At 56.0% G+C, this 70,040-nt stretch overlaps 1 protein-coding gene and 1 pseudogene across 8 annotated transcripts; one reads left to right on the top strand and one right to left on the bottom strand.

Annotated features, from left to right (window-relative positions):
• Positions 1–5,837: 5,837 nt before the first annotated feature.
• Positions 5,838–7,118, bottom strand: LOC308252625 (interleukin-1 receptor-associated kinase 1-like; annotated as a pseudogene). Its single transcript has one exon. The product of its transcript is annotated as an interleukin-1 receptor-associated kinase 1-like (transcript).
• Positions 7,119–14,626: 7,508 nt separating this feature from the next.
• KCNJ12 (potassium inwardly rectifying channel subfamily J member 12) lies at positions 14,627–57,227 on the top strand. 7 transcript variants are annotated; one of them, XM_080682774.1, is made up of 4 exons: positions 16,899–16,925; positions 20,879–21,033; positions 21,557–21,740; positions 51,009–57,227. In XM_080682774.1, the coding sequence occupies exon 4, from the start codon at positions 51,068–51,070 to the stop codon at positions 52,349–52,351; it is 1,284 nt and encodes a 427-aa protein (XP_080538900.1). In that variant the 5' UTR covers positions 16,899–16,925; positions 20,879–21,033; positions 21,557–21,740; positions 51,009–51,067; the 3' UTR covers positions 52,352–57,227. The 7 variants fall into 7 exon arrangements, with proteins under 7 accessions (XP_080538898.1, XP_080538901.1, XP_080538896.1 ...); XM_080682773.1 differs by lacking the exons at positions 16,899–16,925; positions 20,879–21,033; positions 21,557–21,740 and adding exons at positions 40,990–41,065; positions 43,983–44,051; positions 45,263–45,382; XM_080682772.1 differs by lacking the exons at positions 16,899–16,925; positions 20,879–21,033; positions 21,557–21,740 and adding exons at positions 14,627–14,883; positions 45,263–45,382.
• The last annotated feature ends 12,813 nt before the right edge of the window (positions 57,228–70,040 follow it).

Consider the following 70,040-nt stretch of genomic DNA (forward strand, 5'->3'; position numbering starts at 1 on the left):
TGCTGAATCCTCTGCTCACAGGGGTCTGGGCTGGCCCTGGGGATTTACTGTTAATACAATTGATTCTATATTTATCATGCCCTCTCCCAGGTAGGCAATGGATTTTAAATGGAGGGGATACTAATTGCCCCTTGTGCTGTGGGTGGGCCAGACTGGGGGAGAGTTTATTCCAATTCTACCACCAAATTCCTTAACACAGACCAGCACCGAAGCTGTGGTGAGGACACAAGCAGGAAGGGCGCTCGGCTGAGGGAACAGGGCATGGCGGGGGGACCCTGTGGCCCTCCTGAAAGAGCCACACACGCCCTCCTGCCAGCAAGTCTGCCTGGTCTTGGCTCAGAGCAAGGTGTCCCTCAGGAGCTTCTGGGAGATTTGTGTCACTGTAGAGCAAGTGTGTCAAACTCCAAGGCTAACATGGGCTAAATCAACAAGGTGTAAATGTATGTGGCCACAAACAAACAAAAGCTTCAATTTTCATAGAAACATACATTTATTTAGATAGAGACATGTTGAGTACAAAAGGGCTGAAATAAATGAGTAATCATTAACATAAAATAATAGAACATTTTAATAAAAATTAATATTTTTTCTTGAACATTAACTTACCAGACACTGAATAACTGCACAAATTAATAGGCATAACACAAATAAACCTATTTTTCTTGTTCTCCAAAAGTGAAATATTTGCTGTTGTGCGCACCAAACAAGCCAGTCCAAGGCTAATGAAGTGACAATTGGCTGCTAAAATATTCGCTGTTAGTATTAGTGGAGAGAAATGGTGTGCCTGTGTGTAAGGGAAATGAATGCAAAACGATTCTAGTAATCAGTCATTAGCGAATGTTGTAGTTAATCCTATCTAATAAAGAGTGAATATGCAAATTGACACCTTCACAAAGATGGCGGTGCCCACAGCAGAGGCAGAGTTTCCTTGACACAAGATGGCTGCACCCACAGCAGAGGCTGAGTTTCCATAATGAGCCTTAAGGAGCAATCATCAGGGACCTGAGTCTGCGCCCCCCTCCTGATGGGGCTTGACAGGGGACCTCAGGCCGTGCCTCCTGTCTGGCAGGGCTTGATGGGGGACCTCAGGCCACACCCCTCGCCCTGGTGCAGGGCGGGGGGACCTGAGGCCACTCCCCCCACCCAGCGGGGCTTGACGGGGGACCTCAAGGTGCACCCCACCCTGGTGCTAGGCTGGGGGACCTCAGGCTGCTCTCCCTGCCCCAGGCCAGGGGACCTCAGGCTGTGCCCACGCCTGGCAGGGCTTGATGGGGGACCTGAGGCCACACCCTCCACCTGGCGGTGCTTGATGGGGGACCTCAAGGTGCTCCCTCACCCTGGTGCTGGGCTGGGAGACCTCAGGCTGCTCCCCCTGCCCCAGGCTTGGGGACCTCAGGCTGTGCCCCCTGCCCTGGGCTGGGGGACCTCAGGCCACGTCCCCCACCCCGGTGCTGGGGAAAGTGAGGCTGCGACCCGCTGCCCAGCAGGGCTTGATGGGGGCCCTGAGGCTGCACCCCCCTCCTAGCAGGGCTTGATGGAGGTGGGGCCAGCCAGGTCTGGACCTCGCCCAGTGGGGGTGGGGCCAGCTGGGTTTGGGTCTCACATGATTTTGAGGCGCCGCAGGTGGGCAGGGACTTGACTCTGGGTCCTGCAGCATGCCCCAGACTCTGACAGGAGGAAGATTTTTATATACTTTTTACTAATTTTCTTTCATCTCTGACACTTCTATTACAGAGAAAGGGCAAATAGCAATATTAAAATATTTCCTCTAATTAATCCTCTTTTAATGTGCATGAATTTCATGCACCAGGCCACTAGTTATTAATAATTATGTATAACAGGATATTGTAAAAATTAAGTTATAAAATTTTTATTAAAACATTTCTTACATACTGTTATATTGACTGGGCCACAAAAATACTCATGGGCTATGAATTTGATATGCTTGCTGTAGAGTGTTTCTCAGTCACAGGTGGGCTGGGCAGCTCCGCAGGGACGGGGAGCAGGCAGGAAGCTAATGTGGAAAGGAGCAAAGGGTGGGAGTCAGGACGGGCATGACGGCCAGGCTCTCTGGACCAGCCTCCCAGACTCCCTCTTCCCTGATCTCTGAGTTATTTTAAACATTAATTAATGTTGGGGACACATGGGATAAAGATGCAGAAGACTCACAGAAACAGCTCTCCTACCTCCTGCTCCCCCAATCTCCCAGTCCTCCAGGCAGCCAGTTCCTGGTATATTTTTCCAGAACATTCTACCAAACATGCATGGGTGCATGTATGTGCATATCCTACTTCAGAATAAACCTGACGGCACCCAGCACCCTCTCTCTTGCCCTGTGTTGTTTTCACTGTCTCAGAAAATATTCCCTGTTAGGTTCACTCAACAAATATTTACTGAGCATTCCCCTGTAGTTGGACTGCCCTGCCCCCTGTTCTCACAAAATCTCTATCTTCACTTTCTTTCTTTTGTTTTTTTCTTGGTTGAAACATAAGATTTTTAAAAATTTAATAAATCTTTATTGTTCAGATTATTACAATTGTTCCTCTTTTTTCCCCATAGCTCCCCTCCACCAGGTTCCCACCCCACCCTCTGCCCTTACCCACCCTGCCCCCGCCACGTCTTCATCCATAGGTGTATGATTTTTGTCCAGTGTCTTCCCGCACCCCCCACATCCCTTCCCCCCCCCCCGAGAATTGCCAGTCCACTCCCTTTCTATGCCCCTGATTCTATTATATGCACCAGTTTATTCTGTTCATCAGATTTTTTTATTCACTTGACTTTTAGATTCACTTGTTGATAGATATGTACTTGTGGTTCATAATTGTTATTTTACCTTTTTTTTCTTCTTCCTCTTCTTAAAGAATACCTTTCAGCATTTCATATAATACTGGTCTGGTGGTGATGAACTCCTTTAGCTTTTTCTTATCTGTGAAGCTCTTTATCTGCCCTTCAATTCTGAATGATAGCTTTGCTGGGTAGAGTAATCTTGGTTGTAGGTTCTTGCTATTCATCACTTTGAATATTTCTTGCCACTCCCATCTGGCCTGCATAGTTTCTGTTGAGAAATCCTCTGACAGTCGTATGGGTGCTCCCTTGTAGGTAACTAACTGTTTTTCTCTTGCTGCTTTTAATATTCTCTCTTTGTCTTTTGCTCTTGGCATTTTAATTATGATGTGTCTTGGTGTGGTCCTCTTTGTATTCCTTTTGTTTTGGGTTCTCTGTGCTTCCTGGACTTGTAAGTCTATTTCTTTCACCAGGTGGGGGAAGTTTTCTGTCATTATTTCTTGAAATAGGTTTTCAGTATCTTGCTCTCTCTCTCTTCTTCTGGCACCCCCATAATTCTGTTGTTGGTACTCTTGAAGTTGTCCCAGAGTCTCCTTACACTATCTTCATATTTTTGGATTCTTTTTTCTTTTTGCTTTTCCCGTTGAGTGTTTTTTGCTTCTTTATATTTCAAATCTTTGACTTGATTCTTGCGATCCTCTAGTCTGCTGTTAGGTCTCTGCATAATATTTTTTATTTCAGTCAGTGTATGCTTAATTTCTAGTTGGTCCCTTTTCATATCCTGGAGGGTCTCCCTAAATTTATTGGCCTTTTCTAGAAAATTCTTGAAAAAACCTTATAAGCATGGTTTTGAACTCTATATCCAGTCATTTGCTTGCCTCCATTTCTTTCATTTGTGACCTGTTTCTTTGTCTCTGCATTTTGGTTGCTTCCCTGAGTTGATAGAGTGGCTTTGTGTGCTAGGTGTCCTATAGGGCCCAGTGGCTCAGCCTCCCCAGTTACCTGAGGTGGACACTCATGGTGCACTCCTTTGTGGGCTGTGTGCACAGTCTTGTTGTAGTTAAGTCTTGATTGTTGTTGGTATCACTGGCAGGAATTGACTTCCAGGTCAATTGGCTTTGAGGGTCAGCTGTGTCTACACTAGGAGAACTTCTGTGCTGGAGACACCCTTATGGGAGAAGACTTGCAAAAGCCTCTGTGCTCAGCTTGGATGGGGTGGAGTCTCAGGGCGGAGCAGACAGCAATGGCTTCCCATCAGCCCTGCCCTAATAGGCCCCTGTGTCTCAGTGTCCCGTGGTAATCGCTGCAAGCACCTCTGAGAGAAAGCCACCCTTGAGTTTGGCCCGCTGCTAGACAGTCCAGTTTCTCCCTGAATGAGTCTGGGTCCCCAGAATCTTGCCCAGAACTGGAGTTCAGAGCAGTTGGGATCTTTTGTCTCCCTCCCGCTTGAGAAAGCCAGCCGCGTACTCAGTTGCCTGCCCTCTCCGTGTGCGTCTCAGTACCTCTGCCTCCTGCAGCTCCTCTGAATCTCAGTGTGCTTTTCTCTTTCCTTCAGTTGTAGAATTTCCACTCAGCCAGCCTTCCTGTGGTTCTGGATGATGTCCGTTTTGTCTTTTAGTTGTAGTTTTGAAATTGTTGTGCGTGGCAGCAGTTCAGGTGTTTACCTATGCCGCCATCTTGGTTTCTCAAAACATAAGATTTTATTGCTCTAGTACAACTTGGACTTCACCAATACCTAGCTTTGTGAGGCATGTAGTGCGTTTTGACTGTGGACACAAAATCATTGTAAGCCTGTGCCTCAGCCCTGGGCTACTTTTGAGGATACTCCTTTTCATGAAACTTCACTTGCTTCTAAAACTGTGAGGCCCATTTTTTCCCTCCTTTCTCTGCCTTGATCTCAACTTCTCGCCTTGGGGCTTCTCACTGTCTGGGTAACACATGCCTCGTGCCTACGCCAACCTTGGGAAGTGACCCCTTTGTGACACCAGTGCCTGCAGCCTCTGGAGGTGACTTGGTTTGGAGCCTGTCTGCAGCATCCAGGGGTGGCCTGGCTGGCAGGCAGTCACGTTAGGCAAGCTCCCAGCTCCTCAGAGAAGCCTACAGACACTGGCCTGATGTGGGGCACTGCTGGACTCTCTGGGGTACCTCAGAACCCTCACTTCTAGCTAGTGGACTGAACCATAGGGCAACTTTTCCACATTGCAAGCAGTGGGAGGGCCCTGGGCCTCACCTGCACTATTGCACAGAGTGGCTGCTTTCCGCGGGGCTTCAGCCAAGGACAAAGGGAAGGGCTACTGGCTGCTGCTGTGGGCCAGGCTGCACATGCCTTGCCCAGCCCTTAGGGGCACCGGCTCCCTGCTGTATCCCACTGTGGGTCCCACCCCCTCTCCTCTGGCCGGGCAGCCAGCAGCCTTCAGACATGCATTCCTCCCCACACACCTTCCATGGCAGTGGCTGTCCTCTCCCCCAAGTGCTGGGCTGAAGGCAGGCCTTGGAGATATCCTGCCCCACAGCTGGCTTCTGGCAGCTGACCCAGGCAGCTCTGAGACTGGCCTGTGCCCACACCCCTACAGCACAGGGGCCACCACCTGCCCTGCCCTGTGAGGCTGGGGCCCACCCCTACTGACCACAGGCTCCTGAGGGTTTGTGTGCTCTGAGAACTTCCAACCATGAGGACTTTGACATCTGGGCTTGGGGGACCTGCCCGGGTGAAGAAATCAGCTCTGAAAGTCATCACTCTCTTCCGGGCCCCACCTGGGTCGGTGGTCCAGGCCCACGTCTGGGAGGCAGCTGTCTAGGACCCTCATAAGGCCAGCTTCTGCACTGTCTTCTGTCAGGCTGGGTTGATGACAATCTGTGGTGGACGTGATGACGCAGAACTGCCCAGGTGTGATCCTTCCACTGCTGTGGGCTGGGGCTCTGGTCCACTCCCCCATAACTCTCAGGTGGCACCCCCTTGAGTACAGCCAGCCTGTCTGAGGGGTGCAGGGGTCCACGTGGCAGCCCCCTGTGCAGGGCTGTCTGGCAGGGCTGGGCCTGGGGGCAGCCCGCAGTCAGGTTCCAGGAATGCAGGGCAGCAGACACGCCAGACACACTCTCATCACTCTCCACAGGCTGGGTGGGGCCTTTCTGGAGCCGCTCTGTTGCCAGGGCTGGGGCTTCTGAGGGCACTGCCAGGGGCTGCCAGGGACTGGCATTGCTGGTTGTGGACATGTAGGAGTTTTCCTGTGGGGAAGGGGGTTGCGGCCTCTGCCTCCAGTGGCCGCTGCAAAATGGCTGAGATGGGCCAGGCCAAAGTCTCCCAGTTTGGGCATCAGTCTATCATCCAGAAGGACACTGAAGCTCTTGACACCTCCATAAATGAGGCTGGGGCTGTCCTGATGTAAAACTGACTAGCCGGGCTGTGCCCAGAAGGATGCCCGGCACTGAGGCCGGGAGAGGGGGCAGGCCTGGGACTGGAAGTGGAGGTGGCCTTCCAGGGAGCCGTTAAGCAGGGAGCCGCAGACAAGGCAGTGGTAGCCGCTCTGAGCACAGCAGCCAGCAAAGTCCACGATGTTTGACGACAAAACTGACAGCTGCTCCACGTAGTCAGGAAGCTCTGCCCCACAGTGGCCGCCCCAGGCCTGCCTCCTCTTTCATCTTCTCCACAGCGCTCACTGTGTCCCTCTGGACGCCTGTGCACACGTCCGCGGCCACCCTCCCCGACCTTCAGCTCCTCTGAGAAGCCGTGGGTGCCCTGGAAATCCTCATGGAGGGGCCAGCAGAATGGAGAGGGGGTTCCCGTGCAGGAAGGACCCTGGGTTTTCTGGGCTCTGCTTGATGAAGAGGATTCTAGAGATGGTGGTGGTGGCCGGAGGGCAGCAGGGCTTCGGACAGGGCAGCACTCAGGCCCAGAATGGTTCTGGGAGCATGGAAAAGCTGAGGGGAGGAGGGTGGACGCTGACGATTGCAACTTCAGGGGCCTGGGACCTTGGCCTCAGAGGGTGCAGAGATAGAGCGGGTCCTGGGGCTGTGGTGCTGGAGGGTGGGAGCAGGGCGGTAGGGTGCCAGACCGGTTCGATGTCCCTCGCACAGAGCAGCTGCAAGTGTGCGAGGATGTGCATGAAGTCGGCCACGCGGGCATTTCATTTGATCCAGGGCCACAGGAGCGCGGTTTGGTCTCGCCCAATCAGGGCGGCAAATTGGCACCAGTCACTGGGCTCCAGGGCGTCCATCATTTTGTAGAAGCGGCACATGACCCAGGGTGGCACCTCGTACAAGAATTGTTGGGCACTAGGACCTGTGGGTCTCCCTGGGCCTGGGTCCCCCAGGCCCAGCCCCCAGCCCCCAGCCATGGCCACCGCTGCCTCGCTGCTGTCTCTGGGCCAGGGCTTCTTGGGGCCTAGGGCTGGCTGGGCCCGTGGACACTGACTCACACCATCCTCACCTTCTCATGGCTGCTCTGATGTGTGGAAGGCTTTGCAGGCTGTTGCTACTCTGAAGGGAGACACTCGGGATGTACATCCTATGAGCAGCTCGTGGGATATGCTCCTAGACACAGAGCTCCTGGGATGAGAGGTGTGCTCTTTTAGCTTGGCTGGCTGTCACTGGGCTGTGATTAACAGGCCAGGGTTGGGTTTGAGGCAGGGAGTGACTGGCTGGAGGTGGCACTGAGTCAGGTGGAGCCAGTGTTGGGATAGGCTTGAGGAAGGAGAGCAGAGATACCCCTTAGTCCTCAGAAGCCCTCTGCTTGAGCAAAGTTGGAGTTAGAGAGGAACAGTGACCTGGGCAAGCTGTGCTGAGGCAGCCCAGGAGGCAGTGGGTGCCCGGAAGAGGGTGGGACCCAGCCTGGGAGGGAGAGCATCGGTGAGGCTGCAGGAGGGGGCTCCTTCCCTGAGCCCCTGCCACAGGTTTGGGGCTGCCCTGGGCCCTCCCCATATCCCTCAGGAGACCTGCATCGCCCGCCCACCTACCAGGCAGTGACTACCCCAGACCCTACCTGGGCACTGGCATTGGGGTGGGTGAGAGCCCCCAGGTGCCAACACTGGGGTGGGTGAGAGCCCCCAGGTGCTGACATTGGGGTGAAAGAGAGCCCCAAGGTGCTGACACTGGGGTGGAGCAGAGCCCCCAGGTGCTGGCACTGGGGTGGAGAGCAGGTGCCTGATTCAGCTGCTGAGGCCAAGGCTTGGAGGTGGAGAGCAAGGACCGAGGCCCAGAAAGCCACTTGCCTTCTCCCCATGCTGGTCCTGAGTGGCCCTGCCCTGAGTGGCCAGGCTGGGGAGTCTCTGTGGAGAGGAGCTTTGGCCATGACTCCTGGAATGACTTGCGCAACCAGAGAGCCTGTCCACCCCCACAGCTGTCAAACTTCCTCATGCGGACACAATAACCGGACTTTAAAACATAAAGTGGCCCTGGCTGGTTTGGCTCAGGGGATAGAGCATTGGCCTGCGGACTGAAGGGTCCTGGGTTTGATTCTGGTCAGGGCACATGCCCAGGTTGTGGGCTGTGCAGGAGGCAGCCAATCAATGATTCTCTATCATCATTGATGTTTCTCTCTCTCTCTCTCTCCCTCTCCCTTCCTCTCTGAAATCAATCCTATATAATAAAGAGGTAATATGCAAATTGACCCTTATGCCCTCATACAAGATGGCTGCCCTATGTGGTCAAAGATGGCCACCACAAGATGGCTGGCAGGGGAAGGCAGTTGGAGGCAACCGGGCCTGCAGGGGAGGGCAGTTGGGGGTGACCAGGCCTGTAGGGGAGGGCAGTTGGGGGCAATCAGGCCTGCAGGAGAGCAGTTAGTTAGGTGTAGATCAGGCTGGCAGGGGAGTGGTTAGGGGCAATCAGGCAGGCAGGCAGGTGAGTGGTTAGGAGCCAGCAGTCCCAGATTGTGAGAGGGATGTCCGACTGTCCACAGGGATCAGGCCTAAACGGGCAGTCAGACATCCCTTGAGGGGTCCCAGATTGGAGAGGGTGCAGGCTGGGCTGAGGGACACCCGGCCTCTAGTAAAGATATATTAAAAAAAAATAAATAAATAAAACATAAAGTTCTTTCTGTATGGACTTCAGAGCCCGATGCAGTCGGATGTGCCCATGGGTCACACACGCCCAAACGCTTCTCACTCCTCACGGTCCACCAGCCAGGCTGGAGGCCTGAGAAGCTGCAAGGTCCCCCCGGTTGGTGAGGCCAGGCCAGCAGCGGGGCCCCAAGCACTCAGGGAGAAGGTGAGGTGTGGGCTGCACACAAAAGTGAAGCAAGGAAAGGTCCCCTCTCAGGAGGGCATACCACTAACAGTTTCACCTCCAAACTTCCGCAGGTTTTTCTTTGCTAATGCAAATAGATCGGCAGTTTTTCTTCACATAAATAGGGCCATGCATTAGGCCCTGTTCTGCCTCTGGAGTCTTTTTGGGCAGCAGGGGAGGGTCGACAGTGTGTCCTGGTCCATCACCTCCCCACTGTCAGGCCTCTGGCCTACCTCCTTGTGTCATGGCCAGGCCCACTGCAGAGATGAGCACACTGAGGCCCGGCTTCAGCCTGCCTCCTTGTGAGGAAGAAAGGGTGAGGGGCTGGTCATGGGGCAGGTGTTGGGGGCAGAGTCCCCATCCCTAGAGTGAGGCCCCTACTGGGACCCTCTGATGGGGATGGGAGGAGGCAGGCAGTGCCCACCAGGTGGAGGGTGGCGGGTCACTGGCTGGATTATTTCAGCAGGAGGCCTCCTGGAGGGAAGCTATTTTTAACTGTGAGAGGCTGGAGTGACTACCTCCCTCCCTTTATTGTCCTTTATTTTTGTCATCCTGGGACCAGCCAGCCTTGCCCACCTTCCTGGGAGCTCTGTCCCTTTAGAGGGAGGGAGACAGTGAGATGGAAGGAAGGGGAAGACCCCGTTTGTCCCCCAGGTCTGCCAGGCAGCCCTCATGCATTCGGCAGACAGAAGGGAGAGGGTTGAGAGGCTTGAGGACATTTTTGAGTCCTTGCTGGTCATATTACACCCACCACTGCCACCAGCAGCCTCTCAGGGACATGGAGAGAGTGCAGAACCCGTCTCAAAAACCTCCATTTAGAAAAGGGATGGTTTAGGTTGCAAAATTCACAAGTCCAGGGCTAGATTGAAAGGCCCCACAGGAGCCTGTCTGGACTCTTGATTCTCTCAGCATTTCCGCTCATTTGAGTGGGTCTTATTTTAGGGGGGCTCAGCCCATATAGCAGCCAAGGGGTCCCCAGCTGCCCCTGTAAGATAGAGCTCCTTCTTTTCCAGCTGATTCAACCAGTCTAGGGCCAGTCCTCATTGGTTGGCTTCAATCACATGCCCATATCTCAACTTATCACAGTAAAGCTCACAGGCATGCTGGGGCCACTTGCCTACCCATGGGCCCTGGGAATGGTCCCTGTGCCCAGGCACCAGGTGGTAGGATAGATTAGATCTAGGTGGTGAGTCCCCAGGGAGCATGGCTCCCCAAAGAAGGGCCTAAATCATGGAGAACATGGACCACTGATGCCTGTGAAGTTGCGCAGCCAGGACAGTGCCCTCCTCGCACCCAGGAGAGGCCAGGTTACCCGGAGCTGCCCTCCTGGCTCCTAGGCCCACCTCTGATGGCTGAAGCTCCCCAGGAGGCAGGGAGGACAGGGAGGCTGTGGGGGAGGGCAGAGCCTGCTCATGAGGGAAATTGTCGGGTGGCCGGCTCCAGCGGAGCTAATCAATGCTGCTTCCTGACCGAGCGGGAGGGGCTCAGTGTCTTGTTTCCCAGGCCACCAGCCATGCCTCATGTTCTGCTCTCCTCAAATCAATGCCCCAGGGTCAGCCTGAGCCTGTGGGTGCCCTGGGGCAGGCAGGGGAGTGTGGCCTTGTGGGAGCCAGGCAATCACTCTCTTGACCCCTCTGTAGCACCCGCAAGGGCCACCCTCCCAGGCACCCCTCTCACTGCGAGCTCAGACCCATCCAGGTCTCATTTCTTCACTTACCCCGGGGTGGCGTTTATATACCTGTCGACCAGGCGATTGCCCATCATCCTTCCTGATGCGTCCACGGAGCCTGGCACAGGCAAATGCACGTTGTCACTACCACTGCTGCTGTTCGTGGGAACATGGCGCTGAGGGAAGGGACTGGGCCTGGGCTCTGCTCCGCTCCACCACCTGCGTGCTGGGGCCCTCCTTTCCCCTGGTCCCGTGGGACACAATCCTGTGGCCCCTGATTCCTGGCCACGGGCTTTGTAACCCAGCAAAGGCAGGTCCTGGACCAGCCGGGTGTGGCTCTCACGAGTTGCCTGTGGGGTGGAGGTGAAAGGAGGGTGAGCCCAGGCCCTGGACACTTGCTGGAGGGAGAAGGCCAGGCTTCTGCCAGGAGCTGCCCTGTAGCCCCGGGGTCTCTCCATCCCGTGTTCCTTTGTGCCTGTGTGCTGGGCCTGGGTTATGAACACTCCGGACAGATCTGTCCCTGTCTGTACAGATGGACATGCCTTGTAGGAGACCCACAGTAAATGAGACGCCTCAGAGAGTGACTGGTATGGGAAGGAGTGAGATGGGACGGGGAGGCCCTGGTGGGCTGTCCTGGAAGGTAGAGCAGTTTAGGGATAAAGTCTAGTGACAGAATTGAGCTGGTGGCATCCGAGGGCTGAATGGCCAGTGTGTCTGGAACAGGAAGGCTGAGGGGGCTGGGCCAGATGAGGGGCGTAGGGCCTGGGCCTGGGGACTTTGGCTCTCACAGCTGCCCTGGGAGAGGGAGCTGGGCACGCATAGGCCATTGTATATTTTCAAGGGTCTCCTGACTCCGGGGCTGGAGCTGGGGCTGGGCTGAAATCCCAGGGGGTGGTGAGAAACCCGGTGGGCTCCTGGGAGGAGGTGCCCTCGAGCACTCTGCTGCTGGGAGGGCTCTGGGCTGCCGGTGGAGCTGCCTTGGTACCAGACAGGCACCAGTGAGGGACCGTCTGGTCTTCATGTCTCAGCCCATGATTAATTTATGACTGAAACAAATGCGCTGGCATCGTCATATTAAGACATAAATATTACAGAAGCCGGCAGGCAGCCTGCTGCTCCTCAGACCAGCAATCCCAGCAGCAGGCTGCTCCTCCGTGCCCAGATGGCTTGGTGGCCTTGGGAGCCACCTTCCCTGCCTGGGCCTCGATTTCCTCAGCAGAAGGAGCGGTCCCCAATGGGCCTTCCTGCCTGCGCTCTGAGGGCATCATGGCAGCAAGGGTTTCTTGAATGGCTACTACGTGCCAGGCCCAGGGGAAGAGAGAGAATTTCAGATTAAGGGGAAGCTGGGCACTGGGCAGAATCAGAGGGGTTTGCAAGGTATGTTTTGGTTTTAAAATATATTTTTATTGATTTCAGAGAGGAAGGAAGAGGGAGAGAGAGATAGAAGCATCCCACCAGGGATCTAGCCTCAACCCGGGCATGTGCCCTGACCGGGAATCGAACCGTGACTTCCTACTTCACAAGTTGACACTCAATCACTGAGCCACACCAGCAGGCTGGAAAGGTGTTTTTTTGCTAGAACTCCTACTGTGTGTGGGACACCAACTCCCTTTCGTGTCATTGGCTTCTCAGGACCTCAGCAGGGACTTGTCTGGGTCCCCCACACCTGGCCTTGCATGGGGGCATCCCCTCAACACCAGAGGGAGCAGTGGCTGTATGCCTTGCCCTAGGAGGGCTGTGAGCCCCTTTGTTCACAGACAAGAAGCCAGGGGGCAGGCGTGTGAGCTGGTCAGAGAGACGCCCGCACACATCCTGCCCTCTGCGCCTCAGTCTCTGCATCTGGAACATGGACGTGCTCCCTGGAGGGAGGCTGGCACGCATGGGGCCCAGCAAAGAGCCATGCACCCGGGCCCTTAGCAGCTGCTTATGTGATATGATGGTGGTTGAGAACTGAATTCTGGTGCCAGAGGTGGGCCAGGAGGGTGGGATGCGGAGCCTGAAGGGCTGGCCTCTGCAAGGACAGTCTGTGCTCAGGGACCTGGGCAGGACGCTTGGTGTGGTCTGTGACAGGACGGAGAGCGGCCCTGGGGCACTTTGGAGTCCTGGGGAGAACTGCTTGCCTCCCACTGGCTCCCTGAACGGCAGGATGGGAGCTCTGTCTGCAGGTGGGTTTCGAGTGGAGAATGCCCTGGGCTCACCCCCTTGTCCTAGGAGCTGTTAGAACCCTAGACACAGAGGTACCCCAGATGTTTCTATCCTTTTCCCAGCCAAGACCCACTTCCCAGCTGAGGGAATGCGCTGACTCCCATATGGGCACACCACGAGGCCTCCTGCGGGGTGGCTTGGAGCCATTCTTTCTGTGATGAAGCTGTGGCCTCCCTGTTCTGGGAAATGGGAGGGGACGGTGGGGAGCTGAGTCACTTCCCTCCTTGGTCATTTGGAGGGAAAAGGAGGAGAAGTTTCCTGAGAGCCTTTGGCCCCCTGGGAGGTTGGTCTCCGAAGGGAGGAGGAAGCCAGGACAGCTGTGCCAGTCAGGGCTGTGGGGTGGGGGTGGGGGGTGGGGGGAGTGGCTGGAACCTCCTGGGGTGTCCCTCTCCCCGTTTCAGGCTGGACAGCCATCCTGGTGGGGACAGAGCTCTCCTGCGGGGACAGCCCTGGCTCTGAGCCCCCACTTGCCCTCAGCAGCTCTGCAGGCACCTGCCCACCCTTCCTGTGTAAAAAGGGCAGTGACTGCAGAGGCTGCAGTGACAAGGTCACAGCCAGGCCTGCACCGAGCTCTGCGGGCCTGGAAGGCTCTTCAGCAGCTGGCGCTGCGCTGGGTGCCTGGGTGGAGGGACTTGTGGACCCTCACTGCAGGCCCAGGAGGTGGGAAAACTCACTCTCCCAACCTGATCCTGGGAAAGCGTGGCCTGGAGAGCCGACATGACCTGTTTCCTTAGCTGGTCAGTAGAGGTGGCGGAATTCAACCCAGGACAGCCTGAGGTTGGGGAACTCTCTGGATGGCCTAGGCCAGGTGGTGGCTACCAGCTTCCTGGGGCCCGGAGCCTGGGCAGGAGCCCAGGGAAGGTAGGCCTGCACTGCTCTGTCTGAGCGTCCAGCAACCTGGGCGTTGGCCGGGAAGCATCCTCCTCCTACCGCCCTGCAGCCAGCTTCCCCACTGCTCAGACACATAATTGCATTCCACATTAAAGAGGCAGCTGGAGGCCAGGGCCTGGGATTCATTTCAGGCTTGTGCTCTGGGCACAGACCCACCTCCTTGGCCCAGTTCTGTGGCTCCAAGGTGGAGCAAGGGGTCAGACTGGTGATAACATGGGGTCTCCCCAGGCCAAGGCCCAGCTTCAGGTCTGTCTGCCAGGATGAAAGTCCTGGGCCCTGCAGGAGGCTGAGATCAGAAGCCCAGACAATGGGCCCAGGAGGCTGGGAGGGCAGGGTCCCTGGGGACAGGCTGGGAAAAGCCCAGCCTCCAGAGGCAGAGGTGACAGGAGAAGGGGGTCACAGTGGAGGCAGGTCTGCAAAAAGGGAGAACCAAAGGGGAGCACAGAGGGGAAAGCAGGATCTGAGAGAAGCTGTTAAAGAGGGAAGATGGTGTGTGTGTGTGAGTGTACATGCCTGGTGTGCAAGGGAGAAGGATTCTGAGGGTGTACAAGCCGGGATCTGGGTGCACAAGTGCACATACTACCCTGAATGTACATGTATGAGTGTGTATGTCCCTGTGCACTTGCAACCATCATGCAGTCAGGGTATGCATTTTGCATGTGTGGGTGAACTTGTGTATCGGCTGCATGCAAGATTCCCTGGACTGTGTGTGTGCTCTCTATGCACCTGTTTATGCTTGTTCCTGGAGGACATGCGTGTGTGTGTGTGTGTGTGTGTGTGTGTGTGTGTGTGTGTGAGCAAGCGCGCTTCCCAGTGCGCATGTGGTTGATGGGGCGGGGGGGACCTCCCAGGGCTGGGGAGGCGTTGGCTGGACCAGGGGCCCCCGGGGGCTGCGGCGGGGCGCGCTGGGAGCGTGCTCCCGGGGGAGTTGGAAGAGTTGCCGAGCTGTGCTCTGGTGGTCGCAGGGCGCGGAGCTGGGTGCGCGCCGTGCCTCTGCCTCCCGCCGCTTCCTCGCCTTTCATCCTCTCACCGCCCTCCCCGGCCTCTCTGCTGCCGCCCTCTCCCTCATCTCGGTAGCCAGGGTTGAGGGTCTGGGGCCCCGGACCCCGCAGGTAGGCGCCGGGCGGGGCGGGGCGGGGCGGGTCGCGCGGCGTGGGGAGCGTGCCCAGCCGGCCTGGGATCAGATAACAGCGGGCGGGGGAGGTGGCGCGTCGCCCGCTTTCACTGGAGAACGGAGGGACGGACTGTACCGCGCCGGCCGGAGCTAGCGCCCTGCGCCGGGGGCGCCGTGCAGGCGCGCGCCCCCGACCCATGGCTGACCCCGAGCGGTCCGCGCTCGGAGCCAACGCGCCCCTCGGCCTGGAGTGCCCCTGGGCGCTGCCCTGAGCGGCGGCGGCGGCGGCGGCGGCGATGCGGCCAGCGCGGCGGCGGCCGGGGCTAGGGACGGCCGCGAGGAGCTCGGAGGACGCGGAGCGCGCCGCGCCCCGGACACTCGCCGAGGTAAGTGCGAGGCCACCCGCGCGCGGCCTCCGGGGGCCTGACGTCCGCTCCGCGCAGGCCCTCTAGGGCTCGGGGTGAGCGCGAGGTGGTGGGGCCACAGGGAAGGGGGTGGGAGAGTTTGGGGAACCATCGGAGGCAATGCTGACTGCAGGCTTGCCTGCTCCTGCCATGGCTCCCGCTGCTACGCCACCGGGAACTTTGCTCCCTGCTCACCTCCGTTCTGGGGAGCGCCGGGAAACTTTGAGGCGCTCTCGGTCCCTGGCAGACTTGCGCGAGGGGCTCGGGAGGCACTTGCGCGTGTTGCCTGACCTTCCCGGGGACCCCGGGATCAGGGTTGGGAGGTGGGATGGGGTCGCAGTCCATGAGCGGCCCTGAAAATGCTTCCCCCTCCCCCACAAGATCTGTGGTCCTCGGAGTCGATTCTCCTTCTCACTCCCCGTGCTAATGGAGTGAAAATATTCTGGAAATGGTGTTCTCTGCTGGCGAGCGAGCCGACGACTCCAGCCAAAGCTGCTTGTTTTTAGATAGGCCTTGCCCGCGGAGAGGATGGCCCCGCAGCCCAGAGCCCCTGGATTTCAGGCCAGACTCCCCGCCAAGTGCTCCTGTCCCTCTGATTTGGGGTGGGGGGGGGGGGTCCAGATGGAAGGTGCTCAGGGCATGTGAATACTTTAAACCTGCGCAAGGAATGCGGGGTGGGGGTCACAAAGAAGTGTTTCTGTGGAGGAGGTCTTCGTTCTAGGAGGTTCCTTTGCCTCTCAACAGCCTGGACTTGCGGGACCAGGGCCACCTGCCCCCATTTCCTAGGGGCTGGCCCACCTGGAGTCTGTGCTGTCTGTGACCATTTCTACTCTCTGCTGCTCCCTGTGCTCAGGTGGGAGCCCTGGGATAATGCGCTGGGGACTCTGCCCTCCAGACCCAAACCCTGAAACCCGGTTCTCAGGCTCTGTCTCCCCAGAGGCAGAGGCACCCCCTGCCACTGAGATCCGCAGCCTTCTGGCCCGCCCCTACCCACCCCAGGTGCCAAAGGAAGCCTGGCTCCTGGCTGCTCCCTACCCCAACCCCAGCCTCACCTGGGCCAGGCTGCTGGAGCGCTGGACTGTGCCATGTGGCACAGAGGGTCAGGTAGGGACCCCAGCCCTGGATGCTGCGGGGGGGGGGGGGGGGGCGCTTAGAGTAGAAGATCCCTCCCCCATGCCCCCCACACCCCTTACCCCCCCACCCCTATTCTGACTCCTGAGAGATTTCTCAGCAGATGTTGGCAGCTCCATGAGGGATACCTTGGAAGGACTCTCATCAGTGTTATAAGCTCCTGAGGGACAGCAGGTGCAGAGGGGAGGGGAGTGCTGAGCACACCTAGGGACAAGAGGGGGCTCTGGGTGCTGGACAGCAGGGGCCCTGGTGCATCACCGAGTGTACACCATGGCACTCTTAGTAATGGGTGTTGGCATGGACCTGGCAGACATGAACTCTGGGTCCCTAACGCTTCTTTGTCCCCCTCTCCAGGCGAGAGGACAGCAGAGCCTCCTCCGCTGCCTGAAGGGATGGCCCTTCTCTTGGGGCAGGGGCCAGAGCCCGAGTTTGTCAGCCTGTCCCCAGGACGCTGCCCCCATGCCCAGCTGTCATGTCAGACCCCCATGGGGCTTCCGGTTGCTCAGTGAGTGGCTGGTGGGAGGGACGTCCACTGAGCTGTGCTGTGCTGGGAGGAAGAGGTGCCCGGAGAGGGGCAGAGTCCTGCTGAAAGCCACACAGCAAGAAAGGGGTTGAGCAGAAGCCTCCACTGACTTCTCCGCGGCCAAGCTTCCTGTCCCGGGCCTGTAGTACCACTGGCTGAGGGTGCCACACTCTAATTTAATTTTCGAATGGTCTACTGGTGCAGAGGGTGGCATTCGCTCTGTGGTACAGACAGGAGGTTTGAAGCGCTGGGAGGGACTGGTGCTCTGCCAGGGACAGAGCTGAATGCTTCCAGCTGCCCAGATACCCCACAGGTGCATCCGTGTGCCACCAGCACAGCGTGGCATATCCTCCTGCCACCCCTCACCTGGGGCTGGGCCCACACAGGCCCTGGTGTCTGCTCGCCATCCTGGCTCCCAGGTGCTGCGGGCCTGGGGCCCCGTGAAGGCCTGGCATACAGCAGGTGCTCAGAAAGTGTTGGTCAGGGTCTGGGCTGCTTTCTCTGGCCACAGGGACCTCGTGGGGCCTTGCTGTGCTGGCATGTGCGTGGCTGGTTGGCATTCTGATGCCCATGGCCCAGTTCAGTGTGTGCATACAGAGGTGCTTCATACATGATGATGGGTACACAGAGACCGCCCTGCCCCCAGGACCTCGGTGTTTGGGAGGAGACTTCTGGGCAGACTTCTGAGGCGAGCGAGGCCTGCGGTGTGACTGAGGCTGAGTCACTTATCTTGGGCCTTAGTTCATCGTCTGCCAAGTGGGATTGAGGACCCGGCTGGGAGGCGGCTGAGAGCCCCCAGGAAGGGAGAGTAGGACCATGAGCCTCTCTGTGGCCTCTGGGCAGGGGTCTCAGTGAAAACGGGGCTGTGGAAAGGGGGCTCCGTGAAGGAGGGGGAGCCTTGGTGATGCCAGAGCCTTGGGAATCTGTCCTCCATCCCAGCTTTCCCCTGGACATGGGAGGCCAGAGGGCAGGTGATTGCTGCAGCTAGACACCTCAGGCCAGGCTGTCTCCTGCTGTCCCTTCCCCGCTTCCTACACCTGCCCCAGCTCATGCGCCCCAGCTCAGGTCCCTGCCTGGCTGCTGAGATGGAGGCTGCAGGGTAGTGCCAGGCTGTGGGGACCTGGGGGCCCCTGGTCCAGCCCCCTAATTGGCTTTCTGCTCTTAGCACTGGATGCAGGTCCATTGTGTGGCCAGAGAGGAGGGGAGCTCTTTCTCAGGGCCTCAGAGCAGGTCTTCGGGACCCCTCTCCCCATGGCCTGGACTGGGCTCTCCATCCCCTTGGGCAGCTGAAGCTCCCTCCTCCCCTTTCCTGGGTCTGGGCCTCCGTAGGACTGGGACTCCGTAGGACTGGGACTCCGTAGGAGGGGGCCAGGGTGCAACAAATAAAGCTGCCAGAGCAGGGCTCCTGGCAGGCCCCCCGTGTGGCCACTGCAGCTCCAAGTGCTCTGCATGCGCTGTGGGTACTGTCGTCTCGGGACAGCCCTGGGCTCAGGACCCTCACAGGGCTCCTCTCGCTCTGAACAAAGCCACCCTCCTCACCATGGTCCCAGGCCTTGCACAGTCTGGTCCTCATTACAGGCCTCATTCCCATCCCTCTCTCCTCCCCCTGGGCTGCCTCCCCCAGGGCCTTTGCACTTGCTGCCCCCTTTGCCTGGAACACTCTTCTCCAGATTTCCGCACAGCCCCCGCCTCACCACTCTCAGGTCTTGCCCAAATGTTGCCTCCTCCAGAAGGCTCTCCTGGATAGCACCATGGCCTCCCTTCCCTACATTACTCTCCTGTATTTCTCTTTTCTTTTAAAAAAAATTGTTATTGAATTGATTTGGGGTAATAATGGTTAATAAGATTACATAACTTTCAGGTGTACAATTCTCAGTACATCATCCTTCCATCACCACGTATCCCCTATACCCTCGTCAGCCTCCCCCTTGTGCATTTGTCCTGTGGAGAACGGAATGCCATCTGCCACGTCATGTTTCACTTGCTCATCTTGTTTTCCTGCCTGTCCCCTCTGAAACGCACATTCCTCGAGGGCAGGGTGTTGGTCCGATGTGCTCACCGCTGATGCCCAGTGCTACAGGGGTGCCCGCTGTGAGTGGGTGCTCAGTAATCAGGCATGCTGCCTGACATGCTGTGAGTGCTCAGTAGCCAGAATGACTGTCCCATTCTGCAGATGAGAAAACTGAGCCTCAGAGAGGTGACATCAGTGTCCCAGAATTGTGGAGCTTGTCGGGGCAGAGCTGGCGTTCAGACCTTTGTTCTGGGCCCTTGCCTGCCATCTGTCTGTGCCAGGGGAAGGGAGTTGGCATTCAGTTCAGGCCCCTCCTCTGTGCTGAGTGGCATCTGTGACCTTACTTGCTTCGAGCTCTGAGCCTGCGTGCAGTTTACTGAGGCTCAGGGAGTCCCACTACTCAGCTCTCATGGCTTCCCACTTCCTGCCCATGAATCTCTGTACCTTCCTGCAGTAACCTGTGTGTGTGTGTGTGTATGGGGGGGGGGGAGAGTGGGTGGCGGATAGCTGCAGGACTGGGGCATCCCAGGGCCCAGTATCTCCATTTCTTGCCCAGCTAAGCATTCCAGGTGTCCACTGGCCATTCGTATCTTGTGTCAGTGGGTTTCACTTCCCCTGTCCAGTCTCTTTTTGCATTGTGACGTTTACGTTCAGTATTCTTTTTTTTATGATTTGCCATATTCAACTTGAGCAGCTCCCCATGTTAAAAAGAGCCTTCATGCTTCCCCCTTCTGGTCTCTCTCGCCGTTGCCTGAGCCATGTCGGGCTTTCTGAGCTGACAGGCTCCAGGGGCAGGGGCCCTGCGGACTGCTGGGTGCCACAGGGGCTGGCCAGGTCCCTCAGGGCTGCGACCCGGCAGGCTCACCTCGGAGGCAGCTTCTGACTGTCCTCACCCCGTGAGGGGTGTCCTGGAGGTGGGATGAGACATGGGATCCCCACTGTGGGAGGGGGCAACCTGAGGCCCAGAGAGGGACAACCACAGCCAGACAAGGCACAGCTCCTTAGCAGCAAAACCCTCTGTCCCCCCAGAGCCTCCTAGCAGCTATGTGGAGACTTACTTGGGGAGCTGGGCTGGAGGAGGGAGTGTGTGAAGATGGGGAGGTGCTGAGCAATGTGTGTGTGTGTGTGTGTGTGTGCACACGTGTGTGCATATTTGCATGTGTGTTGTGTGTGTAAATGGAGAGGTCTCAAGGCCAAGGACAATGGAGGGCAGGGAGAGATGTGTGTCCCCAATCCCTGTCCGCCTCCCCCTCCTTCCAGCTGTAGCCTGTGCCCTGAGCAGTGGCTCCAGGCCTGCACTTCTCTGTCCCTTACAGCAGAAAGTAATTGTGCCGGCAGCTGCCAGCGCATGCCACCCGTTGCCCTGACCCTGGGTCCTGGTCTCAGGCCAAGTTCAGGCCAGATTTCTACTCAGACTTGTGAAGGCCCAAGGAGGCCCAGGCCCAGCACGTACGGGGCCTGCCTGGGTTATGGAGGGCAGAGGCGGGTGGACTCCTGAGGTTCCCTAGGTGCTGGGACCTCGGGGCCGGTGGGGAGCCCACAAGTCGGCCTGTGGAAGGAGGGTGTGGAAGGGCCTGGGAACCCCTCTAAAACACCGGCCTCTTTTGTCCTCCTGACCCCTCCCCTGCCCTCCCCTCTCCTGCCCTCCCCTCCCCTCCCCTCCTCTCCCCTCCCCTCCCTTCCTCTTCCCTTCTCTCTTAGCAAGTGCCCTGCCCTGTGCCAGGGCTGGGGGTGAGGTCTAGGCAGAGAGGGAGGAGAAAAGAAACAAGGAAGCAAATATGTAAGGAAGTATAGATGTGTCCTATCTTTTTGTTAATTATTAGAATTTTTAACAGGAGTGCTGCAGCTCACAGTGAAGTAGGAAACAATTGTAAGGGTAGAAAGTGCATTCCTCATTTTCAAACCCTGTCTCCCCTCACTCCAGCCAGAGCTCGATGTTCCTGAGGTGACCTCATTAGAGAACCTTCGGCATCGTCTGAGTGCTCATGCAGACGTGTGAATGTGGTCATAGCAACATGCCAGCACCTACAGCTCCCATCCTGCCCCCCATGGGCTCCTCCGCACCTGCTGCTCCTGCAGGTGCCAGTGCCCTAGGCCTTTCCTTCACAGGCGTTGGGTTGAGGCTGCGTCAGACTGTTAGCCATGGAGCCACCGAAATGCATGGGTCAGGGGTTCTTTGGGTCGTGAAGTGTAGCAGACCCTCCTGGAGCATTTGGAGGATCCAGAACTCCTGGCTTCATCCCCAGAAATCCTGGTTTGGAAGGTCTGGGACAGAGTCTGGGAATCTGGACTTCTCAGTCTCCCCGTAGCTCAGCCCCGGCCCAGCCCCTGCAGGGTGTCACCTGCAGCCAAGCTTCCTGACCTGGGGCAGGCCCCACTCTCGGGGCCTAGGGGACCCGGGCCACTGCAGCTCCCACTCAGCGTGGTGTAGATAGGTAGGAGGGTGCGGTGTAGACGGGTGGGAGGGTGCGGTGTACATGGGTGGGAGGGTGAGGTGTAGACGGTGGGAGGGTGCGGTGTAGATGGGTGGGAGACTGCCACTCTGCTTGGACACCTCAGGGAAGACACTGGCCTCCACGTCTTGCCCTCTCACTATTCTCAGGTGGGGGGAAGACGGCTGTTTGGAGGCACAGCCCTGCCATCCCTGTAGCCTGGTTGGAGCTGGGTCTGAAGGACAGTCCCCGCCAGGCCCTGCCATGGCCGCTGCTGCAGAGGAACCCGAGAGACCAAGCCTGAGAGGCTCCATCACCAGGCACTCTCCTTCCTGAGCCTCAGTGTTTCCACGTGTGAGTCGGGGGTTTTATGTTTCATTCTTCTCGGCTTTGGCTCTGCGGGCAGGGCAGCCGGCAGCTTCCTCTCTTCCAGCCTCGTGGGCAGGAGGCTCAGCTGTGCCCATCCCCTTGGCCTGCTGGGCCTCAAGCTGCCGGTAGCACCTGCCCGGCTGGGGCAGCCAGGCCCCTCCCTGGGCCCTGAGAGCCTCCAGGACATGCAGTCCCTGGGGCAGCCAGGCCTCCTGAGTGGAGCAGACAGACCCTGGCTGCCCTCCCTTCCTCTGCTGGCCCTGCCAGCCCAGCCTCTGAGGCACCCCAGGGCCTAGCCCGGCCGGGCAGCAGATGTCCTGCCCTGGAGGCTTGGCTAATCCTAACTCAGCTGCTCTCTGGACACCTCAGGGATCCCCACTCACCCTGCCCCAGGTCGCGGGCCAGCAGACAGGGAGTGGCTGGGGGCAGCACCCTGGGAACGGTGACCTGGTGGGCCTGTGGCTTGTTCCTCATCAGGAATCGGAGCACAGGGAGATGGGCTGAATGAACCCACATGCTTGCTGTGTTGGAAGGAGTGCAGGGCAGCATTCTGGGGGTAGGGGGCAACCAGCTGGGCCCAGAAAGCTGAGGTGAGGGAGGTAGAGCAGAGTCAGCCCCTGTGTTGGTTCCCTGTGGCTGCCAAGTCAGCACCACAGCTGGAGGCTTAAGCAGCAGTCCTGGAGGACCGAGGCCAAGGTCAAGGTGTTGGCAGGGGCCACCACCCACCGGCTCTCCTCTCTCCCAGCTCTTGGGGCTGCTGGCGATCCTGGTGTCCTTGGTTTGTAGACACGTCCTCTGCTCCCTGCCTCTGTCTCCACACAGCCTTCACCTCCCCTCCCCTCCCCAGCCCCAAACCCAGCCCAGCCCCAGCCCCAGCCCCAGCCCCAAACCCAGCCCCAGCCCCAGTCCCAGTCCCAGCCCCAAACCCAGCCCCAGCCCCAGCCCCAGCCCCAGCCCCAGTCCCAGCCCCAGCCCTAGCCCCAGCCCCAGCCTCCTCCCTGGGCTGCCGAGTGTCCCTCCTGAGACGGGGATGTGCTGATGAGTTGCTGCCACACTCTGGCCGGGTCTTGTGTGGCCTGGGGAGCCTGGTGTCCTAGGCCTCCTCCCTTGGCTCCTGACTGCTGCTGGGATGTTTCCGTGGTGAATTCAGAAGCCTGTGGTGACACTGGGTGCCTTTACTTCTCAGGAAGTGGCATGGCGTTTCGCTGAGAACCGGCACTCAGAAATAATAGTGAACATGCCACTCCCCAGTGCCCTGGTGCCGGGTGCGTGCTCGGTCATCCCGACACCCCTTTGCTTCTCAGACCCTCCTGGTGGTGGGAGCAGAGCCTGAGCAAGGAGGTCACTGGGAGAGGCAGGTGCCAAACTGCATCTGTACTCAGACCAGAGCCCTGTGCACAGGCCTCAGGGTCCCTCCAAAGGCACGGGCCTTCAGGGGTGCACGAGCCCTGGGGCTTCCCTGGAGGGGGCAGAGGTGCCCTGCGCCAAGCGTCTGGCAGTGTCTTGTTCGGGAGCTGTCTCTGGCTTGGAGTTGCGGCGTTGGGCATGAGTCAGGCACGTCTGGTCTTAAATGGACAGGTCCCCTCTGCTTGCTGAGTGACTAGAGGCCAGCAGCTTCGCTCTCTGAGTCTCACTCCCCTGCTCTGTGGAATGGGCCGTCTGCCCTGTGTAAACTGTGATCGTGTGAGGACCAATTCAGAATCTAGATGGCAGAGGCCTCCAGAGTCCCATCACTTTACATGTGGAGAAACTGAGGCAGAACTGATGCCCAGACCGCATGATTGCAGCCCTTCATCCCTGTGCCTAGACGTGGATCTGGTCCCAGCTCCTTTGCTCTTATCCCCACAGGATGAGGCTAGAAGGAAAGATCTTTGCTTGAGCGCCTGCTGTGTGCTGGGAGGCTCTTGCAGGGGAAAGATTTCGGCCAAGGTCTTGCTAAAGCTCTCAGGGTGGGGGTCACGACCCCTTTATCTATTACTTAGACATAGATGGGGCTTGGTCTCCCCATTGGCCCCCAGTCCCGAGCTCCCCTCCCCGTGGCTGACTTTTGAGCTCCTGTGAATGTGGAGGCGGGCACATCTGGCTGCCCGTGACCTGCCCACACATACCGTGTGATGCCCAGGACGTGTGGCTGCAGCTTGGCTGCTGGGGAGGGGACGAACGGAGCTGCTGGTCACTTGTTCATGCGCTTATTTATTTAACGTTGGATCCAAAGCGGCCTGAGTAGGAGGCTCCGGAGAGAGCAGGGACACAGGGTGGCGGAGCAGAAACGGTTCCCCAGGGAGGGGCCCTGGCCCCTGGCCCCTCAGGAGGCTGCTGTGGCACCAGTGCTCCCAGGTGACTGTCCTGCCAGAGACACTGGAAAACCCTTCAGAGCCACCCGTGGGCCTGAGCCGGGGCAGAGAGGTCCCTTGCCACCTGCCTCCTGAGGCCGCCCTAGCCCTCCTGGACAGACAGGGAGGAAGAATTGAAGGTTATGACACCTGAGTCCTTGCAGCCCTCTGCTGCCCCCGGGGCCGACTGGCTCCCAGACCACTCTCCCTCTCTGCCCTGCTCCTGAGCTCCAAGCACTGGTCCCAGACCTACCCACTCCTCCCTGTTCCAGAGCCTGTCCCCAGTCCAGGCTCCACCTTCCACAACAGAGTCCCAGATCCTCAGCCTGCAGTGTGGCCTCCTCTTGCTCCCACCACAGCTCCCACGTCCCGGCACCTGTGCCCCTGCCATGCCTCTCCCTTTCCTGTGGGTGGATGATTACCCCTGCCTATGCACTGGGCTCCCATCCTCTGGCCTACCCTGTGCATCCCTGTGCAAGGCCCCCTCTCTGCAGGACACTTCTCCACACCCTCACCCCTTTCTCCCCAGGCATCATTAAGGGCTCACATGGGCGGCACTTATCCAAGCACGGGACAACCCAGGGAGCAGAACAAAACCCCACCAACACCCATTCATGATAAAACTCTTGGTAAACAGGAATACAGGGGCTTTCCAAGTTGATAAAGAGTATCTACGAAAGTCGTGCAGCTGACATCACACTTAATAATGAGAAACTCAAAGCCTGCCCACAAAGACCAGAAATGAGGCAAGGATGTCTCATCACACCACTCCCTTTCAGCGTCAGCCTGGAAGTCCTAGCTGACACAGTGAGACGAGAAAAGCAAATAAAAAGTGTACACATTGGGGAGAAGACATAAAGCCATCTTTGTTTATAGATGATATAACTGTCTATGTAGAACATCTGAAAGAATTAACAAAAAGAAAAAAATACCCCTGGAACAAATAAGCGATTATAGCAAGGTTGCAGGATACAAGGTGAATATAAAAACATCGATTGCTTTCCTATATACCAGCAATGAACAGGTGGCATTTAAAGATAAAAATATTTACATTAGCCCCCTCCAAAATGAAACACTTAGCCATCTAACAAAATATGTACAAGATCTACATGAGGACAACTACAAAAGTTTGATGAAGGTCTTGGTCGGAGGTGGCTCAACTGATTGGAGCGTTGTCCCATACACCAAAAAGGTTTGGGTTCGATTCTCTGGTTGGGAGCATCCAGGAGGCAATCTATCGATGTTTCTCTCTCACATCGATGTTTCTCTCTCTCCTTCTCTCTCTCTCTCTCTCTCTCTCTCTCTCTCTCTCTCTCTCTCTCTCTCTCTCTCTCTCTCTCCTCTCTCTCTCCCCCACTTCCTCTCTCTCATTGTTTTATTTTTTTAAAGATTTTAAAATTGATTTTTAGAGAGGGAGAGAGAAAAAAGAAACATCCATGCTATAGCAAAACATTGATCGCTGCTTCTTGCATGTCCCCTACTGGGATCAAGCCCGCAACCTGAGCATGTGCCCCAACCAGGAATTGAACCAGCAACCCGTCAGTGTGTGGGATGATACCCAACCAACTAAGCCACACCAGCTAAGGTTCCCTTCATCTCTCTCTAAAATCAATAAACATTCTCGGGTGAGGATTTAAAAGAAAAGAAAACCCCACAAGAGTCTGATAAAGAAAACCAAAGAATTAATTAAATGGGGGGATATTCCATGTTCATGGATAGGGAGATAATATTGTCAAGATGTCTATAGATTCAATTCAATCCACCAAATCCCAGTGAGTTATATTGTAGATATTGTCTGATTCTAAAGTTAATAGAGAGGCAAGAGATCCAGAACAGCCACCACAGTATTGAAGGTGATGAACCAAGTTGGAATACTGATAGTACCCGACTTTAAGATTCACTGTGAAACTGCAGCAATCAGGACAGCGTGGCATTGGTGAAAGAACAAATAAATCAATAGAACAGAATAGAGAGCATAGAAACAGAACCACACAGTTAGTGGATCTTCGACAAAGGAACAAAGGCAGTACAATGAAGCAAAGACAGTCTTGGAAACAAACGGTGCTGGACCGTCTGTACATCCACATGCAAAAAAGGAATCAGACACAGTTCTTACCCTTCACAAAAACTACCTCCATGGATTACAGACCTAAATGTAAAATGCAAAACTATAAAACTTAAAGCGAGAATGGAGTTAATCTAGATGACCTTGAGTATAGTCATGAGTTTTTAGATAGAATAGCAAAGACACAGTTCATGAAAGAAATGATTGATAAGCGGGACTTTTTTAAAATAAAAAATGTCTGCCCTTTGAAAGACATTGTCAGGAGAATGAGAAGCCACAGACTGGAAGACAATATTTGCAAAAGACACCTTCGATAAAGGAAGGGGCTGTTATCCAAAATACACAAAGCACTCTTACAGCTCCACAATAGGAAACAACTTGATTATAAAAATGGGCCAAAGACCTGAACAAATATCTCAGCAAAGAAGATACATGGGTGGCAAGTAAGCCTATGAGAAGATGCTCTGCATCATGTATCCTCAGGTAAATAATGCAGATTAGAACAAGACCCCACCGCGCGCCTGTCAGAATGGCCCGGATCGCCCAGTGCAATGAGGGATGTGAAGCAACAGGACTCCTCTCACACTTTGCTGATCAGAATGCAAACGGGTGCCGCCACTTTGGAAGACAGTTTGGTGGTTTCTTACAAAACTAAACACCCTCTTCCCATCCGGCAAGTACACTCCTTGGTGTTTACCCAAGGAAGTTAAAAGCTAAGTCCACACAAAAACCTGTACAAGGATGTTTATAGCAGTTTTATTTATATGTGAAAGCAACCAAGATGAGTGAGTAAACTACTATATCCAGACAGTGGAATCTTACTCAGCACTACAAACCTGAAGAGACAGGAGGGACCTTTGATGCAGATCCCTGAGGGAAGCAGCCAGTGAAAGGCTGCTCCCTGTGTGAGTCCAACCAGAGGCCATTGTGGAGACGGCAAAGCTGTGGGAGTGAGGTCAGTGGCTGCCAGGGGGATGAATGGGGAGAGCACAGTAGGGCTGGGAAACTACTCTGTGTGATACTGTCCTGGTGATTACAAGGATGCATTTATCCAAACCCATAGAAAATACAACACCAGGAGCAAACCCTAAGGTGAACCCTAAGGTGACTTTGGGTGATGATGATGTGTCCATGTGGGTTCCTAGGTTGTAACACATGAGAAACACGAGTGAGTGATGTCGATAATGGAGGAGGCTGTGCATGTGGAGTGGAGAGGGCACGTGGGACATTGTTACCCAACTCTTCAGGGGTTCCCACTTGGCTCTATGAGAAACGAGACCTGGCTGTCCTTAGGTAGTTTCATTTACTCACAGCCACTTGAGGCCGGATTCACACCCACGGCTCTGCCTGTGGGAAGGGAGGCTCAGCCATGGCTTACCTGCACTATTTGGTCAATTGCACGTTGATTTCTTCTTTGCAGTTGGTTACACTTATCAGGTTGGGTTCCTGTCAAGCTTCTGTTCACAGCTGGTCTGCAAACTACTGCATGTTAACATTCAGCAAGAATAGCATTTGGTGAGAATGGCCCAGACCTCGAGGCCCTTGTCTAACAGTCCCTCCTGAGATTTTACATCCTCACTCTTGTGGGAATGGGACGAGGGTCACACTTCTGTAACTGCTTCTGCTGAACTTGAAGTATGTCTTTGAGTTAGAGGAGTGAGATTCTCTGGCTGCCTGACTTCTGGGAGTCTTGGGGTCCCCTAGGTTCTGGGGCTCCTGAGAACAGGAGTGTGCAGAGAGCACGACTCTGACAGGAGCCATGAGCCATAAGAGGGGAGGCAGAAGCAGGGAAAAATCAAGGAGACAAGAGACCCTGCCCTCAAAACTCTCACAGGTGGCCAGAGTGACCGCCTCCTGAGGACAGAGATGCCAGCAAGGGTGGGAAGGAGGAGCTGTCCTATTTGAGCCTCTTCCCATGTGACCCAGGACACCAGCCCTGGTTTCTGTTCAGGACTCAGAGCGAGCTTCTAGGTCTATCGCGCTCCAGGCCTTTGGAGGACAGGCGGGATCTGGGCAGGAAGTGACTCTGCAGAAAGGGGGACCGTGGACGAAGCACAGCAGTCCTGGGGGAGGATACCAGCTACACAGTAGCCAGCCAGTGTCCCGAGGTTCCTCAGGCACAGTGATGCCTCCATGTGGCGAGCAGAGAGCTGCACCTCGTAGGGCACGTTGGCCTCGGGGGGCGGGCAGCTCGGGAGGTGGTCCTGACCCCACCCTTCGCACCTGCTCTCCTGGGACAGTGCCCCACAGAGAAGGCCTGTGATGGCAGGAGGCACCCCCGGAGCACAAGCTGTGTGTGTGTGTGAGTATGTGAGTGTGAGCGTGTGTGTGTGAGTGTGTGTGTGAGCATGTGTGTATGTTTGAGCATGTGAGCATGTGTGAGTATGTAAGTGTGAGTGTGTGTGAGCGTGTGAGCATGTGTGAGTATGTGAGTGTGTGTGTGAGTGTGTGAGTATGTTTGTGAGCGTGTGAGCATGTGTGTGTGTGAGTGTGTGAGTGTGTTTGTGAGCGTGTGAGCATGTGTGAGTGTGTGAGTGTGTTTGTGAGCGTGTGAGCATGTGTGAGTGTGTGAGTGTGTTTGTGAGCGTGTGAGCATGTGTGAGTGTGTGAGTGTGTGAGTGTGTTTGTGAGCGTGTGAGCATGTGTGAGTACGTGAGTGTGTGAATGTGTGAGTGTGTGTGAGAGTGTGTGAGCATGTGAGCATGTGTGAGTGTGTGTGTGAGTGTGTGTATGTGAGTGTGTGTGTGTGAGCATGTGTGAGTGTGTGTGTGTGTTAGTGTGAGTGTGCGAGAGTGTGTGAGAGAGTGTGTGTGAGTGTGTGTGTTAGTGCGAGTGTGCGAGAGTGTGTGTGAGAGTGTGTGAGCGTGTGTGTGAACATGCGTACACTTACACATAGGAGGAGGGTGAGGCCAAACAGGTGAGGCCACGCTGTCCAGGCCACATGGCACGAGGCCCTCTGTGATAGACGTCCTGTTGGACACCAGCCCAGCTGGCCCACGGCACAGCGGCAGCTCTGACCCTGTAGCCCTTCAGAAAGCCAGGACACGGAGGAAGCCCCACTCTTTGTCCCCCAACCCACTGCCCAGGGGGCACTGGGAGGAGCCTTGCGCTGAGCAGGTCCCCTGAGTCTCTACAACCCACAGGCTCCCTCCTTCACAGATGCTCCTCCACCCCTTGTTCCCAGATTGGAAACATTGGGGGCTCAAGACTGAACGTGACGACAGGAAATGGCTAGGGCGCAGGTTGTGATGAAACAGGAGGGGAGGGTGAGGAGAATCAGCGATGCCACAAGGGGCTGCTCACAGGTGTGCCTGGTTTCACAGCGTGGCCCACCTGCCACCGTCCAGACCCCCCTGCCAGAGGAAGGTCCTGGTGGTGTGGCCTCCTCCCTCCTGCCTCCCTTCAGCTCCCACCTCTGTGCAGTGTCTGCTCCTGCACCCCCACCGCGGCCTCTGCCGTGACAAAGCCCTGGCTGCTCACCTGCTGCTTCCACTGCAGGGCACATGCCTGGAGCCCTTTCCTCTGCTGTCAGCAGACTCCCAAAGCCACAGGCCTGTGCCCAGGCCACCTGGGGCCAGTCCCCAAGGAGAGACACAGCTTAGAAGCATGTCATCCTGCCTGTGGGTCCAGACAGCAAGCTCGCTCACCTGCCCTGCCCTCCAACCCCCAGCCACCCCACGGCTTTGGAGGAGCGACCGGGCTAACAGAGTCTCTGGACTTGCCTGGACTCTGATACAGGGAAGGCACCTGCACCTGCCCAGGTCAGGGACCTCACAACCATCACTGCAGATACACACTCTTTCATATGAATGAGCAGGGAGCTGGTCAGTCACTTTTTAACATCTCCCAGGACAGCTAGACATAGGTGTTTCAATAGTAATGAATTGTCCTTGTTCAAGTTTACTTTTTAGTCACTGCAAGTGCCAGATTCCCTGACTATACACTACCTGTGCACGCAGACACGGGGCACTCTGACGGATATCATGGGAGAGGGAGAGGGCTGTCCCCTCCTTGGCTCGTCAGTCTCATAAGAAAGATTTCAAATAAGTGGCAGACAGACAATAGCATTGTTAAAAATACACTCGGCGTATGGCACAAGTGGGCCATCCTTGGCTCGCCTGAGCACCTGCCCGGTGTGGGCCAAGGGCTTTGTGCCCTCCCCCATAGGTCTCAAGGCTCCTCTGCCAGGCACCCTGGGTAGAGACTAGGTCTCAGAGTCCCCTTGTACTTGGGTGTGGCTTTTCTTGGGATGTTTGTGCGTACACGTGGTCATCTTGTCTGGCAGGTCCTAAGATGGTTGACTTCTTTGTCTAGTGGGTGAGATAAAACTTTCTCTTTTTCCTTCTCCACCATCCCCCCCCCCCCCACCTTGTTCCAGAGTGATTTACACTATGTGTCCCCTGGTTAGGGAGGAGAGGTATTAACAATCCTTTGCCCTCAGTGTCCTTGGTTGGAGAAGATAAGGTCTTGCAATTCACGAGCTGGCTGTAAGCTGCCCAAACTGTTTGGCCTTGTTTAATTTTCTTACCTAAGTTTCTCTATTCCACTTGCTTATGGGCCTGTCTCTAAAGTGTTTAACAAACTTTCCATCAGACTAAAAGCAATTCACTTCCCCGTGTCCTTTCCATCTTCCTCCCACACCATGTGGCTGGGAAGCCCACCCTTTTGGCTTCTGTTACTCAAAACACAGACATGTGGTTGATTCTACCTGCTTCATTTTGCAAGTCCAATGAAGGTGACTCAAACTGCATTTTAATTTAATTTTATTTTAAATATGTTTTTATTGATTTCAGAGAGGAAGGGAAGAGGGAGAGAGAGAAACATCAATGATGACAGAGAATCATTGATCAGCTGCCTCCTGCATGCTCCCCACTGGAGATCGAGCCTGCAACCCGGGCATGTGCCCTGACCGGGAATTGAACCACCACCTGGTTCCTAGGTCAACGGTTAACTACTGAACCACACCAGCCGGGTCAGACTGCATTTTTAAATCATAGTGGACTTTTCTCTCTTTTTCTGGCACCAATCCAATCAGAGGGCCTTCGTTTTATTTGGTTTTCAATATTCCTGGGATATTTGGCCTCAGTGAACTTTCTGAGCTCACACCTGCTCACAGAGCCCCTCTTGATGGCAGGGAGACTTTGAGGAGATGAGACTTGCAGAGGAAGGGAAGTGTGGAGTCCTGTTCAGACAGCTTATAGGTAAGTCCAGTCATTCTTCCCACAAAGCCCCAAGCACAGAGTTTTACACCATTAGCAGAACTGGCGAGTCCCTAGCCAAACCTCTGCCCAGGGGGAGTTATTGGGGCAGGCCTGGTGTGCAGTACCTGCTCAGGGAACTGGATCTTGTCATAGACGGCTGTTCTGGGTGCAGGGGAGCCCTCGGGCTGTGCCTGCGCTGGGCCCTCCAGGCAGGAATCAGGATGCCCTGAGGCTGGGGTGGGGGCTGCCTGGTGTGGTCACAGCCCTGACAGAGGAAAGCCCAGAGGCTGCAGGTGGCTGAGGGAGGCCCCAGCCCAGCCTGGGGATGAAAGGGCACGCTAGAGGACAGCCAGGAGCTGGGTACCCTTTGTGGGGCAGGGCTGGGGGCACAGCCGGAGGGCAGTGCTGCCAGAGCTGGGCCATGAGAAGATACTAATTCATTTTCTTCCAGAAACACTTCCCAGGCTTTGCTGGGGCCACAGAAAAGGTGGCGCATGAGGACCCCTGGAGCTGTCAGGCTTGGGCTCTGACTGTGAGCCCACAGTGTGGGCACTGGGATCCCCCGGGCCACTTCCTGCTGAGCTCTAGCGTCTGCACAGAAATGCTAATAGTGCTAATGACAGTGATACTGATGATGCTGGTAGTGTTTCTCTCCGCTGGGTATAGTTCTAAGCAATTTATGAAGCCACTGATCCTCACAAGAATCACAGCTTAGCACCCATGTACAGCTGGGAAACAGGCTCAGAGTGGTGGTGACGTGCCCAGCATTTCGCTATGTCTGAGCAGTAGACCTGTGATTGAAGCGGCTGGTGCCCAGGCATGCAGTGTGGATTGGCTTGGAAAGAGGGCAGGGTGTTCTGATTCACAGTGCTCCCTGCCCTGCCTGGTCCTGGGCCCTGGGCCCTGGGCCCTGGGCCCCTACCACTGGCCCGGGACACCCCATGGGCTATGTTTCTGCTGGTTCTGGGTCCCTGCCAGGCATGACAGGGTTGCTCTGGGTCCTCAGTTCCGAGTTGGGCTGGTGTGAGGGCTGGTCAACTCTCAGTGCTTGTTGAGCTGGAGGTGAGTGCTGTGCACACCTGGGCTTGCTTTGTCCCTACAACCCTCAGGCCACAGGTCAGGAAGCTGAGGCTCAGCGAGGGCCGGCTGGGCGCCTGAGGTATAGAACCAGGTGTCATAGAACTAGAGCTTGAACTCAGAGCCAGCCGCAGCCAAGCCTGTGCAGCCTGTACTCAGGCAAGCGTGCTGCCTCGGGCTTTGCAAATGCCATGGACACCAGTCACAGCAGCCACTGAGGGTGATTGCTGCCTGCAGACCCTGTCACGACCACCAAGCCCTCCCACGCCCAGCCTGTGCTTGGAGGGGTGTTCAGCGCTCATCCTACAGACGAGGACACTGAGGCCTCAAGGATGGGGTTCTAGCGGGCTGTGTCTGAGAAGAAGCTGGAGTGATTGGATGCCCTGGGGCCTGGTGGGGGTTCCCAGAATACCCAGCCCAGCCCATCGTCGATGTGACTGGGCCCCATCCGGCTGGGCGAGGCCCTTCTTTGTGGCTTGAGGGCCCTTCACGCTGTCTCTGTGCAGACAGCTGGGTCTGTGGAGCTGGCACCTGGGTCTCCACTCAGCACTGAAGCATGGAAGAGGTGGGGTGAGGGGGCCCACGTGCCGTGTCTGCAGGTAACCGGGGGGAGGGGGGACGGGTAGAGGGGGACTCATGGCCTGAGCTGCTCCCTGAACACATCATGAGTCACCCAGGCCCTATGTGGGAGCGCACTGTCAGTCAGGCCATCTGTCTGGCTGCAATTCCTGGCTGTGTAACCCTGGGCCAGGCACTTTGCTTCTCTGAGCCTCAGTTTCCTTATCTGTGATGCGGGTCACAGTGGGGATACCTCAGAGGGCTGCTTTGGGACTCAGCCAGGAGGCCACATGCTGGGCAGTGAAGGCACAGGCTCCGGGACCATCTGCGCAGTGTCAGTCCCCACCTCTGCCTCTTCCAGGCTGTTGGCTTTGGGGAACTCACCGCACCTTTCTGAGCCTCAATTTCCTCATATGACAAATGGGAATAATAGCAACTCTTTCCTATGAGACTTTCTCAGGACACAGTGAGGCGGTCAAGGTGAAGCCCTCATAACGAGGAGCAGGGGGCCTCCCAGGCTCTCCAGCACGGACTCTGCCTCAAAAGCCGGAGCCACGGGGTGTGCCGCGGGGGTCAGTTTTGGCCGCAGGCACAGCACTCTCATCCTCGCGCACTCTGTCTGATGAATATAAATAACATGCAGCGTTTTCAAGTGAGATGAAGGGGGAGTGTCTGTGGGCCTGGCCCTCCCGGCAGAGGCAGCAAGGCTGATAAACTGGCCGTGGGGTCGGGGAGATGGAAGCTCGTGAATAAATCATTGAGAGATCTGGGCTAATGGACTAGCCAGGGGGCAGCATGTGCAATTAGTCCGTTAATGATCAAGGGAAGGTGACTTCGGGTTTACCAGGAGCCTGGTGTCTGGGGTGCCTTTTTCTGAGGCTCAGTGAGTCTGGGAATAGGCCCTCTTCAAATCCTGCAGAGTCAGGGAGATGGGGTTGGGGGAATGTGGGGGGCACCCCATCCCTGCTTGTCCTCCGAGGTGGATCCTACACTGAGGACACTCAGCCAGTCAGGCCTGCGCCCCAGATCCCAGCGGCCTTCAGCTTGAACAAGAATGGCAGGGGCTGGTGCAGTGGGTGGGGGGCAGCATAAGCATAGCCAGGGGCTGAGCCTGCCCCACCCTGCCCTCTGACACCTTTTCTTTCTCAGCCTCCGTGGGCTCTAGGGTTTGGACCAAAGCCGACCCAGCCTAGCCAGCTCCTGCCTTGTTGCCAAGGTGACCAGACCATCTCCATTGCCAGGTTGGGTGAGGGAGTATGGTACATGCACATGCACACAGCCTGGACACATGTGTATGCATGTGCCATACCACATGTGTATGTGTGTGTGCCAAGCTATATACACACAGCTTGAACATGCACATCTGTGCAAAAGCAGATTCACAGAGACCTGGCCCAGAGTGTCTGGCACCAGGACTAAGGCAGGTGCAGACCTGTCCTGGTGAGGACACAGGCTCAGCCCGTGTGCACACACACATGCCACATGTGTTTCTATAGGAGCACACAGCTGGCACTTGCTGCACATGCAGACACACACCCACACACCACACATGTGTGATGCCAGCTGCCGGGTGGCCACTTCACCCTGCACCTCATCTCTGCATGGCACCTCTGCCAGCTGCTACCCATGCCCCTGCCTTTAGTGGACACTGGGCCACTGTGCCCTCCCCAGCACCAGGAGCTGCTTCACTCTGAGGGGGTAGTGAAGATGCGCAGGTGTGGGCACCAGTGGGCGGGAGGCTCAGTGCCCACCGTGGAGAGGCCCTCCGCAGCACACCCAGGACTGGCTGTCACCGTCCCCTGCCTCAGCCTCCTTGGGGTCCCCTCCCAAACGACTTGCTCCCAAATCTTTGACTCCCAAGTCTGTTTCTGGGGAAATGCACATGGGGCCAGGCGCACACACACCCCTGGCCCTCCTAGCATAGCAGGAATCACACCTCCGTGGCGTGTTCCTGAAAGGAAGGTGCACACGTGAGCACCTATTGGGTGCTGGACCTGAATCTGGTCACCTTGCTCTGCTACCTCCATTCATTCCCAGCAGCACCAGGGAGACAACGTGATTAAACCCATTTAACCAGCGTGGATCAAGGCTTGGATTAGCAACACAACTGTGTGCCTCAGGGTGGAGGCAGGGCGAGCTGGAGCACATGGAGGCGGGACCAGACCTGGGAGGAACGCATGCTTGTCCCATACCTCCCCGCACAGGAGGAACCCATGCCTGCCCCCCCCTCACACCTCCCCGCACAGGAGGAACCCATGCCTGCCCCCCACACACACCTCCCCACACAGGAGGAACCCATGCCTGCCCCCCCCCACACCTCCCCACACAGGAGGAACCCATGCCTGCCCCCCCCCACACCTCCCTACACAGGAGGAACCCATGCCTGCCCCCCCACACACACACCTCCCCACACAGGAGGAACCCATGCCTGCCCCCCCCCCCACACCTCCCCACACAGGAGGAACCCATGCCTGCCCCCCCCCACACACACCTCCCCACACAGGAGGAACCCATGCCTGCCCCCCCCCACACACACCTCCCCACACAGGAGGAACCCATGCCTGCCCCCCCACACACACACCTCCCCACACAGGAGGAACCCATGCCTGCCCCCCCCCACACACACCTCCCCACACAGGAGGAACCCATGCCTGCCCCCCCACACACACACCTCCCCACACAGGAGGAACCCATGCCTGCCCCCCCCCACACACACTTCCCCACACAGGAGGAACCCATGCCTGCCCCCCCCCACACCTCCCCACACAGGAGGAACCCATGCCTGCCCCCCCACACCTCCCCGCACAGGAGGAACCCACGCCTGCCCCCCCCACACCTCCCCACACAGGAGGAACCCATGCCTGCCCCCCCCACACCTCCCTACACAGGAGGAACCCATGCCTGCCTCCCCACACACCTCCCCACACAGGAGGAACCCACGCCTGCCCCCCCCACACCTCCCCACACAGGAGGAACCCATGCCTGTCCCCCCCACACCTCCCTACACAGGAGGAACCCATGCCTGCCCCCCCCACACCTCCCCACACAGGAGGAACCCATGCCTGCCCCACACACACACCTCCCCACACAGGAGGAACCCATGCCTGCCCCCCCCCCACACCTCCCCACACAGGAGGAACCCATGCCTGCTCCCCCCCCACCCCCCCCCCCCCCCTCACACACCTCCCCGCACAGGAGGCAGCCTCTCATGGGGTTGTTGTGAGAAGGCTTTCCCGGGACTTTCAGCAGCGACCCAACTGCCCGGGCAGAGACCTGCTGCTCAGACCCCTTGTTCCAGACCAGTGCCCCAACTTACCTTGTTCTCCTGGGCACAGGCACAGAGAGGTCCTGTGGCTCAAGGTCACACAGCACAGCAAGGACAAACAAGGTCCAAACACTAGGCCGTCACCCCCCAGCCCGGGCTCTCTGCAGCCCCTGCCCCCACAGCATCAGTTAGCCACGAGTGGGCGGGGTGGAGCCGTTCAGCTGGGGAGGCTGGAGGAGGTGGTCCTGAGCCACCTGGAGACATTCGAGCAGGTGTGGTGGTCCAGGTCTCTATTCCCATTTCCCATCCCAGCCCTGCTGTGGACTGGCTGTGTGGCCCTGGGCAAGGTGCTCACCTTCTCTGAGTCAGTCTCTTGCCTCTGTTGACAGGCACGATTGCAGGAATGGAAGTGGCATGTGCTCAGTGCTGGGTGTGTCTAATCCATGATGGGGGTACAGTGTCAGCCTCGGGGTTGGAAAGGCCTGTGGGTGGGGTCAGCGCGAGGCAACTGTGGGCTCAGAGCCTCACTCCGATCATCCTCAACCAGAGGGTGTCTCTCACCCTAAACTACGCTGAGAAGAGCTGGCACCTCCTCAGGAAAGGGAGGTGATGCCGTCACTACCCTCCCTTGTGTTCCAGAAAGTTCCTCAGGTTCATGCTCCTGCCCTGGGCCCTGGGAAGACTCCCAAGATTCTTTGGGTTTGACCTGGGACATTTTTATTTTTTAAATATATATTTTTATTGATTTCAGAGGGAGAGGGAGAGAGAGAGAAATATCAATGATGAGAGAGAACCATGGATTGGCTGCCTCCTGCACACCCCCTACTGGGGATGGAGCCTGCAACCCAGGCATGTGCCCTTGACCAGAATCAAACCTGAGACCCTTCAGTCCACAGGCTGACGCTCTATCCACTGAGCCACACCAGCCGGGGCCTGACTTGGGACATTTAGAAGGGTCAGAGGCGAGACCACTGCCTGCCCCCATCCTGCCCCTCTCAGACCTCATCTCCCCTGTTTCCCGCTCACCCTCTCCCCTCGGACACAGCTCCTCCCCGACAGCCTTTGCTGGAGCTGCTTCCTGTTCCAGGCCTGGGCTCTTCCTGCCAGCAGGACCCCACTCCCCCCATGGTCCACAGTGCCCCTGCAGCCGCATCTTCTTCATTTTCTCATTTTCTTCTGAAATGTCTGTCTCCCTCCTATCTGTCCTGAGCACGAAGGGGCAGGGGCTTCCCACCTGTTCAGACTGTACCTTACCCAGGGCCTGGCGTGGACATGGTGCTGTGGAATGAATGAATGAATGAATGAATGAATGAATGAACGAACGAACGAACAAATCAGTGAGAGGGCCCAGGTGACCCCCCATTGCACGGTGAGGCCTGGCCTCGATCTGCTCGGCTGTGGGTGCTTTTAATGTCTATCTGCTCAGCTTTTGATGTCTGTCTGCTCAGCTTTGAATGCGTGAGAGAAGCTGCCTAGGACCACAAAGGGAACCAGAAACGTGAAATACTTACTACAACATTTCAAACGTGTGATGCAGCGATGAGTGTGCTGCTGCCCACTAATGCCTTTGACAGTGAGACCAAGCAGAGGCCTGGCTGCCGTCCTGTGTCAGGTTGTGGGCTCTGCTGCCTCCCTCCATCACAGAGGGAGAAGCGCATTGCGCAGAGGGGGGTTCCCGTGTCTCCCCATCAAGCTCTCAGAGCCTGGGCTTTGTCCTGGGCCCCAGGATATGCTAAGCTGTGTTGGGGACCCATAGCCCCACCCTGCCCTGTACCACCTGCCGAACCCACCCACACCCCCAGGCTTTGCCTCCAGGCTCCTTGGGCAGCCCTCATGGTGCCTGGGCCAGCACAGGCCACTCGGCTATGCCTGTGCCTCAGTTTCCTGGCTGTGCTGGGTGAAGCTGCCCCCAGGCCACCACCTGGCTCTTCAGGATGAAGCACCCAGGCAGGTGTTCTATGTCCCGCAGCGGGTCCAGTCAGGGTGGTAGGGTGATGTTCCCACAGTTGCCTCACGCTGACCCCTCCCCACAGGCCTTTCCAACCCCGAGGCACTGGGTACATGCCACTCTACCATCCTGAGGCGTGGCCAGGGGCTCCTCCAACCTGTCCTGCCCCCTGGGCTCCCCAGGACTCCAGGGGCTCTGAGATGATGTGGGCACCCACCCTTGCTGTGAGCAGTGACTAAGGGAACAAGGTCGTGGATGTCCAGTCCACCAGCTACAGCCTTTTCCCGGCACAAGTGGAACAGGACCCAGAGACCACGACAGGTTGAGCCTGAAGCGGCCTGGGCCGGAATGCAGCCCCTTCGCCACCTCGCAGCCAGGCCTTGGGGCTCTCGGATCAGAGTGGCAGGATCCTGGGGCCTTCAGACCTGAGCCCTGGCCTGGGGGGCCCTGGCCCGCAGGGGAGACTCGGAGGGATAGGTGATTGCTCCCCAGAATGACCTGGTCTAGGACCAAGGTGAGCACAGGATGGGGCTTGGAGTGGGGTTGAAGGAGCGTGGGAACCTGAGGGGAGACGAGGAAGAGAGGGTGTTGGGCAGGGGCTGGCATCTGGCAAAGCAGGAAGGGGGCGGCGTCTCTTCTGCGTGTCATTCCTGGGGCACGGCAGGCTCCGGCTGGCTGTGCATCCCACGTCCTCTGGGCTGTCGCTGCTCCCTCACCTGCTCTCCCCTCCCGGGCACCCTCCGCTCTAGCCATTGCTTTCTTCAGCTTCTTGAACACAGCAGCATCGCAGCCTCAGGGCCTTCGCCCCTGTTGTTCCAGAGACACTTCCCACATTCCCTCAGGAAGGTCTCCTGCCTCCAGGACAGTGCCCACCTGCCTTCAGAATCACTTGGGTTCTTTCCTCTTCAACATGCTTTCTGTCTGTCTGGCCCCATCGAATGTGGGCCCCACACCATGTCCCCATGTAACAGAGGCTGGGTGGGCATCTGCTGAGCGCGTGGCTGTGAGTGTGGCTCTGGTGAGCAGGTGGTGGCCTTGGTCGTTCTCCCGGGAGCCCTAGGGGAGCGACGGGTCACTCTATTTTCCTGGTTTCCTGATGGCAGAACTCAGCCTCCTGCCCACGCAGGTGGGCCCAGGGCCCTCAGAGGCCTGTCAGCTCTCCCAGTGGATTTCCTTGCCCCCAAATGAAGCCAAATTTACAAAATGAGGAGGAAAGGAATAGGGAACTTGAACCAACAGTCCCCATGTTCCCTCAGCAGAGCTTCTGGGTCACTGGGGGACGGAGGCTGGGGCTCAGGCCTGGTCCTGCCTGACCTTGGCCTGGACGGGCCTCCCAGTGGGCCCAGCCCATTATAAAGACACTAGAGGCCCAGTGCATGAATTCGTGCACCAGTGGGGTCACTCAGCCTGGCCTGCAGGATTGGGCTGAAACCGGCTCTCTGACATCCCCCAAGGGGTCCCAGATTGTGAGAATGTGCAGGCCAGGCCGAGAGACCCCACTGGTGCATGATTGGGGCCGGGGAGGGACCACAGGAGGGCTCCAGGGCATTTCCAGCTAGTCTCGCTCAGTTCCAATTGGCCGGACCCCAGCAATAAGCTAACTTACTGGTCAGAGCATCTGCCCCCTGGTGGTCAGTGCACGTCATAGGGAGCAGTTGAGTGACCTTAGCATATCATTAGCATATTATGTTTTGATTGGTTGAACTGCTGACCGGAGACCAATTAGCATATTAGCCTAATTAGCATATTAGGCTTGTATTATATAGAATGCAGCCCGAAGGGCGGGGGCCTTTCCTATCAGGGACAAGGCAGGCCTGGCGGGCTCCTTAGGGAGGAGGCAGATGGAGCGTGGAGGGACCAGAGGCGGGACACCTCAGTGGGGAGGCCCTCGGGGGTGGCTCACAGACTGGAGGCCTTGGGCACACCATTCCATCTCTGTGCCTGATTTCCTCCTCTGTCCAAGGTGTTTAGGCCCCCACCCCCCAACCCTGGGATAATCTCTGATGCAGTACCAGGTACTCACTGGAGCCAAGCACTGGTTCTAGGGGCCCAAGAAACATGTTGTGGGGACTTGGCAAGGAGTACTGGGGAACCAAGGAAATCCTGGAAGGCTTCATAGAGGAGGCATCCTTCGTGCTTGAAGGATGCATGGAGTTCTGGAAGGCAGAACAAGGCGTTTCCGGTGAGGGACTCGCTTATACCGAGGCTCTAAAGTGTGAATGTTCCTGAGACATCACTGCCTGAGAGTCACATGACCCTCAGTGGGGAGCCCAACCCTAGCCCTCTGTTTATTCCTGTGTGTCCTTTTCTCTCATTGATTTGTAAGAACCCTTTGTCTATTAAGTACATCAATCTTTTTTTTATAACACATCAAACAAAACATTGATACCTTTTATTTAGTTTATGGTGGGTTTTGATAAACAACATCATATGTATTTTTATGTTGGCAACTTTTCTAGCCTATTTACTCATGGTCTTCTTTGGTTCAGGATGTTTCTTGTTCCTTAGTCTCAGGTCTTTGCTCTCCCAGGCACATGCTGGTGCTTAGGAAATGTCTGAGCCTCACATCAGGGTGCAGCTTGAAAAATTGCTACCGTAAGGGAAATAGGAGCCACGCTGCCTCTGCTCACTGGGTTCCTCCTCGGGAGTCCTCTGTCCATCTGCTCAGCCCTTCCTGACTGGAGGGAGGGTCAGCTGAGGCCTCCAGGGCCTGACCTCTCCCCAGCACAAGCCAGGCTCAGAGATGAGATGATGCAAGGGGGTGGGGGCCAGGAGGTTCCCAACTGGTCAGCTTCCTGTATTAATTGCTGCAACTCCATCGGCACCCTCTGAGATACGTACCATGATTGATCCCATTTTACAGGTAAGAAAACTGGTGCTCACAGAGGCTATGTGACCTGCCCAACGTCACACAAGGAAGAGACAGAGACAAGATGGGACCTCCAGCCATATTGCCCCAGAGCTCACACTTTCAGACTTTCCCTGGGATCAAGTTTAAGCTCATTAACATGCATCCAGAGCCTCTCAGAGCCTCAGTTCCTTTCCCTGTCTGTCAGCCTTGGCCCCAGGGCCTGCGCACACACACAGTACACCTCCTCCTTCTGTTACCCTGATGGCAAGGGTGCCCCCTCTGTTTCTCTACCCCATCTCGCCCCCTAGTCCTTTTAAGTCCTGAAACATTGGGTTTGGAAGGGCCATCCCCTCGTTGGCAAATAGGAACAGGAAGGCCCAGAGGCGGGGAGACACTGTAACAGCCACTCAATGGAGAGCACCAAGCGGCTCTGTCCTCTGCTGCTCCCAGAGGCCTGGGGCCAGGGACACCCTGTCTCTCCCTGCCCCGCCCTCAGAGTAGGATGTTCTCAAGATAAAAATACTCCCGGAAACATTCCCTGGTGCCTGGCCCGACCTACTGTCTGCCCTTGGGGCCAGACCTGGCTTCCCCTCAGGGCGCAGGGTAGATGTCCACCCTCCTGGCCACGTGGCACAGCCAGTCACTGGGTTCGTATATCCAGCCTCGCTCCCCAGACCCCAGACGGTGCAGGGCCCAGGGGTCGTGGGCGCTGTGGTTGCGTGGCCAGCACCAGCCTAGGCACAGGAGCAACCGGCGAGGTTGCTGAGCAGGTGGACTTCACGGCTCTGGCTCAGCTGCTGCCGTGGTGTTTGGAAGGCATTGTTGGGCTGGATGGGAGGTCAGGCATGTGCCGCTCCAATCCCGTTGGGAATCCTATTTCTGCTTGGAGCTGCCTGTGCCAGTGTTAGAGCTGGAAACCCCTCTCAGAGGGCATGGGGAGGTCCTGGCACTCACTCTAGGTCTGCTGCGTGGCACCCCCTGGGACAGGGCCTCGGTTTACCTCCTTGACAGTCTCCTGAGGTGGCTGGGGTCTCTCCATTCTGCAGATGAGGAGGCTGGGGCACAGGGAGAGGCCTACAGGAGCCGGGGGTGGGGAGGGGTAGAAGGGTGGTAGGGCTTGGATTTGGGACAAGGGCTTTCTGGCCCCTTGGGCCCCGCCCTCCAAGGAAGGTTGGTGTCGTGATGCTGTGATGACAGCTGCCTGTCCCAGAGCCACGCTGTGCCAGGCCCTGTGCCCAGAGCACCCTCCCCCCCATCGCAGTGAATGGCACTGGCACGTCCCCTAGGAGGCCGGTCTTCAGCCCATTTTGTGGTGGAGGAGGCTCAGTAGGGAGACTCCCTCTGCTCAGTAGGGAGACTCACCTCTCCTGCAGGGCGGGGCAGCATGGACACAAGTCCATGCTGTGGGGAGTCCATGCTGTGGGCCCAGGAAGGGGAAGTGCCTTGCCCTGTCCCCGGGGGTGTCACCCAGCCTTGCTGACAGGTTGGCACTGGCAGGGAGGCATGGGGGGCTCCAGAGCCCACCCAGGCCCTGCCCTCACTGCTGGGACGCCAAGGGCCAGTCTGGTCCGTCGTGGCTCCGGCTGCCTCTCTGTTGTGTGCAAGCCCTGCCCCACTCCCAGACCACCCCGTCCAGGACTGTGGCCATGACCCAGAGGTGCCAGGGGCTGCGTGCACACATGTAGGGGCCTGGGAGGCACCGGGCAGGGTGTCCAGAGGCCTGTATTTTCATCTCAAGCTGCCACTCATTCATTTGCTTTATGATCTCGGGCAAGTCACTTCCCTGCGCCTCAGTTTCACGGTGAGAACAGACCTGACGGACAGGGTTTGTGTGTCTGGAAACGTGAGGAAATGGAGTCGGGAATGGGTTTGACAGGCAGGTAACCAATCGGAAGTGGGGAGAGGCAGGCTGTCCATAACTCCACCCTCGGCCCTTCTCCCGGACCTGGACAGACAATCCTGCGCAGAGTTCAGGCACTCACTCTGGGTCCGCAGTTTGGCACCCACTGGGGCAGGGCCTCGGTTTACCTCTTGACAGGCTCCCAAGGTGGGTGGGGTCTCTCCATTCTGCAGACAAGGAGGCTGAGGAACAGGGAGAGGCCCAAAGTGAGCCATGGGGGGCGGGGGGCGGGGACAGGTCTTGAATTTGGGACAAGGACTCTCTGGTCCCTGGCCCCACCTCTCTCTCCCATTACCCTGTGAGGGACACTTCCTCTGCTCAGAGTCCCCGCTCCAGGCGACCTGGAAGTGGCACCCTCTCAGCCTCAGTGTCTCCCTCTGCTCAGTAGGGAGACTCACCTCTCCTGCAGGGCGGGGCCGCAAAGACTGGAATAACTGAAGCCAGGAGCTGAGCTCCCAGGGTGGGGCACAGTGTGGGCCCACTTGCAGGGGGGCGGGGGTAAGGTTAGAGGCCTGGACACAAGTCCATGCTGTGGGGAGTCCCAGTGATGGGTGGTGGTCAGGGATAGAGCCTCTCGGAGCCTCAATTTCCCCCTTCGTTTTGAGAGTGAAAGACCTAAGAGAGGTACTGCAGGGCCCAGGGCAGCTGCTCAGGGAATGAAGGGTGGGGAAGCAGGGGGTGAAAGTCTGGAGAGTGAAGAGGGGCCATACAAGCCATCTCTATGCAGAGTAACAGAGGCCCAGAGAGGGGATTGACCCCAGGGCCACAGCTTGTGAGGGGCAGAGCTGGAACTTGGACCCTTCTCTGTTTACCCATTGCTGTTGCCTCTCCAAGAGGCTTACAATGTGGGGGTGACTCACCAGCAGTTGCCTTAATCCAGTCAAGGAAACCAGTGTGACCGTGGACTACAGACACCCTTCGGTGTGAGAGTAGGGCTCTGGGCTCAGTGGCTGGCAGGTGGGGGAAGGTGAGAAGGGCATCCAAAGTCAGCTTGGCTCTGGGAATTCAGAGTCTCTTCCCAACACACAGGAGACTGACAGATGGGAAAACCAAGGCTTGGGGATTGCAGAAGCCACTCAGAATGTGTGTATGCTCAAGGTAAATCTCTGACAAGTTACTGGTGTGCAACCATCTGTAGAGTCATATATCCACTCACCCATTTAGCTATTTATCCCACCCAACCACCTCATTCAGCCATCCATTCATTCACCTAAAAATATATTTACCTACTCACCTATTCATATCTGCCTACTCATCCACCATTATCAACTTACCTATCCACCCACCCACCCACTCATTTATCCATTCACACACTCAGATACCCATCCATAATTTATCCATCCATTTACGCATTCATCCATTTACCCATCCATTCACTTATCCATCCACACACCCACCTGCCCATCCATAATCCATCCATCCATTATCTACCCATCCATTTATAATTCATCTATCTATTATCCATCCATCATACAGCCATCCATGCATCCATCCATCCTCCCATTCATTTACCTATCCACATACCCACCTAGCCATCCATAATTCATCCATCTATAATCACCCATCCATCCATTCATCCATCATCCATCCTTCCATTGATCCATCCATCTATCCATTCATCCAACTATTCATCCACCCACCCTCTCATTTATCCATTTATACACTTAGCAATCTATCATCCATCCATTCATAATCCATCCATCCATCCACTCATCACCCATCCATCTACCCATTCATCATCCATCCTCTATTCATCCATCTGTCCATTCATCCGTCCATCCATCAATACATACATACATACATACATACTCCATGCATCCCTCCATCCATCCATTGATAGGTTAGCCCTGTGATTGACTTTGGGAAGACCCTTTCGGTGGTGGCTAGGAGCGCAGGCTAGGGACCTGAGTTCCTCTGTGTCTTAGGAGTGTGACCACATTATTTACCTCTCAGGTATGGGAACAGCAATGGTTTCAACCTTGTGGGGTTGTTGTGAGGAGGACATGAATTGATGTCTGCAAAGCACCTCCCACAGTGTTCGGATGCCATAGACACTCAGCAGTTATCCGCTGCCATTGTCTTGGGACTATTCTGTTCTGCTCTTCTCTGGTTCTGAACATTTGTTATGGACAGGCTGACCTGCTGCGAAGGTGTGGGGCACCAGAGGCATGGGAGGCCCCCTCCTCCTCCCAGGGGCCCTAGGGGAAGCAAGCAGGAATGTGGGTGCAGGTGGAAATTCCTGACTTCTAAGCCTCTCTGAGAAGAGTAGCACCATCTACAGTAACTTGGCTTTGCTTTGTTACCTTTAGGGTCTTCTAGCCACTGACTCTTCTCTAGCTGATGCTGGGAAAATGGCAGCTGCTGCTAATGCAGCCTTGGAGATAGCACATGCCCACTCAGCACTGTTACTTAGAAGATAGAATTAAGAGGTAAGATTAAGGTCACGGATGTGCACCTGTCCATCTAGTCTTCCAGCCTAACACTCATCTGTGCACCCACCCACCCACTCATTTATCTATCCATCTCCCTCATCCCTCCATGCACCTGCTCAGCCTCTCATTCCTCCAGTACCCATCCACTAGTTCCACATGTCCTTCCCTCCATCTGCCATCTAACCACCTACCCAGCCCATTCAGCCATCTTTCTATCCATGTGTTCACTCTTCTCTCAACTATTCATTCCCCACCATCCCCCAGCCACTCATCAACTCGCCAACCACCCATGTATCCTTTCATCCATTGACTCATCCACCTATTTCTCCACTCACTGATCTATCCACCCAACCCATCCAATAATTTTCCACCCACCTAACTCCTCCATCTCTCTGGTTACCACCCACCCGCCCATCCACTCATCTGTCAGTCCCGTTTATCCATCCATATGCTCGGCCACCTGTCTGTACATGCATCTGTCTCCTCATTCATTGATCCATCAATCTCCTCATCTGTGTCTCTATTCAGCTGCTTATTCCCTCATTCCTTTGTCTAGTCAGTGAGAATTTCTTGGATTCTCTCTCTGTGCCGGGCCTGCATCAGCCCCTCTGGGCCTCTGAGGTTGGCCAGAGATGGGACCTTCTGACCCTAACAGGAGAACCAGGGCCAGAGCACTCAGAGGGCTTCATGGAAGTAGTAGCTTTCAGTCGGGCACTGGTGGATGGGAAGATTTTAAACATTCCCTTTAGCTGTGGTTTGGGGGTTCGATCACATGGGGTAGAGGGTGACCACAAGGAAATCCATCAGGAGCCTGTTGCTGTGTCCTGGCAGGAGTGGCCTGGGCAGGAGGGTGGCCGTGGGCCAGGAGATGGTGGGTGGCTTTGGGAATTCAGGAGGTAAAATACAGAGGACCAACTGGGCGAGGGAGTAGATCTGGGGACTGAAGGAGAGGGAGGAGGCAGGCTTCTGTCTGGGGCGATTAGAGAAGGGGTCAGGGTGCCAACGGACCCCCCCATATGGAGTGGGAGGAGGAGGGGAAAGGTGATGGTGAAGAGAGGAGGAGGGTGAAGAAGAGGTGAGGAGGGGAAGAGAAGTGGGAGAGGAAAGGGAGGCGGAGGTTTTGAAGAGGAGAGGAGCCATGTTGGCCATTGGTGCTGTGGGACATCCCGGAGGGCACGCCGCCTGAATGAAGCCTGCGAGGGAGAACTCAGGGACCAGGCTCCGTGCCGGTGGTTTAGCGGCTGGGGATCCTAGGAAGCACTAGAGGGGAGTGAGGAAGTGAGACCGGGAAGGGCAGGAGTCACTGTGGGGTGTATTTTCGACAAAGTCATGGCTGGGGCAGCGGGAGCTCAGTCTGGCTGAGGAGCCTGTGGAGGATCGTGGAGCAGGCCCTGCAGAGTATGCGTTGGGGCAGGGAGCTGCCCTGCCAGTTGATGGAAGGCTGCTCTGAGCATTCATTCCTGTCTGCCAAGAGCTGTTGGGCAGAAAGACTGATGGAGGTTGGCTATTGGGTAGTGGCCCTGGAATGGTGAGGCCCGGGGAATGGGTGGAGCCTTGGCCACCCCTAGCCTCAGCACATGCAGCACAACGTTGCTCCTTCTCTCCTTGGGCCTCCCAAGGCCTTGGCACAGGAAGCCTACACTGTGCTCACCTGAATGTTTGCAGGACACGGGTGTGCACGGTGGGCAAAAGCAGAGGGCTGGGCATTTGGCTGCAAATGTAATTCTGTGCAAGGGCTCATCGTCTCCCAGATGTGAGGATGGGAATGCCCCCTCCAGCCTCTGTCCCCTCCAGGCCCACTCCTGGCCATCCCCAGCCAGCCTCAGCCTCCTCACGGCCCCTGAACGTGCCAGCATGTCCCCTCCTGCCCCTTCTCCCACCTGGAATGCCCTCCCCTGCCTCTGCACCCCCATCTCCCCGCACCTGCTGGCCTCACTTCCTGTGTGACTGGGAAAGGGAGCCTCTCTTAGAATCTCAGTCTCCCCGTCTTCAAATGGAAGGTTGGATTTTTTAAGCTCCTGGGCCAAGTCTGATACCCAGTGAATGGACCAGGAGAGTCTGAAGCTGCTCCAGGACACTGAGAAACAGGTCGTGATGGATTGGTGATGCCTGCTGCCACAGGCACAGGCTGGAGAGGTGTGTGTAAGTCACACGCTGGCTTTCCCTGAACTAAGTGGCCTCTAAGGATTCCTCCAGTTGCAGGACTTGAGGCTGTGAGTGCCCCACCCCCGGACACTCTAAACCAGAGCTGCATGGCTGTGGGCAGGGGGACTGGCTTGGGCCTCCCCTGCTGGTCAGTGCTGAGATTTGGGCTGTCTGTGAGTCTTATCCACATGGGATTTCAAGGGAACACCCCGCTTGAAGGCTCTGTAACCCTGGGCAAGTGGATTAATCTTTCTGAGTTTCAGTATCCTCACCTGGGAAATGGGGTGATAGTCATAATGTTGCTGTAGGGATTAGAGCTCTCAGAGCAGTGCCTAGTGGGTAGTAAACACTGGGTAAGCATTGATGACTATGCCTGCACCTCTGAAGGGGCCCTGCGGGTGGGAACCTTGAGCCTGCCCCCTTGGGGCCTCCTCCATTGGCCCTTAGAGTCACTGCTTTCTTGGCATCTGAGAGTGTGGGCCAGGCCTTGTCCTGGTCTCCTCCCAGCTGCCATCTAACCTGAGGGAGGTGTCCAGAGCCTCAGGGGATGGGGCGTGGCCTGATTTGCTCTGTCCAGAGGCCCCTCCCAGTGGCTCTTGGGCCCCTCCCATGGGTCATGGTAGCTGCCTCTCTAAAACCCCAGCCCAGGCCTGACCAGTGAGCTGAGCGTGCTGGGTGCTCAGAGACCGTGTTCTGATGCTGACCCTGACCTTGACCCTGCTGGGGCTGGTAGGGACAGCCTCGCCTCCTCTCAGGGCTCTGGGTCCATGTCCTCCACTGCCCCCTCTCTGCCTGCTAAGCACGCTTCACAGATGTCTCTGGTGTGGAAGTCACCCCACCTTTTCTGGTCCAGGTATCACACCCCAGCGTCTCGCCCCCATTTTCTCCCAGCAATGCTCAGACCCTCATTGACCAACCTGGGCATCTGCCAACAATGGCTCTGGTCCTGTTCTCTTTACCATCTCATCCCAGTCTGTAAGTTGCTTTGTGACTTGGGATTAATCTCAGCCTCAGTTTTCCTATCTGTAAAATGGGAAGCTAGCTTCCTTGCTTGCTAAGGCCTTTTTCAGCAAAACAAATCTAATTTCATTTCTTACTGGTTTAACTAGGTGCCCCCACTGAGCAAGTGCCACTCAGGCCTGCATAGCTCTGGGTGAGGATAGCCTCCCACATTTCTTTTTGTTGTTGTTAATCCTCACCCAGGATAATTTTTCCATTGATTTTTGTTTTGGTTAATCCTCACCCAAGGAAATTTTTCCATTGATTTTTTAGAGAGTGGCAGGGAGGGGGAGAGACAGAGAGACATCTATGTGAGAGAGACACATTGATTGGTTGCCTCCCACACACAGCCCAGTGGACGCCGGGAAAGGAGCCTGCAATTGCAATACATGCTCTTGACCGGAATCGAACCCGAGACGCTTCAGCAGAGGGCTGATGCTCTAACCACTGCTCAACTGGCCAGGGATTGTCCCACATTTCTTGAATGGAGTCTGTAACAACCACAGCACGGCCCAGCCTTCTTGCCAAGCCTGTGTTTGTGTGTGAGGAGTGCCCTTGGGCCGTTTGGCAAGTTTGTGGTGCTGAGTTCTATTCTTAGGTCCTCTTCTGGGGCTTTGTGTGCTGTGTTTACCGAGAGCCTGTGAGGGGTTCCCCCCTGAGCATCTCACACACATTTGCTCATGTGCACACACGGCACCAGGAGGGCAGGAAGGCTGAGGACCAGATTGGACTCTGGGCGTCCACGCTGTCTCCGCTCCTTAGCGTCAGGGAGACCTGGACAAGCGACCTGGCTCCGCGTCCCCATTTCCAGCTCTGAAGGGGGTGGGTGTGAACAGGGCCTTGTTGATGTTCTCTGTGTGGCTTTAGGAGGAACGTCAGCAACTGAGGGGTTCCCAGGCCTGTGTGGCATGGCTGAGGTGGGTCCCAGGTGCCCACCTACCTGGGCGCCGGCCAGGTGTGAGGCCGCTCAGCGGCCAGGAGCAGCACCAGGCTGGGCTCTCTGGCCTTTGTTCTTGAGATTCTGTCCCATGCAGGCCTTGAGCTGCTCGGAGCCCCAGCTGGAGTAGCCATGACCTGCTGGACGTCCTTCAAGGCCTCCGGGCCACACAAACACACCCCTAGCAATCTGGCAGCCTCCTGCCAGCATCTGTGTACCCTGACCCCGGCACCTCCCCGCTGGGGTCCCCATCCCCGGCTCCCTGCCTCCTGGCCCAGACAGAAGCAGCACCCACCATTGTGGCCTCCGGCCGCAGCTCCTCACCCATGGCGAGGTGGCAGGTGGAGCACAGGGGGCGGGGGGGAGGGCAGCAGGAGACGAGGCCCCAGCAGAACCTGGGCCCCGTGACGGGAGGCCCTGCATTAGACAAGAATGGTTTGAACCTCAGCTCTCCTGCTTATTGGCTGCGTGGCTTAGGGGAGGCCACGTGGCCTCTCTGAACCTCCATTCAGAGGGAGCAGCTGCTCCTGGGCTGTTGACTGGATGACTAGGAGTATTTGCTGAGCGTGTGGCCTGCCCTCCCTGTGTGTGAGGAGTGGTTCACGCAGGCAGTAAGTACCGTGTGAGCACCTTGCACGTGCCAGCTCAGATGGGATCCAGCAGCACCTGGGGACCGAGACGGTGGGGGGAGGAGTGTGGAGCCTTGCAGCCTGAGGGCTCCACTCTCACCTGTCTCCTAGGTGTGTGGAGTAGGCCAGGGCTGACCGCCGCGTTGCCTCCTCCTGGCTGGGTCACTGCCCGTTTCCAAGCCTCTGGTGGGTGTCCAGTCGCCTGCTGCCCCTGCTCCTAGCCCGCTGTCCTGGGGCCTCCCCTCTGGGCCTCACTGTCTTCTGGACATGTCAGGGCTCCAGCCTTGTCTAGTTCTTACCTCATAGTACAGGTGGGGTGAGGGTGCTGGGGGTCCTCGCTGGTGGGAGGACTGTGCCTGCCCGGCTTCTGGTCTCCCTGTCCAGGCCCACCGCCGGGTACTCCTCTCCTTCTGGCTCAGCACGCTGAGACAGGATGGCATCCTGGGCACCCGCGTCCCCAGTGCAAGTGGCCAGATGGTCTCCATGCCCACAGGGCCAGGTGGTGCCATGGCTCCCAGCCTGCAGATGCCTGCAGGGCACTGGGGGAGGGGTGGCCACTGGCCTGTGTGTCCAGGGGCTGACGATGCTGCCAGCTGTGGGAGCTGTGTCTGTGTGGCTGTGGTGCTGGGTGCAGGCCCCAAGGCCACCCAGTGTGCTGGGTGCGTCATGGCTGCCTGGTCCACGGTTCCCCTGCGTGGGTGGAAGATGGTGACGCTGCTGAGTGCTTCCCACTTGCTACTGTTCACAGCAAGGAGGGTGGGGGTGGGGGTGGGAGTGGCCCTGGGAGAAGATCAGGTCTTTGTTGGGGGTAAATTAGGGTCAAACTATCTGCCAGCCACATCGAGGGCGGGGCGGGGGCAAGAGGGGGAGAGTTCCCGGGCCCGTGTGGGACGTCCACTGTCCTCTGTTGCAGGAGCCACCCCTCCGGGAGCCGACGTGGGGGCAAGGAGCCAGGACCTCCCCGCGCCCGGGATGACTGCAGCTGGCCAGGCCACCCCATATAGCATCGTGTCATTGTCGGAGGACGGGTTGCACCTGGTCACCATGTCGGGCACCAATGGCTTTGGCAACGGCAAGGTGCACACGCGGCGCAGGTGCCGGAACCGCTTCGTCAAGAAGAACGGCCAGTGCAACATCGAGTTCGCCAACATGGATGAGAAGTCACAGCGCTACCTGGCCGACATGTTCACCACCTGCGTGGACATCCGCTGGCGCTATATGCTGCTGCTCTTCTCGCTGGCTTTCCTCGCCTCCTGGCTGCTCTTCGGCATCATCTTCTGGGTCATCGCCGTGGCGCACGGCGACCTGGAGCCGGCGGAGGCCCGTGGCCGCCCGCCCTGTGTGCTGCAAGTCCACGGCTTCATGGCCGCCTTCCTCTTCTCCATCGAGACACAGACCACCATTGGCTACGGGCTGCGCTGTGTGACGGAGGAGTGCCCCGTGGCCGTCTTCATGGTGGTGGCGCAGTCCATCGTGGGCTGCATCATCGACTCCTTCATGATCGGCGCCATCATGGCCAAGATGGCCCGGCCCAAGAAGCGGGCACAGACGCTGCTGTTTAGCCACCATGCGGTAGTGGCGCTGCGGGACGGCCGGCTCTGCCTCATGTGGCGCGTGGGTAACCTACGCAAGAGCCACATCGTGGAGGCCCATGTGCGGGCCCAACTCATCAAGCCCCGGGTCACGCAGGAGGGCGAATACATCCCGCTGGACCAGCTGGACATGGACGTGGGCTTTGACAAGGGCCTGGACCGCATCTTCCTGGTGTCGCCCATTACCATCTTGCATGAGATCGATGAGGCCAGCCCGCTGTTTGGCATCAGCCGGCAGGACCTGGAGGCGGACGACTTCGAGATCGTGGTGATCCTGGAGGGCATGGTGGAGGCCACCGCCATGACCACGCAGGCCCGCAGCTCCTACCTGGCCAGTGAGATCCTCTGGGGCCACCGCTTCGAGCCCGTCCTCTTTGAGGAGAAGAACCAGTACAAGATCGACTACTCGCGCTTCCATAAGACCTACGAGGTTCCCGCCACACCCCGCTGCAGCGCCAGAGACCTGGCGGAGAACAAGTTCCTGCTGCCCGGCACCAGCTCCTTTTGCTATGAGAACGAGCTGGCCTTCGTGAGCCCTGACGAGGAGGACGTGGCCGAGGACGACACGGCTGGCTGCCCTCAGGCCAGGCTTGGCCTCGCCAGGCCCCCTGCTGGCAGCAGTGCCCTGGAGCCACGGCCCTACCGACGGGAGTCGGAGATCTGAGTGGCCGTGGGCCATGGAGCAGCCTCCATCACCGGGGACAGGCCCTGGGTGTGAGCAGAACAGAAGGGGCCGGGGGCCCTGGTGGCCGACTCAGTCGCACATTAGCTGTTTCGTGCTTCACAGTGGCCTTGGGAGGCTGGCAGGAGCGTGGGCTGCGGGAGCGGGCAGTCCTGGCCTCAGAGGCCCATGCAGGCCGGGCCGCAGGGGCTGGTGCGTCTGCCTGAGGGAAGAGCTGCCGTCCGCCCAAAGGGCTCCATGGCTGCCCAGCCCCGGGTGCGGCCACTGGCTGCAGGGCACCCGCTGGTTTTAACTCGGGGAGAAATCATGGGTCCCCACTTTCTCAATCTCAGCTTGAGGAAGACTCTACAAAAAAAATTAACATGTGATTAAACCTTTTTTAAATTCATGGGCTACAAAAAAAAAAAAAGACACAGAATTATATTGTGGCCGGAGGCTCCGCAAGCTTCCCCGAAGCTGGAGGGCCCAGGCTGCACAGTGAGGGCCAGGCCTGGCCAGGGCCACCTCCGCCCATGCATCCCTCGCTGTGGCCCCTACGCTCACAGCTGGGTTAGGTCCCATTTGTGGTGGGAAAACCAGGGCCCCTTAATGCTCATGAGGCTCCGGTGTCACGGACGCGGGCGCTGGGGCAAGAGAAAGCCGGTTTCTGGAGTTAGACTTTGCACCTTAGAGGTGCCCCTCAGGGTCTGATGTGAGCCCTGCCTGCCACGGAGGGCCCCTCCCCCCTGCGCCCTGGGTTCTCCGTGTTTGCTGTTTTCTTCTTTGCTGGCCTGTGGCCCCCACCACTCCACAGAGATGGGCCGCTGCAAACATGCAGGAGTGGGTGTTCCTGGGGAGGGTGCCTGGCAGCCCACCCTGTGGGGCCTAGAGGGGTTGTGCCTTAGAGACACCGTGGGTCTGGCTCAGTTCCTCATGGTCTAGGACTCCCCTGTACCCCCTCCCCGACTCCACCATGAAGTCCCCGCAGCCCCTCTGCAGAGACCAGGCTGATGGTGCTCCCCCTGACCCCGGGCAGCAGGGTGGAGCCCATGAGTGGCAGACAGGCCACATCCTGCCTGAATGGAGAGGAAAGGTGTTCAGAGAGATGTGACCTCTCACTGAGGGGTCAGGAGCGGCACACACCCAGGAAAGGGCTTGGGGCTGTGGGCTCTGCTGGCCTAGAAACAGGCACCTGGACCAGCAGCTGCCCAGTGCAGGCTGCTTCTTGTGGAGAAGCGAGCTGGGAGGAGGAGGAGGGGGGCTGGACCTCAGGACAGAGCCAGGCCCCTTCCCAGGACAGCTTAGCGCGCTGCACTCCAAGTGACCAGGCCCGTAAGGAAGTCGGTATTAGAGAGCCAGTGGCTCTTGGGCTTGCCTGCCCCAGCTGCTCCAACCTGTGCCTCCACGAGAGCTCACAGCCTGAAGGCACCAGGGACTCGGGCCCAAGTGGGAAACTGAGGCAGCATGCAAGGTCATGCAAGTAGGGAGTGCGACTCTGGGGACAGGGAGAAGCCGGGGTCTGGGTGGGCCAGCCTTCCACTCACTCCATCCAGCGCCGAGGCCAGAGGCCCTGGAATCCAGGTCCTGGTGGTTTGGGGTGGCCAGGTGCACTCTGCTCAGCTGTTCCCTCTGGGGCCCACGCAGGCGGCTTAGCTCCCAGATCCTTCAGGGAGCAGCCCCTCGCTGCCTGTCATCTCTTGCCAAAGGTAGGGGCTGTGTTTTCACTCATCTGCCCTCTCCTCCCTCCCTGTATTTATTTATTTATTTATTTATTTATTTATTTATATATGTATGTATGTATGTATGTATGTATGTATTTATTTATTTATTGCCTGTGCTGAAGACCAAAATAGTCTCCCTCCTTAATGCACTTGAGGATGGAGGGTGGCTGGGCAGGGCTATGGTGTGTGCAGAGCATGGTTCATATGGCTCCTGGGAGAGTGTGAGGGGGTGTGCCCACGCATGGTGTGTGGAGAGCGTGTTAACCCACTGAACGTTCTGCACACAGAAGAGTGGGGGTGCTTGTGCACATGTGAGTGTGTGTGGCAAGTGTGTGTGTGTGCATGCATGTGTGTGTACTTGGTGTGTGGTCTGTGCTGAGCAGGTGTGTATTCCAAACTGCTCCTACCCTCGCCCTCCCAGGCAGTGGAATTTCCAAGAATTTTCTCAGTACCCTGGACCAGGAGGCCCAGAGGTGGGGGTGGCTGAAGACCTGGCCTCGGGCCTCCTGTGGGAAGGCCACACCGGCAGGAATGTGTGTGGCTGAGAGAGTGGGCGTCAAGTGTGTGGGTTCATGTGGGATGTCTCATCTGTGCTCAAATGAGACATACAGTGATTGCTTTGCCAGTAAGCGCATGAACGTGTGGGTGCGTCATACACGGGACTGTTGTACAGATGTGTGCATAGGACAATCTGTGTGTGTGGATCTGGAATGATAACATAGATACATGCATGGTATGTATGTGTGCAGGTATATACACACACACGCATAGTTATGTGTGTGCTTACCTGTAGAGGTGTGTGTGTGTTTTATATGTGGGCATTGGTTTGAATGTTCACCAGGCTGTACGGCTGGGCACAGAGCTCAGGACGGACACTGGCCAGAGACGTCAGCACTGCTGGCACAGGAGTCCCATGGACCCTCAGCCCTGGGCATGTCCACATGGCCATGCGTCGTATGTGTGGGTGAGGCTTCCGTGTGCCTGGGTGTGAGGTGATATCTACACACGTATATGAGTCCTTGGCCTCCAGCAGTGAGTGATTGTGTGTGGAAGGCCACGTGTGTATTTGTCCCTCTGAACATGTACATGCATGTGGTATGTTTGTGTGGCAGCTGTGCCAGGCTCTGAGCAGGGGCCTGCCTGCTGGGGCGGTATGTATGTGTGTATGTGTGTCAGGGGCCATGTGTCCAGGTGTGTGCCCTGCATGCAGCTCTCTGCCCTGTGGTGCCGTGCTGCCCATTTCCTGTCTGCACGGTGTCCCGGGGGGTTGGGGCCTGGTAGGAAGGAGCCCCCTGCGTAGGGGTGTCTGCCCTTTGTAAGACAGCAAAATTTCAAATATATTTCAAGTGGTAAACTTCCATGTGACTTTCGTGCCAAGCACTGTCTGGAGGCGTGGGCCTTGGGACTAGTCCTTGTTACATGGGTCCTGGCCCCCTGGAGTGCCACCCTGTGGAGGCGTGTGTGTGAAGGACCTGCCCGACTCTGCCACGCACCACCGTTCTGTGCTCCTTCAGCCCCATGTCTGCAGCAGGGGGGCTCCCGGGGGCCATACAGGTGGAGGTGAGTGGAATAGGGCAGCAGCTTGGGGACAGAGGACAGAGCCCCCTCCTCGCAGAGCCTGGCACACCCTTTCAGTGGCCCCTCCCCTCCCCCAGACCCTCTCCCATTCAGGCCCTGAGGAGCCAGACCATCCACCCAGACTGTGCCACCCTCCCCCGCTGGGTGACCTTGCCATGGCCTTGTCCCCTCTGGGCCTGGGCCTCCCACCTCTCCTTCCTTCTGCAAAGATGTGATGTGCGCCTCCTGCAGGAGAGCAGAGGCTCACTCAAACCCACAGCCCTGGGAGGCCCCAGCAAGGCTACAGTCTGGTTCTTGCCGATGTGGAAGAGGAAGCTGGGACCGAGAAGGACTGGATGCCCCTGCTGCAGCCGAGTGGGAGTGTAGGCCAGACGAGGCTGCTGGCAGGGTCCCGCACAGGCGGGAGGAAGACATGCAGGCCCAGTGGTGGGAAAGACTCCTCTACACCAGGGCTCAGCCTCCAGCTTTCAGCGGCCTCCTGGCCGAGGCCACGGGGAGAGAATCCTTGCTCACACTGTCTCCACAGTCAGAGAACTCGCGTCAGCAAAGGACCTGGGGGTGTTGCCTTGGGTTGTACCTCGGCCCTTACCCAGGATGGGTCCCTGGAGGCTGCTCTGGCAAATAGTTTGGCTGGACAAGAAGGAGCAAATGAATGACCTGGCACCTAGTTCCATCCTTCCTGACTGTCAGCCACAGCCCCTCCTGGGCCTTAGTTTCCCCATGTGCAGTCTGGATGAGAAGTGATGTTCTTTGAAGGCTGAGTGCTGGGCAGGCGGTGCGGGTCCAGGTGTTAGAGACCCTTTCCTCCTCTCTCCTTCCCTTTTCCCCCTTCCTCCCCCTTCCCCTCCCCTTCCTGGCCAGGGTGGTGCTTACCCCCCAAGGAGGCCTGGGGCAGTGCGGGGGCCCTAACTGTGTACTGTACAACCCAGGGGGCCCTCCCCATCTACCCATGACAGCAATGATGACCTCCTCACGGCCGCAGGGCTCTGGAGAAGAGCCACAGGGCTCAGTGGGAAGGGGCTCCCATGCAGAGAGGGATCACAGGGGCAGGAGGCACAGATGGGGCGGTGTCAACAGACACTCACAACTTCTTGTGAACCCACTGATGGGCTAGGACAACGAAAAGGGGATGCAGCCTCATACTAATAGACACACAGCCTGCACACAAACACACATACACCTCAAGTGCACACACACAACATTATGTGGCCACGAAAAAGAATGCAGGCAACACTGGGTGAATCTCACAGCCACAATGTTGAATGAAAGGGTCCCGACACAGAGGCCCTGCTGGGCAGCTTTGAAGAGTTGCCTGGAGTTCATGCCCCACCCAGAGTCCAGAGCAGACGTCCGGGGGAGCAGGTTGGCCCGTGACTGGATGTCCAGGGACAGACTGTCCTGTTTGAGCAGGGAGCTGGGTATGGGCTCAGAGAACTGGCAGCGCTTGGCCGGGAGGGAGGCCTGATGAGGGGAGGGCCTGAGGACAGAGTCCCCACAGGAGAGCCTGGGCTGGGCTGGGCCTGGGCCAACTGACTCCAGTTGTGTGGGAGCAAGAAAGACCTGGGGAGATGATGGGCTTCACTCCGGCTGCTGTGGAGGACGGGCACGGTGAGGCCTGGGTGGTGACGAGGAGGAAAGGGGGACTTGGGCCGGACAGGCAAGTGGGAGGCTGGGCTCTGTCCAGGCAAGAGTGGGCTTCATAGCAGAAGCCTGGAGGTGAGTGACTTGCCCAAGGCCACAACGCCCTGCCCTTGTAGCTGGCCACCCCTGAGGTACAGCGCCTGCAGGCAGAACCTTCAGGGGGCAGCACAGAGGGCAGGGAGGCCGGGTGGCTGGGAAGGAGGATGGTGAACTGGTGACAGGAGGGGGAGATGGGGGCACTGGAGGGTGGTAGGGCCTTCACTGAGGCGGGTGGCAGGCAAGGGGCACATGATTGGACACTATGAGACTGCAGGCTCTGGGCCCCCCACCTGAGCCCCTCAGACTCAGGCTGCTCATGCCCCCCTGCCCCCTACTTGCCTGTCTGGCCCACCTTGGGCCAGGCAGGAGGCTGAGAGCACAGCTGGGCTGAGGGGCGCCGTGACAGTGCGGGTGGGTGGAAGACCAGCAGCCCGCCCTCTGTGCCTGCCTCAGAGGGCTCTGCCTGTAGGGAGCTGAGTCCCAAAGGGGTCAGCAAAGGGCAGGCAGTGTGGCCTTGGGTCAGAGGCCAACAAGGGACACTCCCCTATGGAAGTCAGTGAGGCAGTTTCTTGTTACGTTAAAATGCTCCCCATAGGGTCAGGCCAGTCCACGCCTACACGCTGCTCAAGAGAAACGGAACTCCCGTTTCACACAGAACCCTGGAAGTGGGTATTTGCAGCGGCTTTGTGTGCCATCGCTCCAACGGAGGAGGCCCTGCCTTCCTCACCGCTGTGGGCATCCTGCCCGCAAGGGAGTGCTGAGCAGCGGGCAGGGCTGGTGCTGGCAGACCGACCCTGGATCCCACAGACATGGCACCGAGCAAGGGCGCGGGCTGGGGAGGCTCACACAGGGGTGGGGCATCGCCAGGGCCTGTGGGGGAGGGTAACACAGCATCCTGCCCATGAGGACTGTCGCCCAGACAGCACCCAGATAGTGCCCTCGTAGAGGCGCCCAGGACTCCGCCACAGGATGAACAGCCATCGTCCCTTAACTTTCACAAAGCAGGGGCATTTCCATCAGTACACGTGCAGAGGTCCAGGTGTCTGGATTTGGGGGAGCGCCAAGTCCAAAGGCGGAGGTGCCTTGTCTCTGGGGCTGAGGGGCAGGACATAGAGGGAGCAGATGGTTGCACAATGGGCTTCTGCCAACAGATGGCGCACCGAGGTGCCAGGTGATCCACCCAGGTGGCAGGCTCCCGGGCTGCCTCCCCATCTGGAAGCAACATTTCAGGGGAAACCGGGTCCAGCGACCTCAGCCCAGGCCAGGGCCCTCCAGGCCCCTGGGCTTCTGGCCAGAGGGGCAGGCCCCGCTCTGGCCAGCCCACCGCCGAGTCCCCGGGACCCTGGAAAGTGGCTTAAATACAAGGGTGGCCTGTGATTTATGGTCCAGTTCCCTGTGCAGTGGAAGGAGGCAGAGCTAATACTAACTGCATGGGAAACGGGTACACGGGCCCTGGCAGGCCAGCGGGACACGGTGAGAGGCTAGCTGTGAGTGAGACTCTTGCCACTGCCTGAACACACCCCTCTGGTCTGATTCCTGCAGCTGATGGGGCCGGCCTGGCTCATGCAGAATGGAGACCCTTGGGAACACTGGGTGCTGGAGGCATTGTGCCCCAGAGACGAGCAGTCCTGGGTAGTGGATGCTGTTGCAGGCCACCTTGCTGTCCCTTCCTGTCATTCTCCGATTCTTCCCCACTCCCACCCCTACCACCAACACTGGTGAGCGTCTTGCCTCTCCCCTCCTCCACGTGGAGGTGTGGAGTGAACCCCAGGGCGACTCTTGCAACAGGGCCCCTGGTGAGCCACTTCCCAACAACAGCACCCAATCAGGAAACTGTATCGCCACCTTACAGAGGGCACCCCTCGATTAGAGAGGTGTCTCTCACCTGGGTGGAAGCCCCCAGTGTGCCTCTGGGGACCCAATACCCCAAAACAGGGGAAATTGAAGAAACCTCGGTGCTCTGGAGGGAGGTGGCCCCCAACCAGTTACGGGAGCCCCACACCCCCACCAAAGGACGGTGTCCCCATTTGCTTTCCACCATCCCCATGGGGCTCCATCCTGTCCAGTTTGGGGAGTACCCCCTGCCAAGCATCCAGGGAGCCTGAGCCCCAAAGGAGGTGCCCGCCAGCACCCTTCTGAAGCTGAGAAAGGCTCAGCTAGACATCTGTCCCAGAGGAGGCGGGTGGGGGAGGGGGAGCACCAGATCAGCAAGAGGCTAGGGCAGTGGGCCTGGAGGCAGGGCCGGCGTCTGTGGCCACACCACCCTGAACGCGCCAGAACTCTGATTTGGGAGGCTCAACAGGGTCGGGCTTGGCTAGCACTTAAATAGGAGACCACCTGGGAACACCGGGTGCTGTAGGCACTGTGCCCCAGAGATGGCCGCCTGCAGCCTCCACAAGCACACAAGCACACACACCTGGTGCCGGATCAAACATGCTTCCCATGGACTTTTCCATGCCCCCCAGCGCCCCACTCCCCCCACCCCCACCGGCTATGGGCCATTTCCCAGAAAGCACTGTTGTACTGTTGCCCGCCACCTGCCTGCCCCTTCCCGTCATCTGTGAACCCCCCTCTGCGCCCCCTCCCCAGTGAATGACCTGCCGCTCCCTTCCTCCCCTGGGAGGTGTGGAGGGTACCCAAAGGCTGCTCTGGGAACCTGGCCCCTGTGGGCTGCCTGGCGACCACCAACCATCATCAGGAAAGCATGTCACCTGCCTTGCAGAGGGCACCCCACGATCACAAGGGGAACCAGTGTCCCAAAGCCTGCTTCATGGGAGCTTTCCTTAGAGGCTCAGACCTCACGCTGGTCTACAGTTCGTTGAAAAGTTATTGCAAACCTCTCTCCATAGACTCTGCTGGCAGCATTTACAGCCGTCATTTATGAGGGAGCGTGTTAGCACACTTGCCACACCTAGGAGGAGTTTCCTTTAATAGAGTCGTTGCTAAAACGGTTTGCCAAGTCCCACATAGTATGAATGAATTCTGAGAGTGACCACTCCTCCATCACAGGTTCTACACAGTGTTCAGCCCTGTGAAACACTAAGACTGGACTGTCCTGGGGGAGTTGGCTAGTAATGTTTGCACATGTATTGATTGTACAGTATGTCACAGAAGAATACATGCGTTACCTTGCAGAAGTATGTCTCACCCCTTGGAGGAAGACAAAGGTGAACGGGTGTGTGGAATGCTGTTGCCTTCCATTGGGCATCATATGATAATATTTCACCAATGATTTTGGCAAACTGTTTTCAGCACAGGTTTTCATTGCTAAATGAGGTTCCTGCTCACTATGTACTTAATGTTCCAACATGACCCCATGCAAATGGCATGACATTATAATATTTTACAGAAAGCAGCAGTGTTCCACACACTAGGTTGACCTGTGTATTCTTTCAAAGAGTGGAACAAATCATCATCATCCTATCTAATAAAAGAGTAATATGCAAATTGGTCATACCTCCGCTACACTCACAAGCCACGCCCACAAGCCACGCCCACAAGCCAATCAGGAGGGAATATGCAAATAAACCCAACCAAGATGGCTGCAGCCACAGAGAGCAGGAGGGAGGCTTGGGTTTCCCTGGCAATGGAGGAAGCCAAGCTTTCCGCCTGCCCTTGCCAGCCCAGGCCTCCACTCAATGCTACAAAGTTTCAATGATAGAAGATAAATCCCAACAGAAATGGCAGCAGCCATGGAGCTGGAGAGAGCAGGAGGCTAGGGTTGTCCGCGGCGATGGAGGAAGCCAAGCTTCTGCAGCCCTGGCCTGCTTTCGCCTCCGCTTAAGGCTACAAAGTTTCAATTATAGAAGATACATAAATCCCAACAGAAATGGCTGCCGCCACAGAGCGAGCAGAAGGCTTGGCTCCACTCCAGGCTACAAAGTTTTAATTGTAGAAGGTAAATAGATCCCAGATCCCAGGGCCTCTGCTTGGGTCACTGGGGGCTGTGGCTGGCCTGCAAACCGCCACAGGCCCCTCGCCCAGGCTGCCCCACACCCCAAGGGAACCCCCATCCTGATCCGGACACCCTTCAGGGCAAACCAGCTGGCCCCCACCCATGCACCAGGCCTCTATCCTATCTAATAAAAGAGTAATATGCAGATTGACCATCACTCCAACACACAAGATGGCTGCCCCCATGTGGTCAAAGATCCTGCCCCCATATGGACAAAAGATGGCCACCACAAGATGGCCAGCAAGGGAGGGCAGTTGGGAGGGACCAGGCCTGCAAGGGAGGGCAGTTGGGGGTGATCAAGCCTACAGGGGAGGGCAGTTAGGGGTGACCCGGCTGGCAGAGGAGGGAAGTTGGGGGTGACTGGGTCTGCAGGGAAGGGCAGTTGGGGGGGGGGACCCAGGCCTGCAGGGGAGGGCAGTTAGGGGTGACCAGGCCTGCTGGGGAGGGCAGTTAGGGGTGACCAGGCCTGCTGGGGAGGGCAGTTAGGGGTGACCAGGCCTGCAGGGGAAGGCAGTTAGGGGCAAACAGGCTGGCAGGGGAGCAGTTAGGCATCAATTAGGCTGGCAGGGGAGTGGTTAGGGGGTGATCAGGCTGGCAGGCAGAAGCAGTTAGGGGCAATCAGGAAGGCAAGCAGGCGAGCAGTTGGGAGCCAGCAGTCCTGGATTGTGAGAGGGATGTCCGACTGCCCTGGTGACCCAACACTGACTGCTCAGGTGGCTGATACCCAGAAAGTGAGTCAGGGTCTGATCTGCAGCCTCAGTGGAAGCTGTTGATCAGTGTACTTACCTCTCTCTTTCTTTCCCTCTTTCTGATCTTCGCCAGCAGCCAGTCTTTTCTTTCTCTCCGGCCTCCATGGGGGCTGCTGTTAAGCCCCGCTTCTTTGATCAGGCCCAGAGATAGGCCTGGAGATGCTGACTGGCATAGGAACCAACCAATCAGAACCAAAGGTGGGTGCTGTGGGGAACCAATGGCTGCCTAGGAGGTGGAACTTCTGATGCTGACTAGCATAGGAACTGACCAATGAGAACCAAAGGTGGGTGCTGTGGGGAGCCAATGGCTACCTAGGAGGTGGAGCTTCTGACGCTGACTGGCATAGGAACTGACCAATGAGAAACAAAGGTGGGTGCTACGGGGAGCCAATGGCTGTCTAGGAGGCGGAGCTTTTGATGCTGACTGGCATAGGAACCGACCAATGAGAAGCAAAGGTGGGTGCTGTGGGGAGCCAATGGCTGCCTAGGAGGTGGAGCTTTTGATGCTTACTGGCATAGGAACCAACCAATGAGAACCAAATCTGGGTGCTGTGGGGAGCCAATGGCTGTCTAGGAGGCAGAGCTTTTGATGCTGACTGGCATAGGAACCGAACAATGAGAACCAAATCTGGGTGCTGTGGGGAGCCAATGGCTGCATAGGAGGTGAAGCTTTTGACGCTGGCATAGGCACCGACCAATCAGAACCAAATTGGCCAGCAGAGGAGGGCAGTTGGGAGCAACATCAGGCCTGCAGGAGAGGGCAGTTAGGGGTGATCATGCTGGCAGGCAGAAGCAGTTAGGGGCAATCAGGCAGGCAGGTGAGCAGTTAGGAGCCAGTGGTCCCAGATTGTGAGAGGGATGTCTGACTGCTGGTTTAGGCCCAATCCCTGGGATCAGGCCTAAAATGGCAGTCGGACATCCCACAAGGGGTCCCCAGTTGGAGAGAGTGCAGACTGAGTTGAAGGAATCCCCCCTCCATGCACCAATTTCGTGCACCGGGCCTCTAGTTTATAATAAAAGGGTAATATGCAAATAAACCGTACAGTGGAATGACCGGTTGCTGTGACACACACTGACCACCAGGGGGCAGAAGCTTAATGCAGGAGCTGCCCCCTGGTGGTCAGTGCGCTCCCACAGGGGGAGTGCTGTTCAGCCAGAAGCCAGGCTCATGGCTAGTGAGCGCAGTGGCAGTGGTGGGAGCCCCTCCTACCTCCGTGGCAGCACTAAGGATGTCTGACTGATGGCTTAGGCAGGGAGTGAGCCTAAACCATCAGTCAGACATCCCCCGAAGGCTCACAGGCTGCGAGAGGGTGCAGGCTGGGCTGAGGGATCCCCCCCTCCATCCAGTGCACGAATTTTAAGCATATCTTTGATGCATATCTTTGTCTATGCCATCATGCCATCATGTATAATCAATAAAGGTGTAAACGCTACAAGCACATCATGTATAATCAATAAAGGTGTAAACGCTACAAGCACACTCTGTCTAGAATAGTCACACTGTAGTTTTCCAATAAGCTGTGGATTTTGAAAAACCTGTAGAAAAGTGTTTTACCCCTCTTAGAATTTATATGTACCAAATGCAATTTTGGCAAACTATCCTTAGTACAATATCAGGACTACAAGAAATTTCTTCTAATATGTAATGAGTGCTCCAAAATACTTCCCCAAGAAATGGAATGATAAGATTTCACAAAGGATACACAGCATTCCACATGTGAGGTTTGCCTTTGTAATTTATCTGAGACTGAGACATAGTCCCAATAGGTAATACAAGTATGAAGCTGTGGCCTAATGTACAACATCAATACATGTGCCAACCCTCAGAGCAGACTTTGTCCCACACAGTGGACTTTTATGGTTTCCATGAGCTGTGCATTGTGTAAAACCTGTAATGAAGAGTTTGAAAACTCCTAGAATGAATTTGTACCAAAGGTGAGTTTGGCAATCTATTTCATAAATGAAACTCCAACTGCCTATAAAATGAATGCTCCAAGCTCCCTCAGTAAAAGACATTATATTATAACATTTCACAGGCAAACACAAATGGCAGCACACACAATAGGCTGACCTGTTCATTTCTTCATGCAGTGACACATATCCCTGATGGTGTGCCTGGATCAGTCTATGAACTAGGGTATAAGAAACACATTTGTAACGTTGCTGGGAAAGTCTGTTTAGAGAAGCCTAGGGTTAGTGTTTCAATCAGGGGGCTTTGTGTCCAACCTGCAGAGAAGTGTGCGAGTGCTTTTCCAGTGAGTGCCAGGTGGGCTTTTTATACTGTTGTGGTGTTTAACCACGGATTATAATTCCTAAATGGAACTCCTACTAAGGAAATGATGAGTCCTCCGCAAATAAAAAGCCTTCTGAGGTCCAGAGCCCTGAGGTGTGTGTGGACCTGCCCCTCTAGGAGCTGGCCTTGATCCTAAAAGTCATGCAGCAGAGGATAGAAGGCCTGATGGACAGGGTAGCGATCTGAGGAACGTGGAGACCCTGGGGGGAGTGAGCGCTTCCTACCGGAACTCTGCCGCAGCCAGCAGCACACAGAGGAGGCATTTCTGATAGATTAATGTCCTAACAACAACTGCTAAAAGCGTGAGGGAGCCCCTGCCTGGAGACATTGGCATCATCAGACCTAATGTTGTAAAACACCTCTGACCCTGGAAGCAAAGGAGTGTGAAGGGATTGGCCTGGTCCCACGTGAAGAAAAACTGTGTTCCACAGAGAAGAGCAAATGAGGATTCTCCAGATCTTAGCCTTCTACTCGGTCTTTCACTTTTGAGCATCATGGATGAATAATCTATAAGCCTGACTTTTATATAAAAGTGTGTCAGGTGCCATTGAGGGTTCTGGGCATTTTTAGCTCTTGATCCCTTTGCTGGGAGAGGTGGGAGTGGCCTGCTTGGAGCCACTGTGGAATCTGCCTGGTATCGTTCTGGATTTTGTTAAATTAAATGTAATTATTTTCCCTACAACACTAACACCATGTTGAAGAACAAGACGTATAAAGCTGTCTTGGACTGTGAGCTAATCATTCATACTGTATAACCATGCAAAGTGAAATATTATTCTGATTGCACAGGAAGGGGTTACACGATCTCACAGAAGATGCCCAATTGAAGCACATGGGGGTCCCTGGGGTAGTGTTGAAAGCGTGAAACCTTTCCCAAATGAGTCTGTGGCAGAACATGGGAACCAAAGGTGTAAATGCTACTAGGAAGCTCTGTCTAGAAGAGCCCACTTTTGCTGTTTCAGTGAGCTGCACATGGTATACAAGTTTTTGTAATTAGTAGGAGTTACATTTAGCAGTAATAGTCTGTGATAGAAACAGTTTGCCAAAATCCTGCCCAGTGTGAATCCACTCACTGTAAGAGTGATCACACACTTCACTGCAGTTTCACACAGTGTGCAGATAATTGAAACATTAAAAGTAAACAGTTTGCTAGTACGATTTATAAATATATGGATTATACCTTAAGACAAAAACTAATATGTATTAAATTTTGAGACCAGGTTTCATTCTTTGAAGGAATACACAGGGAAAATTCATTGATGTCTCCTGTCCAATGTTACAATGCCACCTACTGGGGAACATGTTCAAGCATTGATGCACAATTAGCAGGAGTTACATTTAGTAAAGGTCAGACCACCTTTACTAAATGTAACTCCTGTTAATTGTGCATGAATGCTCGAACATGTTCCCCAGTAGGTGGAAAACAGTTGAACAAAATCCTACTTGCTATGATTAAATTCTGAGAGTTTTCAAACATTTGCTAAAGTCTTACAGAATGCACACAGGTCACTGAAACACGCCCTCTGGACGGTGCCAGTAAGTTCTGCAAGTGGACGTTTAGACGTGATGTCATAGCCCAAGATATGCAACTGATTTGGGAATATGTTTCATTCTTTGAAGGAATACACACGTAAGTCAAGTGTGTGGCATGCTGGTAACCTCTTTGGAATATTGCTATGTAATGCCATTTCCTTGAGGAACATGTTGGAAAATGTATTACATAAGAGGCAGGGTTTTCCTTTTCCTTTAGGAGTGATACCCTGTGCTGAACATGGTTGGTCAAAATCCAGCATTATATGACTTAAATTTGAGGGAACAAACCATTCCTTAGAGCCTTTACACAATGTACAGCTCGTTGAAATACTAATAATAGACAACTCTAGACACAGCGTGCTAGTAATGTTCACAAATACGATGTTGATTATATGTTGTCAGAGAGAAATACATGCTTTATCTATTGGTCAATGTGGTTCACACTTTGAAGGAATATACAGGTGAAACCAGAGTGTGGACCAGTGTTAACCTCCATGTGATACTATTATACTCACTTGGGGAGCATGTTGGAAAATTCATAACACAATTAGTAGATGTATCACTTAGTAATGATAACGTGTGGTAGGAGCAGTTTGCTGAAATCCAACTGGGGAGGAATTAATTCTAAGGGTTTTCAAATACTTTATCACGGTTTTTCCACCATGCGCAACTCCTGAAAACATGAGCATTAGACTGTTCCAGAAAGAGTTTGCTAATAGCATTGATAACCATATGGATTATGTCTTATGTCATAGATGAAACCCTGCATGGCCGATGGGGAATATGTTGCATATTCTGAAGGAATACATAGGTGAGCCTAGTTTGTTTAATGCTGATATCTTCTGAGAAATATAATATAACACCATTTACTTGAGAAGCAGGATGGACTAAGGTAGTAGAGGTTGTAAGTAGTAATGACAGGTAGCACTAAACACAGTGGGCCAAATGCTGCTTGGTCAGAACGAAGTCTGAGTGTTAAGCACTCCACCACAGGCTGTACACAAGGCTCAGCTTGTTGAACACAAGTGGGCTGTTCTCAAGAGATTTTCTAGTCGCCTTTGCCAATGTTTGTTTATACGTTGTGTCAAAGGCTTATAATTCATGCATTGACTTTTGGGGATGGAATGTTTCACTCTTTCAAGGAATATACAGGTCACCCTAGTGCCGTGGTCGGCAAACTGCGGCTCGCGAGCCACATGCGGCTCTTTGGCCCCTTGAGTGTGGCTCTTCCACAAAATACCATGGCCTGGGCGAGTCTATTTTGAAGAAGTGGCGTTAGAAGTTTAAGTTTAAAAAATTTGGCTCTCAAAAGAAATTTCAATCGTTGATATTTGGCTCTGTTGACTAATGAGTTTGCCGACCACTGCCCTAGTGTGTGGATTGCTGGTAACTTTGAAATATTCTAACATCATTTACTGTGGGGGCATGGTGGGACATTTCTTACGTAGTCAGCAGGAGTTTCATTTAGGTAGCACAGTGATCCAATGCATTTGCTAGCAGTGTTTACAAATGGAGTGATTACATATGGAGAGTAAGTTTCAGAGTTTGAATTAATACATAGGTGAACCTACTTCATGCAATGTTAATGTCTTCTGTGAAATGTAAATGCTCTTTATTGGGGTAGCATATAGGAACATTCACTACAGGGTGAGTAGGAGGAGTTTCATTAGCTAACTGTAGTCTTCTATAAAATAACTAGGGGCCCAGTGCACAAAATTCGTGCACTGGTGGGGGGGGGTTCCCTCAGCCCAGCCTGCCCCCTCTCACAGACTGGGAACCCTCAGGGGATGTCCTACTGACAGCTTAGGGGGAGCGGGCCTAAGCTGCAGTCTGGCCTCCCTCTGTGGAAGGCAACCAGGCTGATCAGGGGAAGGCGCCAGCCCCATCACCCCGCTGCTGCAGCCACTGCCAGCCACCACAACCGCCAAGGTGTTTTCATCAACATGAACTCCAGTCCCTTCACCATGAAAAAATGACAACTTTCTTTAGGCATTTTCAAGATGTGTCTTTCATAGGATATGATATTTCTTTCTTTCTTTCTTTTTTTTTATCCTCACCTGAGGATATGTTTCCATTGATTTTTAGAGAGTATGGAAGAGAGAGGGAGAGACAGAGAGAAACATCAATGTGAGAGGGACACTTTGATTGGTTGCCTCCTGCATGAGCCCTGAGCTGGGCACGGCCAGGGAGGAGCCTGTAACCTAGGTACATGCCCTTGATCAGAATCGAACCCGGACCCTGTGGTCAGCAGGCTGAGGCTCTATCCACTGAGCCAAACCAGCTAGGACAGGATTTGACATTTCTTAGCCCTCCAGCAGCAGACCTTTGTTTTTTCCTCCAGGAGTGTGGTGGAAAAACCCTAGATCACCTTCTTGGATTCTTATTACCCAAGTTACCAAGAACACTGCAAGTGGCGGCGTAGAGGGAGCTTAGCCAATGAGCAGTCAGAAAAGTTGTTTACGCTCGAACTGGTTTGGCTCAGTGGATAGAGTGTCGGCCTGCAGACTGAAGGGTCCCAGGTTTGATTCCTGTTAAGGGCATGTACCTTGGTTGGGGGCACATCCTTAGTGGGGAATGTGCAGGAGGCAGCTGATCAATATTTCGACTGTCTATCCCAGCCGTGGGCAAACTACGGCCCGCGGGCCGGATCCAGCCCGTTTGGCTGTTCTATCCGGCCCACGGAGCCGAAAGAGCGGAGGGTTCTCTTGCTCTCCCCTCTGCTCCTTCACCAGCAGCAGTGTTAACATGGCAATGTCGGGAAACATGGCTGCAGCTCCTTCTTCTGAGACTAAACCAGACTAAATTAAATCCGCCCATTCAGTAGAAGGAACAACCACTCAATCTTCCAGAGGCTCCTTGTAATGCCCACGGACGCGTCCCCCAACATCACCCTGGGAATGCGTAGACACGTTATCGTGGTGATGTAGGGAGACACAACCCTGGAGAGCACAGTATCAGAGCATTAGCTAAAAAGGAGACCAACAACACTGTTCCCACTGAAGTTGATGTTTTAAAGACCAAAAACCTTTCAACCCAGTCTACATTGCCATCTACATCTATGTCCCGGGCATAATTTGGAAGTTGCACTAAAGAAAATGTTTAATTTACTGTTTACACATTTTGTTCTTTTCTATTTGTTTTAGTTTTAAATTATTTTATTATATTTAAGTTTAATTTGAAAGGCTTCTGTACCTTTCCTTTGTTAGGCAATTTTATTTTGCCTTTGCCATCTTCAATATAAGGTATGTTATTGTGCTATGATTCCTCCATTTTTTGAAGTTTCAAATTATAATAATTAGTGTTTACATTCTTCTTGTTAAAATGTTTGAAATGAATAAAACTATTGAAATAAAATAAAAAAAAGACCGTACCCTTTTATGTAATGATGTTTACTTTGAATTTATATTAGTTCACACAAACACTCCATCCATGCTTTTGTTCCAGCCCTCCAGTCCAGTTTAAGAACCCACTGTGGCCCTCGAGTCAAAAAGTTTGCCCACCACTGGTCTATCCCTCTCCCCTCTTCTCTGTAAAAAATCAATAAAATATATTTTAAAAAAAAAGAAATGTTGTTTCCTCTGCAGCTCATGTGCAGAGGACCCCCTGTGTTGTGTCCACTGGGCTAGGGGTGTGTCCCTGTGGCCCCAGGGGGGGGTGAGTGGGGGTGGGCACGCCCCCAAGGCCAGCAGCTCCGAGTTGTGGGTGCCCTGTTTGTGGGTGTGCAGCGCCAGGCTGGGGGCGTGGACCCGGGCCGCCACTTGGTGCTGGAGCACGCGCTTGGTGCCTGCGTCCATAGGCCTGGAGTGGCTGGGGGCATTCTAGGATCCTGGCCGCTCAGGGCCTATGCGCAGGCCTACAGGCTAGGAGTGGCCTGGGTCCCAAAGATGTTCCTGGGACCCAGGCTTCTCGGCACCTGTGTATGCAAATTAACCCACCATCTTTGTTGGGTTATTTTGCATACTCACTCCTGATTGGCTGGTGGATGTCGACGGAGGTATGGTCAATTTGCATCTTTCTCTTTTATTAGTGTAGATTTGCCAAAATCCCACTTGCTGCTAATTAATTCTCAGAGTACTCAAAGACTTCACTACAGGTTTTCCACAATGCACAGCTCATTGAAACATTAAGATGAGAAAGTTCTACACAGAGTTTGCTAGTAGCTTTTACAGACATTAAATATGGC

The sequence above is a fragment of the Plecotus auritus genome, assembly GCF_963455305.1.
Source record: "Plecotus auritus genome assembly, chromosome: 7".
NCBI classification, from domain to species: domain Eukaryota; kingdom Metazoa; phylum Chordata; class Mammalia; order Chiroptera; family Vespertilionidae; genus Plecotus; species Plecotus auritus.

Excerpts from the sequence above, each read along its gene's own strand:
- KCNJ12 (XM_080682772.1), top strand. The coding sequence starts at position 51,068 with ATGACTGCAGCTGGCCAGGCCACCCCATATAGCATCGTGTCATTGTCG.